Here is a 72,089-nt window from a genome sequence, read left to right as displayed (position 1 = left end):
TGAGGAGAAGTGCTGCTCTGTCTGTGACTGTGCTTTGTGGAGCTATCCTGCAGTTGCTGCTTCTGCCAGAGTAAGAGGGCAAAGACTGGACTTTGTGTGCCTTCCATCTTGTGAAGAAATCACCAAGGGCTTGATTTAGAGCTTGCCTCCTGTTGTTTGAAGTCTCAGGGACAGCAAAGAATTCTCTCTGCCAGCACCTGGAGTCTCTGGAGAGACTTCTGCTCTGACAAGTGGTGCCCTATCCAGTCCCTGGGCCCTTGAAAGGAAATCTGGTGGAAATCCAAGGAAATCGACTTCGGACGACTTCAGACCGACGTCGCTGCTGAATCCGGTGACGCCGCCTGCAACCGAACCCGTGATCTTCGCTGGAACGCGACAACCTTTGCAGGCCCGATGCCGCTGCAGCCCCACTGAAGTCCGCGACTCCGTGAAAGTTGCCGCGCCATGTCATGACCGATGCCACTCGAAGTGCGCGGATTCAACGTTTCGCACAGACGCCGTGATCCCCGACTTCGCGCATCGACTTGTTTTTACTCTTCACCAAGGGTATTGTACTTGGGGGTCTACGCAACTCAGTGTCTGGCACCGCTGGTGTTGGCTTGTTGGGAACGACTCCGTCACGACGACATGTTAACTCTTCATCGAAGCATTTTGTGTTTCTAAGCGCTATTTTTGAGCTTAATCTTTAAAAATTCATAACTTGACATGTGTATGTCGGATGTTTGTCATTTTGGTCTTGTTTTGTTTAGATAAATATTTCCTATTTTTCTAAACTGGTGTTGTGTCATTTTGTAGTGTTTTCATTAAGTTACTGTGTGTGTTGGTACAAATACTTTACACCTAGCACTCTGAAGTTAAGCCTACTGCTCTGCCAAGCTACCAAAGGGGTAAGCAGGGGTTAGATGAGGGTGATCCTCTTTTACCCTGACTAGAGTGAGGGTCCTTGCTTGAACAGGGGGTAACCTGACTGTCAACCAAAGACCCCATTTCTAACACCCACCCTCCTCTCTCATGGCAGTGTCGGATTTGTGGCTGATTTTTTGGCAGTCTTCACGGTGAGTCATGGTGTGTCAGTCGGATTACCGTTAACATGCAGGTCTTTTAGCGTCCGTCACCGCGATGGTCCTCCAAAAGGCCCATCAAAGTCGTAATGAGGCCCATAGTGCCATTTTTAAAGAATAGGACAATACACTTTAAAAAACAACATCATTATGATTTAAGTTACCAATGGAGAATCAACAAATCTTTTTTATGGAGAGGATGCCATTCAGGTCAAGTAATGTCCATTCATTAATGATTAAAGTCTGCATGGACAACAATCATTTTCATTAGGGCTGTATCCTTACTTCTCTATTCAACAGCTGTAAGGCATTTAGTAACATTGTCGGGTGGCTTTGTTGCACACATTAAAAAAGGCTTGGCACTAAAAATTTATCCCTAAATGTTTAGACCATGAAATTGATAAAAGTGCATTTGTGATTATATGGGGGCTTCTAACATCATTTAAAAGGTAGTATAAAGAGTGTTTGGGAAGAACTGTGATTATATTACTTAGCAGAATTACCAACTTTCATGGTAGTTATAGACAAGCTTGTGTTTCCATATGAAAAGCATTTTTGTTTACTTAAAACTTTGGCACCATTTGACAAACCTCCACAAAACTTTTTTTTGTTTAAAAAGTTTATCCACCCCATGAATGTGTGATGGAACAACGAATGCTGGAACCATGCATTCCTGAACAGCATAGTCGGAACAACGACCGCGTTGTTACCACAAATGCCTTTACCATGCATTCCTTTACAACAATTTTTCATTGGAAAATCATGCCTAGTAGAGGCTTGTGTGGGAATGGCATGTGTGGTTCTAGCATGCCAACCCCACCAGACCTAAGGCCCAGAAGTATCCCACCCCTAATACTAAAACTACCCCGACCTCTCACCCCTAAAAGAAAACCACCCTGGATACCTCCCACCCACTGAGCCCTAAACCCTTCCCTGACCTCCCCCACTGCCCTAAAAACAAAACTACCAGACCCCACTCCCCACCCAAAAAAATAACTACTCTTACCCCACCACCCCAAAAGCCAAACTTCCACGACCCTCACCCCTAAAAACCAAACTATCCCGCCCCCACCCCCACCCCCAAAAACTACCACAATCCTCCATCCCATCCCCAAAAACCAAACCACCCCGATCCTCCCACCCCGCCCCTAAAACAACCTAATTACCCCGACTCCCCTCCCACGCCCCAGCCCTTAATCCACCCCACCCCTAAAAACTACCCTCAACCCCACTTACCTGACCGCGTCCTACACCAATCCACTTTGCCTTCTTCTCTGCCAGAACCACACATATGTCTTCAGCACAAGCGTGGTTAAGGCAGAGAAAAAGGCAGTCATTTTTCTGGCAAGCGTGGTTACGCTTGCGGTGTTCGTGAAATCGTTGTTCTGGAGTCGTTGTTCTGGATGTTTCCCACCCCAGCTCCATCCTGGAAAGTTTTAGGATGCTTTGTCAAGCAGTGGCTGAAAAAAACAGGGAGGTCCCAAAACCAAACACATTTTCTTTCTTTATTTTTCCATAGGAACTTTAGTCATAGCTATAGCCCAAGTGCCTGAATGGATTTACACCAAAATTGGGAGAAAGCTAGAACCTGGTACAGAAAGGCTGCTTTTTGTGATTTGGTGTAAATCTGTTCAGTAGTTTTAAAGCAATTGATGCTCAAAACCTTTGTATATTTCATGCTGCAGAGGATCTGCATGGCCGATGGGTCTTATGCCGAGATCTGATTGATGTGGCAGCAGCCATCTAAGAAACAGGTTTAAAAAAAAAAAGTAATAAGGGGCATGGTAGGGCGTGGTGGTGGAGTTTAAGGTCAAAACTTTTTTTGTTGACTTTCGCTGATCATCTGCACCAAATTTTTAAAAACAAGGGCTCCCACGTTCTTACAAAAAAACAAATAAATAAAAAATAAAAAAAACTGACTGAGGCAGGGCCCAGGTGGTGCAAAACATAATACTTTTCATGGAAAGGGGCTGGTGACCCAGCAGTCCCCATCTCGGAGGCTTAATGCCATTATTAAAGGGAGGTGGGGGTGCACACCCTTCCTCACCAAGTTATAATAGGGGCCTCCAACGGCACTGTGCACGGGCAGTGGGCCCCTGCCCTGAGAGCTCGTGATACGATCTGGAGCGTGGGAGCCCCTACCTGGTATTTTGCAAGGGGGTCCCCTCAAGTTTTGTTAATCCACTGAATAGGGCCAGGGTACCCAGTCACCTAGGGCAGAATGGCATAATAAAGACAAGGGCTGGCCCCGTGAGAACATATAAAGGCCCTGGGAATGGCTCAATTACTGTGTTCGGGGGACCTTACCCTAAAGCACAGTAGTTTTCATGCTCACATTAGCACAGGCAGGGAAACATTTATTCTTCCTCCTGGCTAGAACATTTTTAAAGCTTCCACTGGGTGGGAGCAGACATGCCTTACTTGTCTGAAGGAATACAGGCAGGGAAGGCAAGTCGGCTGTCATTCGGCGGGAGTATTAAGAATGCTCCTGCTGAATGCATTTAGACTTTAGTTTCGCTACCAGGGCTGCTGGGGGCAGGGAAAGACACATTGCTTCTCCCCAGCGGGAGCAAACAAAAACTTCTGCTCCCGCTGGGCGGGTGCTATGCCTGGTCTTGAAGCATACAGGGAACCAGAGGTTTCTGCGAGGGCCCGAATGTTCTCCTTGCAGCACCTAACATGCTGTTTGGTGGGTGTCCCGGGTGAGCACAAGGACAACTGCCTAGAAGAAAGACAGGCGTAAGGGATTGGGCCAGAAAGGGCTCAGGGAGAGCAGTAGTGCCCCCCCTTCAAGTTAAGGAAAGCCCTGGGGAATGTGGTCCCCTGTGTCTATTAAGGCTCAGAGAGGAGGGACAGTGCACCCAACTCCCCTTAACATATATGTTTGGGAATAGGGTTCCTGGGGCCATTATTAGTTTCACAGAGGAGATTGTGTGTCACCTCTGCCCCAAATTTTCAAAAAAAGGCCCTGGGGGTTGGGGACTTTAGGGCCAGAAGTGGCAAGGGGAGGGGGAGACGCAATTGGGGGGTTTGGATGCAGGGCCTAGCTGCAGGCCTGCGGATGGCTTCCTGCTGGGGGTTGGCCATAGGACCTGGTGCAGACCTTTAGTTATAGGTCCTGGTGTAGGTCTTTGGCCGTGCACGGCGAGGGGTTGGCTTTACCTATGGTAATAAACAAATTACTTTACAATAAAAAAATGGTTTATAGTTAGGTGAAAAAATTCAGTGACAATCTAATGTTTTAAACAAAACAAAAAAATAAATAAGAAATTCACCAGTTATAGTTATCTCTAGAACTAGAACTAATGCCTTGAGCTATTTTACCTCACCCATTCGCCAGGCACTACTAATTACCCCACATATTACATCACTCATGATATCAATGCTAAATTTGCAGATGGTATTGATGAGAAAACTGTGCATGGCGGGCATGCGAGTTATAGTTACCTTAGGGCACGAGTAATAGTTACTTTTCACATAACTATATTACTTTAACCAATGTTTTTTTCCAGAATATATCTCTCTCTCTCTCTCTCCATATATATATATATATATATATATATATATATATATATATATAATCACTTACAACCATAGGTTACAGTTAGGTTCACATTTCAAGCATACAAAAACATAGAAATTAACTTGTTATGGTTAGTGTTATTTCAAGTAACTATAACTTGAGCCCTAAGGTACCTGTAACTCGCGCCCCTACCATACAGTTTTCTCATCAATAATGTTACAGTGATATTATCAATGATGCTATAAAAGACGTCATGAGTGCCGTAATATTTGGAGTAATTTCAGTGCATCGCGAGAGCGCTAGTTATAGTTGCTTGAAATATCTCTAGTAGGTGAATTTCTATGGTTTTGTACAATTAAAATGAGAGCCTAACAATAACGTCCCTGTAACCTTTAGGTTTTTAAGTGAATTTCAATGTTTTTTCAATTCTATTTTATAACTATAACATCCCTTTAACCTATGTTTTTTCAGTGAAGTTCGATGTTTTTTTAACATAAAGTAATTTTGATTACTATACATCAATCTAACCACCCCCACACACAGCCTTTGGCCTTATGCAGGTAGGCTGGCCACAGGGCCTGGTCGCAGCCAACCACCCAACCCGTTGTGACACATGGCCTTCAGCCGTGCACACCAGAGGTTGGCCGAAGTAGCCCTGCGGCCTACCTCTCGGCACTCATGAAGTGCTTCTTTGTTTGTTGGAGATGTGATCATATTTGTGTTCATCAAAGACACGTCTTCGAAATCAGAGGAAATGTGTTAAGGGGGTCCTTTTAGTAAGCTGTCAATGTTCTTTGGAAAAGGGATACCACAATATCTGGTCTCAGCAGCAGACGACAAGAAAAAACCCACTCGTCACAGTCACTACATGAGATATTGCGCTCCAGAAAAAGGAAGTGCTGTAAAATGGATTATTGATAAGGGCATGTAAGTACCTTCACCTAGCAATAGGCCACTAACCCCCACTTAGGTCTCAATAAATTAACCTCAGCTCAACACTAGGTAGCTTGGCAATGAGTGACAAGGCTTAACTTAGGAGACAAGTGTGTAAAGCACATAAAAATCACAAAACAGTAAATAAGTAAAATAAAAAACACAAAAAAATCCAACACCAATTAATCAAAATAGATTATATTTGTACCTTTAAGATGACAAAAAAATGATTAAAATCGGATAAGTGGAACCGGAGATATGAACTTTTAAAGAATTAATGTTTTCTAACGCATAGAAGCAACTAGCACTTAAAGGGTTAAAAAAGGTCACAGGGACAAAGTAAAGAGTTCAAGCCACCCACGAGGTAACACTGTCATACTTACTTTCAGAACTGTTTCTTGATTCAGGAAAGTGGTCCACAGCACCAGTCAAGGGTTCAGAGGCTCTGGTGTGCCTCTTGGGATCTGGGACTACAACTCCCACAATGCAACTCTTCACTTATGGAGTTGCTCCAAACGTCTCCAAACTTCTGGATCTTCTTCCAGAGGTCCTTTTTGGGTCCTTGAAGTGTCCACAACTTGATCCAAGTTTCCACAAGCTCTGAGTTGCTCTTTGGAAGTTTGGACTACAATGCCCAGAATGCACCTGGTGAGAATCCTGAAATGGCCACTGGACACTTGTCAGTTGGGCTCTGCTTGCAGAACTTGATGCAGGGGACTCTGGGCAGTTCCTTTGCATCTGTAGCAAACAAGGAGTCCCTTCTTGAAGTAGTAGAAGACAGGCAAAATCCTTTTAGTGGTGAAGCCCAAGTGTGTAGCTGGTGCAGTCCTTCAGAGTGCAGTGTCCAGGTGGAGGTCAGGGGTCCAGCAGGGCCATCCTTCTTCTTCTTTGTCGTGTTCCTTGTAGGGATCTGAGTTGTAGGTGCAGCTCTGACATATTTATCCTTGCTCCTGGGTGGAAAGCAAGGGGGTCCTGGTTGTAAAATCACAGGCAGGCTTCAGTGGAAATGTGTCAAAAATCAATCCCAGGGAGCAACATTCTTCAAAAATCCAACATGGCTGAAAGTGATTTTTGGAGGTAAGATCTGGCTAAGCCCACCCACTAGTGTGGCTAAAAATCCTAAACACACCCCTCTCCTGCCCTGATCTAATCAAGAGGGTACCTAATTGTCCGGGGTTTCAGGAAGTGAAGGAGGACCTGAGCTGCTTCAAATGTCCTTCCCTGCCTTTGAAGACTAGTTTGGCTACTCTTCCCCCATCCTGTTTCACCATCTACAGAGGTAGATCCCACCCCCCTGCACATCCTTTGTGTTCAGCCCAGGCCACTTCACACATCATCAAGGTAGCCTGGCCAGGCTGCAAAAGGCTGGCCAATCAGAGAAGGGCACTAAAGAGCTGAAGTTGGCAACTATCAGGTAGAGTTTTAAAACTCTTTAACTGAACTAGTTATATTAAATCCAATAATTGTAAGCTGTGGGATTTATTATAACAATTAATTTGATACCAAACTCAAAGTATCTGGCACTTACAGGGACCTTGTTAATTAAAATAAAGTCTCCCCATTTTAGCCTATGGAGACCATTCACTATAGTGAGGGAAAAACACATTTGGCTATTTTACCTCACCAGGGCTTATAAAACCATTTTTTAAGGTCCCTGCATATAGTTACATGGTACCCAACTCTAGGGGCACATAGGCCAACCTTAAGGGTGACATACATGTAAAAATAAGGTACTTTAACCTCTTTGTTGCGGGCGTCGGCCACTGGCCGACGCCCACACACCCTCCCTGGTGCGGGTCACGACCAGTGGCCGACACCAGGAAGGGTATCAATAAATCCTCGGGTGCGTCGCACCCGAGGATTTATTTATTTTTTTAAACCCCCCCCGGGAGACACGGAAGCTTCCGTGTCTCCCCCCGCCCCCCCACCCGCCCCTTTGTGACGTCAGCGCGCCTCGCGGCGCGCTGACGTTGCAAAGGTGTTTTCCCCATCAAAGCAGGAAGCAGCCTTGCGGCCGCTTCCTGCTTTGATGGGGAAAACGGCCTTTCCCACGTTCGGGAAGGCCTCGTAAGAAAGAGGAGTGTCTCCCCTTTCTTACGAGGCCTTCCTGAAAGTGTTTCCTGGCCCCCGGTCGCAGCTGTGCTGCGATCGGGGGCCAGGAAACACTTTCAGGTTTCCTGGCCCCCTGATCGCAGCACAGCTGCGATCGGGGGGCCAGGAAACACTTTGAAAAGGCCTCGTAAGAAAGGGGAGAGTCTCCCCTTTCTTACGAGGCCTTCTCAAAGTGTTTCCTGGCCCCCGATCGCAGCACAGCTGCGATCGGGGGCCAGGAAACACCACTAGACGCCAGGGATTTCACTTTGGGGGGGCGGCCCCCTCGGAAAACGGGCCGCCCCCCCCGGGGGCATAATTAATTTTAAAAAAAAAGGTAGGGGATTTAAAAAAAAAAAAAAAAAAATGACAGGGGGTCGCCCGTGGGCAGGGTGACCCCCTGTGGGGGCAATTTTTTTTTTAGATGTTGTAGGGTTTCCCTGGGGGCCATTTTGGCCCCCAAGGAAACCATACAACAACTAAAAAAAATAGATCTATATATAGATCTATATTTATATATCTATGTAGATAGATATATCTATGTACATGGATATATCTATAGATATATCTATGTACATAGATATATATATATATATAGAGGTAGATCTATATATACCAAAGAGATTTATAAAGTGTGCTACTCACCTGTGAGGGTCTCAAGGCGCTTGGGGGGGGGGCGGGAGGAGGGAAAGGGGCTGGGAGGTTCACTGTTCGAAAAGCCAGGTTTTGAGGCCCTTCCTGAAAAGAAGTAGGTTTTGGGTCTTGCGAAGGTGGGTTGTGAGGGCGTTCCAGGTTTTGGGTGCAAGGTAGGAGAAGGATCTGCCCCCGGTGGTGGTGTGTTTGATGCGGGGGACAGAGGCGAGAGAGAGGTCAGCTGAGCGGACGTTTCGTGTGGGGGTGTGGAAGGTGACTCTCGTTGAGGTAGGCAGGGCCTGTGTTGTGGAGTGATTTGTGCGCGAGGATGAGGATCTTGAAGGTGATCCTTTTGTCAATGGGGAGCCAGTGGAGGGATTTGAGGTGTGGAGAGATGTGTTCGTGTCGGCGGAGGTCGAGGATGAGTCGTGCTGCTGAGTTCTAGATGCGTGTAGTTTGCGCTTGAGTTTTAGAGTGGTGCCGGCGTAGAGGGCGTTTCCGTAATCAAGCCTGCTGCTGATGTGTGCGTGAGTGACAGTTTTTCTGGTCTCTGTGGGGATCCATTTGAATGTTTTTCAGTATAAGGAGTGTGTTGAAGCATGAGGAGGTGAGAGCGTTGATTTGTTGGGTCATCGAGAGGGAGGAGTCTAGGATGATGCTGAGATTGCGTGCGTGGTTGGCGGGGGTGGGTGCAGGGCCTAGCGTGGTGGGCCACCATGAGGGGTCCCAGGTGTTTTTGTGTGGGCCAAAGAGGATTATTTCGGTTTTGCTTGAGTTGAGTTTCAGGTGATTGGCTGTCATATATATATCACTTTTGTCAATATGTGTGTGGTTTCCCTGGGGGGAAAAGGGTCCGACTTGTCTAGTGGCAGTTTTAGTGCCATAAAGAAGCGCAGAAGGTTTATATGCCTACTGCAAAGAGCAAATCTGTATTTTATGTAAATAGCTGAGTACATTAGCAAAGTCTATGGAGAGATGAAGGGCACTTTTGCTGGGGGGTAATGAGGGAATCCGAGGAGGAGGGAGTGGGAGCACCAATAATGATTGTTGGACTGGGCGCAGGAGGTGCTAAAGACTGTGACGAATGGTATGTGACAAGGTGTTTTTTGAGTGTCTTGAAAGTACGTGCTGATTGAGGGAAGAAGCGCAGGTAAGGTGGCCTCTACTGTTGCACGTATCTCACACACCATCGATTTTGTGACTGTCTACGTAGGCTAGTGTTTTAGAGCAACAGTTTAGCCAATAGCAGAGATGGCATCTTGATGGATGACTGCTGCCTGCACTCGGGTTATAGAGGACCGCTCTGACATAGGATCAGAGACTGAGACATCAGATACTGAGACAGCATCTGAGGGATAGGACAATGGCGCAGACTCTGGGAGTGATTTTTCAGTCAGAGGAGTCCCATTCGATAACTCCTCTTCCAGTACATTATGAGGGAGGTGATGAGGACAGTCCTGCTGTCCCTTCGCAAGCTGTTTGTGCAACTGGGTAATAGTGGGTTAGGCCAACCCAGAGAGCAGGTGAATGCGGCGGCAAGCAGAGAGAGAGTGCTCTCTTGGGAGCTCCCCAATTTAGTTCAGCCCCAAATTCCACCACCCAAATCATATTGTGGAGACATCAAAATTATCCATGGCAAAACAAACTGGTTTTGTAAGGCAGGCATCTGTGTTTTTGGTCCTGGATTCGGCGGCCATATAGAGAAACACACTAAACCCAAACATTTCTGGAAACTAGACATTCGGGGGAGTCCACAGAGGTGTGACTTGTGTGGCTTCCCCAAAGTTTTCTTACCCAGAATACCCTGCAAAGCTGAAATGTTGAAAAAAAACTCAATTTTTCTCGCATTTCTGTCACACAAACTACAGGAATATGCTGGGATCCACAATATTCCTACCACCCAGTGACTCCTCACCTGTCCTGATAAAAACACTACCCCACTTGAGTGCCTACACCTAGTGTCTGTATCAGGAATGGATCACCCCAGGGTCAACAGCTGCCTCACGTAAGGACCAACATTGACCGTTGTGTGATCTATTCCTGTCGCAGGCACCAGGCCTAACCACACAAGTGAGGTATCATTTTTATCGGGAGGCTTGGGGGAACGCTGGGTGGAAGGAAATTTGTGGCTCCTCTCAGATTCCAGAACTTTCTGTCACCGAAATGTGAGGAAAACTTGTTTTTTTAGCCACTTTTTGAGGTTTGCAAAGGATTCTGGGTAACAGAACCTGGTCCGAGCCCCGCAAGTCACCCCTCCTTGGATTCCCCTAGGTCTCTAGTTTTCAGAAATGCACAGGTTTGGTAGGTTTCCCTAGGTGCCGGCTGAGCTAGAGGCCAAAATCTACAGGTAGGCACTTTGCAAAAAACAGCTCTGTTTTCTGTGATGTGTCCACGTTGTGTTTTGGGGCATTTCCTGTCGCGGGCGCTAGGCCTACCCACACAAGTGAGGTATCATTTTTATCGGGAGACTTGGGGGGACGCTGGGTGGAAGGAAATTTGAGGCTCCTCTCAGATTCCAGAACTTTCTGTCACCGAAATGTGAGGAAAACTTGTTTTTTTAGCCACTTTTTGAGGTTTGCAAAGGATTCTGGGTAACAGAACCTGGTCAGAGCCCCGCGAGTCACCCCATCTTGGATTCCCCATGGTCTCTAGTTTTCAAAAATGTACAGGTTTGGTAGGTTTCCCTAGGTGCCGGCTGAGCTAGAGGCCAAAATCTACAGGTAGGCACTTTGCAAAAAACAGCTCTGTTTTCTGTGATGTGTCCACGTTGTGTTTTGGGGCATTTCCTGTCGCGGGCGCTAGGCCTACCCACACAAGTGAGGTATCATTTTTATCGGGAGACTTGGGGGGACGCTGGGTGGAAGGAAATTTGAGGCTCCTCTCCGATTCCAGAACTTTCTGTCACCGAAATGTGAGGAAAACTTGTTTTTTTAGCCACTTTTTGAGGTTTGCAAAGGATTCTGGGTAACAGAACCTGGTCAGAGCCCCGCGAGTCACCCCATCTTGGATTCCCCTAGGTCTCTAGTTTTAAAAAATGTACAGGTTTGGTAGGTTTCCCTAGGTGCCGGCTGAGCTAGAGGCCAAAATCTACAGGTAGGCACTTTGCAAAAAACAGCTCTGTTTTCTGTGATGTGTCCACGTTGTGTTTTGGGGCATTTCCTGTTGCGGGCGCTAGGCCTACCCACACAAGTGAGGTATCATTTTTATCGGGAGACTTGGGGGGACGCTGGGTGGAAGGAAATTTGAGGCTCCTATCAGATTCAAGAACTTTCTGTCACCGAAATGTGAGGAAAACTTGTTTTTTTAGCCACTTTTTGAGGTTTGCAAAGGATTCTGGGTAACAGAACCTGGTCAGAGCCCCGCGAGTCACCCCATCTTGGATTCCCCTAGGTCTCTAGTTTTCAAAAATGTACAGGTTTGGTAGGTTTCCCTATGTGCCGGCTGAGCTAGAGGCCATAATCTACAGGTAGGCACTTTGCAAAAAAACAGCTCTGTATTTTGTGAAAAAATGGGATGTGTCCACGTTGTGTTTTGGCGCCAGGCCTACCCACACAAGTGAGGTATCATTTTTATCGGGAGACTTGGGGGAACATAGAATAGCAAAACAAGTGTTATTGCTCCTTATCTTTCTCTACATTTTTTCCTTCCAAATATAAGAGAGTGTGTAAAAAAGACGTCTATTTGAGAAATGCCCTGCAATTCACATGCTAGTATGGGCACCTCGGAATTCAAAGATGTGCAAATAACCACTGCTCCTCAAAACCTTATCTTGATCCCATTTTGGAAATGCAAAGGTTTTCTTGATACCTCTTTTTCACTCCTCATATTTCAGCAAATGAATTGCTGTATACCCAGTATAGAATGAAAACCAACTGCAGGGTGCACCTCATTTATTGGCTCTGGGTACCTAGGGTTCTTGATGAACCTATAAGCCCTTTATATCCCCGCAACCAGAAGAGTCCAGCAGACAAAACGGTATATTGCTTTCAGAAATCTGACATCGCAGGAAAAAGTTACAGAGTAAAACATAAAGAAAAATGGCTGTTGTTTTCAGCTCAATTTCAATATGTTTTTATTTCAGCTGTTATTTTCTGTAGGAAAACCTTGTAGGATCTACACAAATGACCCCTTGCTGAATTCAGAATTTTGTCTAGTTTTCAGAAATGTTTAGCTTTCCGGGATCCAGCATTGGTTTCACACCCATTCCTGTCACTAACTGGAAGGAGGTTGAAAGCACCAAAAATAGTAAAAATGGGGTATGTCCCAGTAAAATGCCAAATTTGTGTTGGAAAATGTGGTTTTCTGATTCAAGTCTGCCCGTTCCTGAAAGGTGGGAAGATAGTGATTTCAGCACCAGAAACCCTTTGTTGATGGCATTTTCAGGGAAAAAACCACAAGCCTTCTTCGGCGGCCCTTTTTTCCCATTTTTTTGGAAAAAACTACATTTTCACTGTATTTTGGCTATTTTCTTGGTCTCCTCCAGGGTAAACCACAAACTCTGGGTACCATTAGAATCCCTAGGATGTTGGAAAAAAAGGACGCAAATTTGGCGTGGTTAGCTTATGTGGACAAAAAGTTATGAAGCCCTAAGCGCGAACTACCCCAAATAGCCAAAAAAGGGCTCAGCACTGGGGGGGAAAAGGCCCAGCAGCTAAGGGGTTAAGAGTTTGGAAGTATTTGCATATAACTTTAGTTTAAAAGCAGCAAGCAAGGCAGGCCTGCCTTTAAAATGACACTGGGCACCTCAGCAGTGCACCTATGGGTGCACTACCTATGCTGGGGTCCTTAAACTTACATGCGCTACCATATACTAGGGACTTATAGGTAGGTTGATACTGCCAATTATAATGAGCCTAATTTGCATATCCACTTTACACAGAGCACTGGCCTTGGGACTGGTAAGCAGTACCCAGGGCACAGCCAGGAGTCAGTAACCACCAGTATCTGTTCAAAAGGTTTTGGGGTGACCAGGGCAAAAAGGAGGACTTTCTTACAGGAAGGGATGCAATCACCTCCTTTAAAGTTTACTCCTAACTTCTCACAGTGGAAATGCAGAGAAAACAACTTGCTTTGCCTTGGCCATGTGCACGAAATTAGGATGATTAGTACTTTACAGAGGTTGAGCTTCAACTAGGGCACCTGTTTTGTTTATATCTGTAAATGCTGCCCGTTAAGGGTTTATTTTCTGTGAAATAAGGATCATGCCAGAATGATTCCTGCCCTGCATATTTATGTAATAAGAGGCCAGTGTTTTCTGCAGAATGTCTACCCAGCTGCAGCACTTTCTACAGGCTAAATACTAAGTGCTATCTTGTTGGGTAAATGTATAGTGCACCTCCTATCCTACAGTTGTGTAAAGGACACTAGGGTAATGAACCCAGGTTCCTTGTGTGTATATAACTTTGCCAATATCACTGTTCCTTGAGCGTCTTTATAAGACCACTCATCAAGGTGGAACTACAGAGAAAATACACCTGCATGATTTGTCCTTTACAGAAGTAAGTGCTTCTTTCTTTTGTTCAAGGCCTCCCACGGTCCCAGTTGGCTCCTCACCTTCTGCGGGAGCCAGTAATGGTCCTGAAAATGCAGCTCCCTGCGTGCAGTGGAAATAGTTTCTCTTTCGCTGTCCGCATGTTAGCGGACAGGGAAAGAAACAAATATCTGCTTCCAGCGAGCAGGAGCATTTTTACAGCTCCCGCTTGCTGGAAGCAGAGTGGTTGGGTTTGCTTGGCAGAAGTTGTCACAGCTCCTGCAAAGCAAAAGCAAACAACTACCTCTCAAGGTTGGGCACCTCAGGAGGTAACAGGAGCCGGCCCTATGGTGTGGCGAGCCTCAGGCCCCTAAATGGCTCCAGGAGGGGGGCTGTGTGCCCCCCTCCTTTGTTTAGTATGAGATGGCCCCAGGGAGGTGGTGGTCCCTGGGCCTTATATGGCCCTGCAGGGGGTCATGCAGCCCCCCCTTCTTCTTTCAAAGAAAAGTATTGGCCCTGGGGAGGTGGTGGTCCCCAGGGGGTGCACAGGGCCCCTATTCATTTTGATATGTAGCCCTGAGGAGGTGGTGGTCCCCCAGGGCTCAGTAGGGTCTGCGCATCACCCGTATATTTAAAAAAATTAGCCTGAGGATGATGGTTGTCCACAGGGCTCTTTTTTTAAATAAAGGAGCATGCCTCTGGCACCTGGACAACCCAAGGGCAAAATTAAAAACATGCGCAGGAGATCGCGCTTGCTTTTTTTTAAAAAATCACGCACTTTGCAGCAAATTTAAAATAAAATGCTTTTTTGCCCTGCCAGGGTCCCAGGGAGACGCCTGGATCAAGAGGGTTAGAGTATTCCTAACCTGTCCTTTTATTTTTTTATGTTATTTTTTGGGACTCGGCTGAGCCAAGTACCAAATGGCTGCCAACACTATCTGCGCTACTAGATAAACACATTTGTACTCCCCCCCCTCCTGAGGCTTTCAACTTCCTCCATTATCTGATGAAGATGCATGAGGAACATTGGCAAAGTTACAGACACACAAGGTCACTGGAGGCATTACTTTGGCGTCCTTTACTCAGCTGTTGTGTAGGAGATGCAGTGTACATTTACCAACGAGGCAGCACTTACTAATTAGCCAGTATAAAGTACTCCAGTTGGATAGACATTCTGCACAAAACACTGGCCTCTGCCTGGATAAATATGCAGGACAGGATTCATTCTGGCGTGATGCTCATTTCATAGAAATTAAACCTGAAAGGTAAATATTTACAGATATAAACAAAACAGGTGCCCAAGTTGAAACTCCACCTCTGTAAAGTACAAATCATCCTAATTTCTGGCGCATTGTCAAGGCAAATGGAGTGTTTTTGCCTGCATTTCCACCTTGAAAAGTTATCTGTAAACCTTGCTGGAGGTGTCTGCATCCTTGCTTTTTTCGAGCACAATATCTCATGTAACGGCTGTGAGAAGTGGGTTCTTCTTGTCATCTGCTGCTGAGACCAGAGATTTGTTGTCCCTTTTAAAAACTACTACCATGAAAATGGGCTAGAAGCCCTGCAGTTTTGGCCCCACCCCCTATACATTAGTGGCGTGTAACGTCTTCATGCAGTTTTCCAGAATGATGTACAGCTTACTAAAAGGACCCCCTGAGTGCGTTTCATGCCGATTTTGGAGACACGTTCTTGAAGCACAGGAATATGATCACATCTCAACCAAACAAAGAAGCAATTCATGAGTGCCATGGGGTTGGGTGGTCACAGGGAGTAGGCTGCAGGGCCTGACCGCAGGCCAGGCCCTGTGGTCAATCCCTGCTACACACAGCTGAAGGCTGTGCGTGGTTCGGGGTTGGGTGGATATAGATGTGGGCCGCAGGGCCAAGGCCAGTGTGTGGCGATGGTTGGATTAATGTAAAGTAGTTAAAATTACTTAACGTTAAACAAAACATAGAAATTCACTGGAACCCCAAAGGTTACAGGGATGTTGTAGTTAGAAATTAGAATTTAAATAAAAATAGGAATTCACTTAAAAACCAAAGTTTACAGGGACGTTATAGTTAGGTTCTGAATTTACTCACACACCAACATAGAAATTCAGCAGTTATAGTTATGATTAGCTGAAGTAACTATAACTTGTGCCCTGAGGTAACTATAACTCGTGCTCTGGCCATGCACTGCTAATTACCCCACACTTTACATCAATTATGACATCTTTGATAACATCATTGATGATATCAATGTAACATTTGCAGTAAAATTATTGATGGGAAATCTGTAGATAGCGGGGGGCGCAAGTTATAGATTTTTTGGTTTCCTAATACTTTGGCACTGTTTGTTTTGCAAAACTTTCCAAAAAAATGTCTTGTCCACCCCAGCTCCTTATTGGAATGTTTCAGGGTGATCCACCAAGCAAATTAAGTATAACTTGAGCCCTGAAGTAACTGTAACTTGCACCCACACCACGCACTGCTTATATCCTCACATATAACATTACTCATCACATGCTTAGTGATAATATTGATAACATCACTGATGACATCTTAAATGACATCACTAATGACAACACTGTACACTGTGGTTTTGCAAGTTATTGTTACTTCAGGGCGGAAGTTATTGTTAACTGAGGTAACTCTAACTGGTGAAATTTAGAGCATTTTCAGTTTAAAATCTTATGTTATAACTGACATTGCCACTTAATTATAACTTCACTTAAACCTTTCTATTTTACACTGAAAAATATATTTATTACCTAGTGGCAGTGCCACTAGGTAGTTATAGTTAGGTCTGCATTTCAATAGACGGAGTGTTTTTGGTTTGCTAATAACTTTATCCCCGTTTGACGAGTCTTCACAAAACTTTCCAAAAAAAAAGTTAATTCACCTAGGCTCCTCCTTGAAAGTTTCTGCGTGATCCATTAAGTTGGGGCCAAGAAAAAAGGGAGCCCCAAAACCTAATGCCCATGCATTTTCCATATACTTATATAGACATAGCTACAGCAAAAACTGCTGAACGGAATTACACTAAATTCAGCAGGAAGCTAGATCTTGGTATGCAGAATGTGCTTTTTGTGATTTGGTGTAAATCTGTTCAGTGGTTTTTGAGAAATTAAGGGTAAAAAATAATTGTATATTTAGACAGTTGGGGAAGCAAGAGTCCCGGGAGTCTCCAGTGAGTGCAATCATTTTAAAATGAAAGCCTGTGATTGACTGAGTAGCCCGTTTTTCTCTGTGAGCTTTCACGATGTGGCAGGAGAAAGAGGTTCCTGCGAGTCTCACAAGAACGGCCACTCTGACTGGCTGGCTGTTGGAATGTTAGAAATGAAATGGCAGCCATTACGGTTTACTGTGAAAAATTTGAGGTGTTTTGAAAATGAAGTAAAAAGCTATATAAAGGGGAGCAGAAAAACATGTTGTCCCCCTAGATTTATAGAGGAGGTGTCTAATGGATAACTGTGAAAAAAATAAAAGTATATTGTTTCTAACTCATTTTTATGATCTCATGGGACTCTCGCATGATCATGAATAGTAAAATGGAGTAGATGAGTTCTCCATACACTATAATTTTTAGTGCAGATTGTGGTGCTTGTTTTTTAAATGAATTGAGAGAAAGAAAAGTACTGTGATGAGTTGATAGTTAATTTTTATGGGGGTCATTCGATCTCGCAAGCATCCAGCGAGGCTTGCATGGAAAATGCCTGGGTTTGCTACAAGGTGTTTTACAATAATTCAAGTCTCACAATATTATATGTGGAAAGTAAAAAAAAAAAGGGCCAAGGCTCAACCAGCAGTTACCATTCCTATGGCATGATTGAAGAAATGCTGTGATGAGACTGAGAACCAGGGGTAGCTCAGATTGTTCTTGATGATTTGGCAAAGAAGAAAGCCTGTTGGAGTTTTGCTCAACAGTAGTGACTGAATTTGGAACTGAGACATACTGGTGCCTTCAGCTGCATATAAGAAACAGTTCTAAGTTCAGCTAACTGAAAATATACTTAATGAACTTTGTTGAGAAGTGTCACTAAATGCACTACTGTTGGTAAATATATTCTATAAAAGGTTTAGTGAATCAAACTGTTTGTGGAGGTGCATGTTTATTAATATAGGTTTTGAGAGGTAGAGTTTAGAAGGTGAAGAGATATCACCAAGTATTGGTTGTTGTGTTAACAAATGAAATGTTCAATCTGTACATAGTTGTAAGTAAAAGAGGCAGTGTTTATGAAAAAATAAAGAAATGAATTGCAACCTAATACAAGGCCTAGTGTTTTATTAACTTTACTGTGCACATATTTACACTTTTGAGATGTTTGAGTGGCGATATTGCCATTTCTGGAGTAAAGGACTGTGATCCCTGTTAGGAAAGATGTGTAAAGAGGAATGTGTTACTTTACAAATTGTGATGGAACCATGATCGCAGGCATGTTCTAATTTAATTGTGGAGACAAAATATGCAGTGTTTGTGGCTGTGGAATTAATTACAGAACGGAACATGGCATTAGTGGTGCAGTACATATAAATATGTGATTATGAGTGAAACATGTAGAAATCTTCAGAGATCAGCAGGTAACTTTATATTTTTTTATTATTTTGTCTTTTTTTAGGGAGCGAATGGAAAACAGAATGCATGGAGGAGTAAAATAAACATGATTTATTTTGAAAGAAAGATGGAACAGTAACTGAGTGGAAAGTCGGGAAAAATGCACAAGAAGTATTGCTTTTACTGCCTTCAGAGACATTTATACCCTTGGAGAAGCTTGATCTTTGTAGCTATACTTGTTTTTGATGATAAAATGATCTGCTTACTGAAGCAGCTAAAAAGTGTTTTATTTGATTACCCATGGGAAGGTTGTATCTGCCAGATGAAGTAATGTGTAGGCAGGTTAAGAACTGTGTAGTGGGGCTGCACAAGCTAAGTTTGCCTTGGCTATCCTTTCAGAATGACTGCATCTACAATACTTGTACATTCCTGTAAAGGATGAAACACACTCTGTTGTATTTAGTTTTCCAGTTGAACTCCTTTTTGCACTTTTTTAACAGACTGTTTTTTCACCTAGCCTGCCAGAAAAAAATACAATAAATGTCATATTGTGTGGCAGGCTAAGGTGGCTGAAACAAATGAAAAAAGATCTACCTACATCAAAATCCAGTAGGCAAATGAAGCAAAATGGGAGACGTTATTGCTGCCTAGTAATGAGAGAGAAGAAAAAATGTAAATAGTTTGTAAAGTTTGTTGTTTTGTATTTGTTTACTATTGTTGTAGTTTACTAGTTCTGTTATTGTTTATATTGTTAAATTCATTTTTAATAAAATGTTCAAAGTTCCTACTGATTTCTTCCCTTAATGGCTTATAAAGATTTGAAAATTATTTGTTTCCTAATGGTGACCTAAAGAGGCAGTTAATTCTTCAAGACATATAACTGCTCTGCTGCATGTATATGTATGTTCAAGGTACTAGAGAGAGATTAGTGCTTCTTCCCACTGTAGAAGAAATATTTGGCAGGTTTTGGCACAGAGGCGAATACATTCACATAGTGAGCTAGGCACTGCTGTCTGCTGGTGGAGGGGGCAGTCCTTTTGCACACCTTAGTACATACGCTTGCTACTCTGGAGAGAAGTTTCAGAGCAGAGCTCTGTCTTTGTGTACACCATACTACACATGCCTGACCTCATAAGGAGATGTCAGAGAGAGAAGTATGTACTTACATTCAAATCTGCACTTTGGTTGTCCACGATATAGTTGTCAACAGAGAGGATACTCCATTTTAACTCTACTAATGGCATTCGTTATTGTATAGGTATGAATAGAAACAGCAGTCTCTATACGCAGTGTATTTTGCATGTGTGTTACTCTGGAGAGATGTCTCAGCTGAGAGGGCAGTGTGTTTTCATATCATAGTCCATATTGTTATGCAAGATATACTTATGAGCATAAGGGTAATTTCAACTCCGTACTTCTTTCATAATGGGGAGAGATGTGACCACAAACATAAGCCACTTTTCACACCCTAATTTGCATAAGCATTATCCAAGAAACATCACAGGAAAGAGGCCAGTCTATACACTATTCTACACAGAGTTATCATCCGAGAGACTTGTCTCAGGAAACAGGGCAGTTTCTCCCCATAGCCTACTATGCATACCAGTCAGCATGAGAAGAGGTATGAGTAGAGAGATACATTTCTCTCAAACCCTACAGGAGACACCTCTTACCCTGGTAATATGTGTTAGTAGAGAGATGACTCAATTCCCCAACAGCTGTATATTATGCTGTTGTTCTAGGGAGAGGTATGAGGACAGATCTTTTTACACCAAAATGTATTAACATTTTCATTACAAACAGAATACAGAAACAGTAGGTACCCTTTCACAGTGCTGTGCACAGGAACAGTAGAAATTCAATACACATCAACACCCAGTCTGTCTTTTTGCCAGAATCAGAGCTAGGTCGATAAACCACATGGTGCCTTTGTGTTTGGCTGGCCTTGGGAACAATCCCAGAAGGCAGTCCACCTGTACCCCTGGCAGCGCATTCTCCATAACAGTAGTGATCACACCCACCACCACAATCCCTCCATGAGGGCAGCTCCATACCCTCATGAGCATGTCAGCATCTGCCAAGTTACATCACGGGCATTTACACTCAGCACCTGGGAAGAACCTGTTAACTCTCTCTGGAGTGCGGTACGCCATATGCAAATAATAGAAATGAATTAATTTAAAGTGGGCGCTGCATGTCTTGAGGTGGTTCAACAAGTATTTTGGCCTAGTTTGCCTCTGAAATCGGAGTCCCAGTGTTGGCCCTCTCTGGTGTGAGGTACACCCTATGCAAATATTAGAAATTAATTAATTTAAAGCAGGCGCTACATGACTTGAGGTGTTTCAACAACTATTTTGGTCTAGCCTGCCTCTGAAATGGGAGCACCGTGTTGACCACCCAAGTGCCCTGAGGGAGGTCAAGGGATTGCTCGTGTCTGCTCTGAACAATGTAGGCAAGCCTCTGATGGCCCGGTATTGGCCAGTACAAGTGCACAACTACTGACAGCCCTGCTGCAACTGCGGTTCCTCATGATCCCTACACAACCATCACCTCGGCAGGGCAGCAACTGCCTAAATGGAAGGGGTAATGGTCCACCAGCAGGTCAAATGTAATCTGTAGGTCCTTAAAAGGGTGTAGTACCCCAGAGTCATACAGTTCTCCCAAAGTCTCCCGCCCCAGGACCACCCACTATTGCAAGAGCAGGGCCGTATTCTCAGGTTGAAACCGTGCCAACCACTGAGGGGTATCGCCAGGCGTAGGGAAGAGCTAACCTCCCTCCTGCAGGCATCACAACTAACAATGTTGTGCCCCCGGCTGTGATGTAAAAGGCTCTACACTGAACTTTTTGGGCTCTAGTAGGACCTGCAACAGCCATTCTAGCGCCGCCGGTGCACTGCCCTCCAGAAATGCGCCCTTCCAGCATTGCGGTGTCCACCCACTTGGCTACCTATTGGAGCTGTGCTCAATGTAGTGTGCTTCATATTAGGATCAGCATACTCTCTGTCCTGGGAGGGTCCTCCAGAATGGTAGCGATCCCTGCAGTACTGTCAAAGCCCTACCGATGTTACCCTCCAACAATGCAGATTCAGTGCAGTCCAGCTGCACTCCCAGATATCGAAAAGTAGTCAATTCCAACTGCAGTTCCCCTATCGTGAGAGGGTCCATTTGGTTCGGTTGAAGGGAGTACAAACTGGTCTTCTACCAGTTCACATGCAAACCGGACAGAATGCCACACTCTTCCAGAAGACTGATCACCCCAGGGGCATTGCCTCACATATTTCTGGAGGAAGAACACCATGTCGTCTGCATTCTAGGTAACAGAGTGCAGAACACCTGATGTAAAATGCCATTGTAGCAGTCAAACCCACGTGCCCTGCACACCAACAGTTCCACTGCCAGGGCAAACAGCAGTGGAGACAGAGGGCAGCTCTGTTGCATACCTCACTTTATGGTATGAGTCCAAGATCCCTCCCCCCCATTCTAAGCATGCTCTGGGTGTTGCACTTAGTAGCCACACCCAAGCCAGAAATCATCACCCAGCCTCATTCGTCACAGCACAGCATATAAGTAATCCTATCCAAGGCTGTCAAATGCTTTTTCGATATCCACTGTCAATATCACGGCCTGCTCATCCAAATCAGCGGGCAGCAACAACACCACTTGTCTAATATTGAACACTATGCACCCCCATGGTGTAAAGCCCTTCCGATCAAAGTGGTCAAGCCCCAGCATGTGGGGTAGTAACCACATGGCCAGTATCCTACTCAGCACCTTATACCACTCATGCCCCTAAGCATGGAGAAGGGTCAGAAGGACGCCAACTCTTGCTCCGAACGGCCCTGTTTAAGCAGAGAAGGCCTCTTTGGTTGTTGGGGAGGAGGAAACCCCAGCCACCTGTGCTGATTTATACAACTCCGTCAGTCAAGGAGCCAGCTGTGAGGTGTGCACCGTTTACAACTCGACTGGCAACGAGACCAAGCCTGGCACCTTATCCCTCACATGGTCCGTATTCCAGCAATAACTTCATCTGCAGAAATATCCACTCCCTCCCCTTCCCTGCTCTTATCCTTTCCTGCGGTCTCTGGCTCCAAGGACATTAATGGTAGCAGGCCTATAAATAAATCCAGGGCAGTCAGGGCCAGGCAGTTGCAGCTCGCAATAAAAAACTATATAGTAAATGAGGAAGACATTATTTATATGGATCGGTTCAAGAACCACTCCCCAGTTGCATCTAACACCTCCGCTATGAGATAACTGCACCTGTTTGGATTTCCCAGACAAACTAACAAGGTTCCAGCTTTATCTCATTCGGAATGGGCTTTGACTATGTACTCTTTGTAATCGAAGCATTGAAGCTGCTCCACGGGGTCAACCCAGCTTCTTCTTCTTGTAGGAGCATTTCATGCTCGGATCAGAGTTGAAGCAGTGCTCTAAGGCGGACAGTCTTCCCTCCTGCATTCTCACCTTATCTTGCAGTGTTCTTCACACCTCCCATCCAGGTTATGCTGCGGGCACGAATGACCACTTTGAAGGCCTCCCACTTGGTCAAGGGGGATGCAGTGGACCTTATATTAATCAGTAAAGAAGTTACTAAAATCTTCCCCCAGGTTCTCACGAGTCACCTGCTCTTCCAGGGTTTCACAACAGAGGTGCAGGTGTCCAGACCAGAATGAGCATGAGCGGATTATGGTTGGATAATGTCTGGGCCAAATACTCTTTAAGTGAAGCACCTGCGCATGAACAATCAGGGATCAAAAGAATGTTATTAGTTGCACGTAAAGATCATCCAATGAAGAGCAGGAAGAGTAATCTGTCTCCGCAGGGTGCTGTTACCACCAGGTGTTTACAAGGCCCCATCGCTGAATCCAGTACACCACCCTCTTTGCCGTGTGTATCACCAGGTAGTCACCAGGGCAGGATGGGACCTACCCAAGTTGGGGTCTGCTATGCAATTAAAGTCTATCCCAATGACAACTCTTCCAAATATCCAGGTGCTCGGTATTGGAGCATAGATATTTGTGATCATATTTTCCCTCTCAGTCATCTGCCTTCCTTCCCTGTTCACCTTCTCCTCCAGCGCTTAAAATCGCACCCTTGGGAGTACCCATATCAGTACTCCATGTGCCAAGGCCAAATATGAACTCTGCTAGGTGACCCCGCCACTGCTTCTGCAATGCCCTTTCATTTACATCAGTGAGGTGTGTCTCCTGCAGTAGAGTGATGTGAATTCCCCACCTCATGAGATCACCCTGAACCTTATTGCATTTGGCAATGCTACTGACTCCTCACACATTTCAGGAGATCACTCTGCAGTCGGCTACAGACTGCCATTGAGACTCAGAAGACCGGAAGGCATGCCCCGACTCCCGGAGCCTCCCATAGTTATCTCCCATCCAACCCACACAAATTCAACAGCCGCCCATAAACACATGCCTATACACCCCACAACAGACAGGAAACAGTCCCAACACTCAAATACTAAAAAACTAGAGCCACAACAAAAAAATGAAACACGGGGGGGAAAGAACCAACAGAAGCACTTTGTGCAAGATCAGACAGTGAACAGTTGTAAGGTTGCAGTGTTACCATGGTACAGTGTTCCCAGGTGGGTACCCACCACCACAACCATACAAGGATGAATGGGGCCCAACAGTGCTACAGTAGGAGTACCAGAAGGTTACTCGCAATGTAGCCCACAGCAAGGCAAGTTCAGTAAGGCAAAGAGGTATGAAACAAGTCCATCAAGCTGGAGCAAAATCAACCCATATCAAATCAACCCCACCTCCCTGCACAATAGTTACCACACAGTATCGTCCACAGATGTTGCAGCACAATCATCCCATGTCATCGGCCTCACAGGGGGGTGATGTTTACCTGGTGGGTCATGGATAGGAAGGCGTCGCGAACGATGCCTAGGTTGCGGGCATGCTCAGTCGATGCAAGGGGGGAGCAGAGGGATGTGGGCCACCAGGAATCGTCCCAAGCAAAGGTGGCGTTTCCGAAGATGATGAGCTCATTCTTGTCGGAGTTGAGCTTGAGGCAGCTTTCTCTCACTCAGGTGGAGAAGGCTTCCATTCCTGAGTGGAAGGTGGTAGTTCCTTTTGGCAGTGTCCGGGTCTTTGGGGGGGGGGAGGTAGAGAAATGATGAGTTGTGTGTCATTGGCATATGACACGATGTTCATTCCGTGGCTTCTGGCGATGGCTGCAAGAGGGGCCATGTATGCGATGAACAGTGTGGGGCTCAGTGAGGATCCTTGGGGGACTCCGCAGTTGACTCCTGTGGGTCTAGATGTGCAGGACGGGAGTGCAACACTCTGCATCCTCCCTGAGAGGAAGGCGTGGATCGATTCCAGGGCTCTTACGCACATTCCTATGTTGTGGTGTCTGGTGCGCAGGGTGCTGGTGGAGAAATCATTTGACAAGTAAATCTCACGGTGCCTGTTAGAAATGGGGTCTCTGGTTTGCAGTCAATTTGTATTCTGTTCAAGCAGGGACGCTCACTCTTGTTAAGGTAAGGGAGTTACACTCCTAAGACAACTCCTGCTCACCCCCTTGGTAGCCTGGCAAAGTAGTCAGGCTTATCTCAAAGAAAATGTGTAAAGTATTTGTACCAACACACAAAGTAATACAGTGAAAACACTACAGAATGGACACCACACCAGCTTTGACAAATAGGTAATATTTATCTAAATCAAACAAGACCAAAGCAACAAAAATCTAACATACACAAGTCAAGTCATGAATTTTCAAAAGAACAAGAGTCTTGCTCCATAAAAAACAAGGGAAACGTTGTTACACAAAGTACCTGGTTTGCGTCAAAAATAAAGCCACACTGGCGAGCACGCTTCAGATAAGTCAGCAATGTGTCCATTCCTTACATGCAAGTGAGGCCGTGTGTCATTATTTCTCTGGTCGGGTAGGCAATGCGTAGTTTTTCTCTCCCAGAAGAGAGCGATGCATCGATTTCTGGACGGGCCACCTCTGATAGGCTTGCGTTGATTTTTGACGCCCAGTGATGATGCGTGAGAAATCCGGCTGCACAGTGTTGGAAAACCGTGCTGCATGGGGTTTGCATCATTATCAGCAGCCGCAAGCTGGCTTTTGCATCATTTCTTCAGCCACAATGCATTGATCTCCCAGCTGCGATGCAGGTGGAGCATCTATTTTAGCCGCGAAACGGGAGGCGCATCATTTTCCAGCGGAGTTGCAGGTAGTGCGTTGAAATTTTCCCTGCATGGTGTGCTGTGTGTGGATTTCAGTCCTTGTTTTGCTAACTACATCACTCAAGGGCCCAGAGCCTGGATGGGGCACCACTTGGCAGGGCAGGTGTCTCAGAAGTGGGTCCAGGTGCTGGCAGAGAAAATCTTTGATGGTCCTGAGACTTCAAAACAGGAGGCAAGCTCAATTCAAGCCCTTGGGGATTCTTCACAAGCAAGAATATACCACAAAGTCCAGTCTTTGTCTTCTTTCAGGCAGAAGCATCAACTACAGGCCAACCCAACAAAGCACAGTCACAGGCAAAGGGACAGTACTCCTCCTCCAGTTCTTCAGCTCTGCTTCTTGGTAGAGGTTCCTCGTGATTCCAGAAGTAACATAAAAATCTGGGGGTTTGGGTCCACAGTCTGACCCAGACAGAGAACACACAAGCAAGCAGAGTCACAGAATGGTTTAAGTAAGAAAATGCCAACTTTCTAAAAGCGCCATTTTCAGACTGACAATTCAAAAAACAACTTTACTAAAAGATGTATTTTTAAATTGTGAGTTCAGAGACACCAAACTCCAGTTTTCGATCTGCTCTCAAAGGGTAACTGCACTTAAAAGATATTTAAAGGCAGCCCCTATGTTAACCTATGAGAGAGATAGGGCCTGCAACAGTGAAAAACAAATTTGGCAGTATTTCACTGTTAAGACATGTACAACACATGAGTACATGTCCCACCTTTAATATACACTGCACCCTGCCCATGGGGCTACCCCGGGCCTACCTTAGGGGTTCCTTACATGCATGAAGAGGGAAGGTTTGGGCCTGGCATGTGGGTACACGTGCCAGGTCAAATTGGCAGTTTGAAACTGCACACACAGATACTGCAGTGGCAGGCATGAGCCATGTTTACAGGGCTACTCATGTGGGTGGCGCAATCAGTGCTGCAGGCCCACTAGTAGCATTTGATTGACAGGCCCTGGTCATCTCTAGTGCATTTTTCTAGGGACTTACTACTAAATCAAATAAACCAATCATAGAAAAACCTATTACACATATATTTTACACAGGGAGAACTTTTACTTTAGCACTGGTCAGCAGTGGTAAAGTGCCCAGAGTACCAAAAACAGAGTCCAGCACACAGTCTAAACATGGGAAGCAGAGGCAAAAAAAAAAAGACAGGGGGTGACTACGCCAAGGCTACCAGGTCTAACAGTGCCCAATTAGGTGCTGGGAAAAGGTTTGCACTCAAAGTACACCTGCAGACCAGGATGTGGACACTGATCCAGCCAAGGGTGGACACTGTCCACGTCACTGTTGTAGCATTCGATACCGCACTGGTGGTGCCTTGTGTTATATCACACTGATGCTTGGTCCCCTTTCCGGTTTCAAAACAGTTTGGTTGTGTGACACAGTCGTAAATGAGAAATCACACAGACCTTTTCCAGCTGGCAAGCAGTTCTGTGTAAATTGTAATATCCAATACAATATTCTGAGACATGGTGAGTTACATTCTGCTTCATCATTTTTAGCTTGTCTGTGCCATTACAAGCTCGGACAAACAATGTGATAATTAATTTGCCCTAGCCATTCGATGGACATTCTGTTGGAGCAGCCGGGTCAGGGGGCGGTGCACTTTTCAGCTCCTCTGGCAAAAGAACTGTGCCAATGGTGTAGTACCCATATAGGTCTTTAAGGTAAATTGGCAATAATTCCACCTACCCACTAGGTGACATCATAAGACACCTTTCTTGCACCACAGGGCTTGGTTAGACTATATACCCTCTGAAGGGGACCTTGTGCATCCCCAAAGGAAACAAATATAAAGCATACAACATTAGTGTACTTCTGGTGAGTAGTCGTAGAACACACTATGAGAATAAGCTAAGACAGTCATGTCCCTCTGAGACAGTGATTCAGCTCTGACCTCTGTTAAAGTCAAAGAAAATGTACAGAAATAGTCTAGTCATGTGACAGGAATATTTGTGTGTATGGAAGATGGCGTGAACCGCTGCTCTGAAACAGATAAATGTTGTGGTGATGCTGAGAGTGGATATGTCCAAGTCTGTGAAGCATAAATAGATTTTGGGTCAGCCACAAATTCTTAGTGCCTCACAAGTCATATATAGGAATCATGCATTACTTTAGAGAAAATATTAACTCCTGTGTTAGAAACCTAGACTGCATCTTGTGTACATAGTGCAGTCGTAAAGATGCATTCCTCTTTATAACACCATCACACAACTAATGCAATAATAAAATATTATAACAACCATTTATGTAGCCCACATTAACCATGCAGTGTTTCCTCTTGGTGCATGTCAGTAAGAGGAAGGGCCTCTGGAATGATACAGCTCGTGACTCTGGCCTATTCAACAGAGAGGGAGATCCTTTGCAGAGCTCATCTGGTCACCCTTTAGTTGCTGATTCTTGTGGTCATGCGCTAATCTGGTACTAATAAGGAGAAATCTTTGCTCAGACCGTATTGTGTGTTAAATGACAAAACAGCAAAATAATGTTGCCACTGAATGTGCAGCATTAAGCTGCATCATTTGTACTTTCTAGCCACATAATTGAGGCACCTCTGCCACATACTTTTGCCCATCATTTGCTGCATAATACCAGTGGACCTGATAATAGGGGATCTGAAGAGAAGACACAGATGCACAGCACAAGGCCGGCAAACACAATGTGTTGAAGCATTTATTACTATGTAAACCAGTACAGGGTGTAAGGTAATCAGTTATGTATGTGGCATTGTCCAATCAACAGCGTGATTTTATCACCTCATTCCCAAAGTAGCTTCTCCTGTTTCCAGCTGACATACAAAATCCTGAGGAACCACATACAAAACCATGACTCCACAACGAGGACAGGATCAAGGGACAGACACAAGACAAAACATATATATTATCCTCCCACCGTTTGTTTGCACACTTTTGCCTTCGGTATGGCGTCATCTGAAGCTGTGGCAATCCTTTCACTGGGTTCTGAAAGTTCTCACTAACTAGGTTAGTGGTGGTCCGGGCTCAGTGTGTTAGTTCAGTGACAGCCGGTCTCTTCCATGCAGTGATAGTGTGATATATCATTCAAAGGCTCAGGTTTTAGAACCCTTGAGTATGACAGGACAAGCTAACGCCTCTGGGAATCAAACATTTAATCATTGCTGCTACACAGATCTTTGCTGAGGACACATTAGACATGTGGCTATCTTAACTTAAATGCCGGGACCTCAAATTTCAAATATTTATAATGTGAACAAAATCTGTGATGCAATCATGTTAAAAAAAAAAAAGAGAACTTGATGTACACCTTTTCAATCGTCTAGGTTCTTGCCATCATGGCTGTGTGCGAGTCATACTATAATAACCTATCAGTGTTGTGCCTGTGACAAATATGAACTTGTCGTAGCGTCTAGCTGTAGTCTTTCTTTGTTGACTTATATAAGAAAAGTCTTAAGTCACCACAACACATTTGGGTTACAAAAGTACAAGCAGTGGCTTGTGACCACAGTTTGTGAAACAACAGTTCCCTTGTTTAAAACATCTCCTGCCCATGGAGTCTTTACTGCTACTGTCCAGGATTGCCTGAGATGTAGTCCGTGGGGTGTGTACCCACATTAAAAAAAAAAAAAACGTATATTCCTATAGGCACGGGGAGGCAGGGTGAAGCACTGAGGGAAACACCAGTAGAAGCAGGAATGAGAACAGGGCCACTTACAGGATCAGAAAGATATTTTCTTGACATTGATTTTACATATACTTGATAACCACAACAATCAGAAATAATGCATAGAGTTTACTTCAAATGATGTGTGGGAGCTTAGTGGAGTGGTTACATGAAGGCTGGGGTTGGAAGAGAGGAGAGCAGGTTAAACATTACTGGACTGTGACAGACGATGCGTGGATAATTATACACAGGAGTCCAGAGAGTGATGGGGGAAGCGCTCTGCACCCGTGACAGAGACTGTCGGGGGTATTCGAGGTGGTGCCTCTTCAAACAGGAAGCAGTACTATTTAAGCGCTGTTTTAGACAGTGCTTCCGGAAGTGGCATCTGCAAGGTCATCATAACTGTGAGGGGACTGTTAAAGCCATGACGTCAGTTAATTCTGAGAGGAGGAAGTGATGAAGTTTACTTCACTTTTGCACCCTATGGCACGCTGCTCTTCTCACTGTGGCACCCTTGTGTTAGCCTCTTTGTACTATAGGGTTAGGAAAATGGCTTCCTCTACTACCTGAACTCTATTTGAAGAGGACCAATTTACATTAAAAGGCTAGATTTTTTATTTTTTTTATTTTTTGCTATAAAGCTTGAGGCCGTTAAGTGCATGGGTCTGGAGTCAGGACTCCTTTTCCACCATTTTGGAGACAACACCTTTTGCCATAGTCTTGCCTAGAACTAACCTATGTGCTTGGTTGGTGACCCTCCGGAGGTTATCAAGCGCACGAGCTATCACCTAGTGTTAAGTTCTACTCAAGTCGGTTGCTTAATACACCCACTGCAGAGGTCTTGACAGAACAAAGAATGTCACAAATTACAATCCTAACATAGTTTTTTCACCTCTTCATCTCTGCAAGGTCGATGCAAATAATTATTGCGATTTTGTTAAGAATGGCACCTGCTTTGCAGCAATATGAATAGCAGAACATGTGGTACCAAGTGCTATATTATTTAAAAAAAAAAAAAAAAAAAAAAACGGAGTTATTTCCCACTGCCCTATCACATAACAGACTAAGAACCATAGGGGAGTGGATGTTCCATAAGAGCCAGAGCTTCGAACTTTGGACCAGGGGAACACAGTTCTAGTATCAGCACTGGTTCAACATCCTGTGATTCTGGGCAAATCAATTAATGTCCCCTTGCTACCAAAAATAAATGTTTTCTTGCGTAATGTAACCAGTGATCATGTAAAGTGCTGTAATATTGAGTTTGCGCTATATAAAACTACAAACAAAATAAATAAATAAAAAAGACCCCACAGTTATTGCACAGAGACAGCAAGATGCCCGAAAATAAGGAAGAAGAAGAAACATCATACTACCATGAGGGCAAAGCGGTGAGCAAAAGTAAACAATGGTGCACCACACTAAGGTACATGACGGATCGTGCAATAATCCGTGTAACAGGGTCAGTCTCCAATGCTGTAACAAAACACTCTCAAGGCTGGATAAACATAAAGCATTTACGAACGACATCAAGGGATTTTAGAAAGGCAGGCCCAAAAACAAATAAAAGCTATGGGCGTGAGTAAAGCCCACAGAATAGATTACAAACATGTGGAGAAGAGCAGTGCTTGGTTAAGCAGTAAAAAAAAGGGCTTTGGTCAGATGTGCAGTCTTGTTATCTGCTTGAATTGTTAGTACCTGGGCAGGCACAGTGTCACTAAGACGTTCATTGTGCATAGCTCTCAAATGTAGCCACAACCCAGTGGTACACTCTTTTGGTTGCTCCTACTGAACTCTTATTTGCACACCGTACACATTACATATTTAGCAGATACTTTTTCCCCCACTAGGCCGCACCTGAAAACAAACCCCAGACCGAGGACTCTTGGGTGGCTGACGTAGAGGAGCTGGGTTCTCATTTGTATCAGATGATGACATTCTAATCACAGAAAATCAGCAAAGTCAGAGAAGTAGCCACAAAGGTGTAATTCCAGAAAAACCCAATAAGTAAATGGTGCAAGATTGAAGGAATCTTTATTTGCTAAATGAAGACATCTATATGAACCAATCGCAATCCTTCCTTGGGCGTCTCGTAGGTGTCTCATGAGAGGCCCGTGAGATCATAAAAAACAGATAACTTAACATTTCAAATGCAACAAAACATCAACAGTTTTTGTACTTTAAACAACACTTCTTGTGTCTTACTTTATTTAGAACTTCCAAAATACACTGTTCTGAACTTTAAGGTTAAATGTACAACCCCACAAGCGGATTGTGAGAGTTGGACAGGAAGTACAGTCCCCTTGTAGTCCATGCAGGGGATTGGGTGCTCGGCTCCTTTGAATGTCTTGCAAGAGCTGTACGTTTTCAAACAAAATAATTCATATACATACTGTACTGACTTTATTATTAAAAATTACCATTCAATAATAACTGACCAGATGAAAAACAACTCTGTACAACAGATTAGAACAAATTTGTAACTCTACAATTGCACAACCCTCCAGCAAATGCGATCACACACCTTAATAGTTTACAGTACAAGTAAAACTGATCAATGTTTTTTTGAAAGATAAATGTTTATGTAACAATAGAAAGAGTAGGAAGAGCATGCTGGGAACATTTCTGAATATGTTAGTTATAATAATAAGTTGAATATTCTCAGCACAAACACTGTAGGAGTTTTAAACCTGGAAATTCACTGAAAAAAAAACCCAAAAGGTTACAGTAATGTTATAGTTAGGGGAATTTCTCAGTGACGTTAACGTTCTAAACAAAAAAACAAACAGATATTCACCAGTTATAGTTAGCAATGCTAACTACAACTTGAGCCCCACCATGCAATGCTTATTACCATCCATATGACATCATTCATGACATGTTCTAGGACATCATTTATTACAAATATTTGTTAACTGATTAAAAAAACAACACAAACATGCTCTGCAAAAAAAACTTAAGTTACCAAATGTTGTTGCTGTATATAATATAACAATCATATTGCAATATCCGCCTTGAAGCAAACACGGCTGTTGTCAAACCCAAAGTGCAAAGTAAAAAAACATGCTGAAACCTTTGTTATAGTTACTTGTAAAGCAGGACTATCCTCCTATAATACTCAAGCACTATAGAATTGATAGGTTGGAGTGTGTGTGGCTGCATCCAACTTCAACTAACATGCGAATATTTGAAAAGTTAATTTATACAATCAGCAAGTGCAACTAGATCAAATGATTAATATGCACAGCAATATACATTCATACAATCAAAATAACTTTCAAACAAGATTCAAACATCTAAAATGATGTTTCTCCTTACCCTTAATCAACACTTTCCTTTTAGACATTACAAAAGTTGTTTAAAGAATTAGAGCTCTTCTTTTGGTATGATTTAAGAAAGACAGTTTAAATAATATATTATATGAAATAACTCTTATATTAAATCGTTAAAAAAAATTAGAATATACAATGACAATGTGTATAACATTTACGTTTATCACACAGTTTATAGCACATATAGCCCTGCTGCAAAATTGTTACAATGAGCCGCAGATATTTTGTAAAAATGGTTTGTAAGGCAATTTAGCAACAAAGAAAATTACTTCAAGTACACAGCCTCATATACAGACTACAAACCACCTTGATCGTCTAAGAAGAAAAACACATTAATTTTTCAAAAGACTTTTTGAAAACCGCAGATACACAGAATATCTAAAGAATGTTGATGTAGCAGCATTCTTTAGCAATTGCAGTCTACATATCAGTTTTACTAGTTTTGTTTGTCATGTTTTCTAATTACAAAAGGCATTAATAAAAATATATTTTTTAAAAGATCAGTTAATCACTTGCATGTATTTCCTTTGCAAGATTTTCCAAAATCTTTTACAAAATAGTGTTAATGATTTTACCTTGAGCTTATTTTAACACATTTCAAAATTCAAGCTTCTCAATGCTTAATAATAAAAGTAATACTGGTGCATACACAGCAACAAAAATGGTTGTCATAATAAATACTGAAAATACGTAGGGATTGGAAAGTATGAGTGATTAGTCATCCATATCGCATAAGATTGTACTGTCCCACAGAGAGACACAACAAGAGGCAGTGCTATAAAGTTGATAACACGAGTATTTGGGCACATCAACGGTTAATTTATTAATACCCTCCTATTGAGATATACAATTATGAAATACTTCAGCATTTAACAATTGTATTCAACTTAAGCATTTTGATTTAAAAAAATCTCTTTAGAAATTAGTAAATTGCATACAGAATTATTTTGTGCAGATGATGGAGCAAATGAATAATGACCAAGGCCTAAAAGCTGGAGAACATGATAACCGATTTGTACGACGTTAGGAGACCTCATAAATTTGCTTCAAATACATTATCAATAAAAACACAAAATAGCTTATACAATAGTATAGATTTTAATTGGACAAATAAATTAATGAAAATGAGAAACTGAACTAGTCTGGCTAAGATTTAGCTACACGTCCATTGCCATCTGTGTGGTATATCTCAAGTGAGTCAATTAAGTATCTGGATTACCATGATGTGTAATATACTATTGCATTTTAATGGGCTGCACAAAATTCAAATAATATTTCTGAATTTGAAAAAAAATGAATATTTCACATCTCAAACTGTAAGAGTTTTTGTATACTTAATTAAAAATAATATTATACACCTATGCAGTAAGTTGTTTTGCATTTGTTCTTAGTGCTAAATGTTAGCAGATGCCGTAACTTTGCAGTTGCTTACTTTTCAATGTCCATGAGTAGTAGAAGAAGAGATAGATGTACCTACAAATTACAGCAAATACAAGGCAGCTCTCAAAAGAATTATATGTCAGTTAAGGATCAGTGTTATGCTGTCTGCATATGCTCCGTCCACTCATAATAGCCTGTACAACTCTTTAGCTTTAAACTAGCTTACTTAAGATTTATGTTACCTTGCCCTTTCTTGTGCTATTTTTAAATAATTTGATGTATTAGCTGTCATTTCTCCAGGGAAATTACTCTATGCTCTCAATCTCACTCTAGAAGAAAACCAATATTTTCTATTCCTACAAAAGCCATCAACCTGTCAGAGACATTATAGAGACCTAGTCTGAGAGGAAAAAAGCTTGCCATCTTCAATATACCTATTTTTGTTTGTCATCCACATGTTCCTAGATCACCTTACTATCCTCTAAAGTACTTCAAATACATAATATGTCTGCACCTTACCTTCAATTACATATTTCACAAAATTCATAATTTAACACTAGGAACCATATGAACATTTTGAATAAAAAAAGATTTCTTAAAAATAAAGTATGCAAGACAGCATTATTTCACATGCAGCATTAGGGAGTTGCATCTCATTAAAGATGAAATCAGTTTTCTGCCTTCATTTTATTTAATTGACCTAATTGTTATGTCATTTCCGACACACAAACTCTCCTTACAATTTTAATCATATCAATACCGTATAGACAGAACAGAGAGATCACTAAGGGCTTGATTACAATCTTGGCGGATGGAATACTCTGTCACAAGCGGATATTCCGTCCGCCTTATTACGATCTTCATAGAATAATATGGGATCATAATACAGCGAACGGGATGTCCGCCTCATTTGTGATGGAGTAACCCCATCTGCCAAGATTGTAATCAGGCCCTAAATGTTTTATTCATTATTCTGAATTCTGAAGTCTCTTATCGAGAGTTTTTTCCTTCAGTTGATTCTTTAATACAGAATGCTTCCATGTTAGGCATTGGATCCTTGGAGATGCTGAATTGGTTCTGCACAATAAAAGAATGTACTCAGGTTTTCCTTCAGGTCTGTTTTGAAGCAGAATCCCCCCAATAAGAATTATTTTCCCCATTATTTGGAAAGTTTCATAATTTCTGAAAGTCAACAGCTCTTACAAGTTTTCAATCAACCCTGAGATGCTCTGCGACATGTACTTAAGTATACAAATTACATTACACACATTTAGGCCCATATTTATACTTCTTGACGCAAAACTGCGCCAACGCAGTTTTGCGTCAAAAAAATTAGCGCCGGCTAACGCCATTCTGAAGCGCCATGCGGGCGCCGTATTTATTGAATGACGTTATCCGGCGTTAGCCGCCGGCGCCGTCTGGTGTGCGTTAAAAAAAACGACGTACACCAGGCAGCGTCGGCGTAGGGGGATATGGGGCTTGGGCGTCAAGAAATGGGGCAAGTCAGGTTGAGGCAATTTTTTCGCCTCAACCCGATTTGCGCCATTTTTTACGACTCCCAACCCCCATAGAAATGACTCCTGTCTTAGCAAAGACAGGAGTCATGCCCCCTTGCCCAATGGCCATGCCCAGGGGACTTCTGTCCCTTGGGCATGGTCATTGGGCATAGTGGCATGTAGGGGGGCACAAATCAGGCCCCCCTATGCCACAAAAAAAAAAAAAAAAAAAAAAAAATACACTTACCTGAACTTACCTTAATGTCCCTGGGATGGGTCCCTCCAGCCTTGGGTGTCCTCCTGGGGTGGGCAAGGGTGACAGGGGGTGTCCCTGGGGGCATGGGAGGGCACCTCTGGGCTCCTTCAGAGCCCACAGGTCCCTTAACGCCTACCTTTTGGTAAAAAACGTTAACCCAATCAGAATATATTAACACTGAATTTTGCCACTTTTGTTTTGTTTTTATATTATGACTAACATTTTGGATATCAATTTTAATTTTCGTGGCCATATATTTCTCTCCACATAGACTTTCCTAATTTTTTTATGAAGTCTGGGTGGATCAATATTTTTATTACTCACTCAACAGTCTGGTACTTGGAAACTATTTTTACTTCTTGCTAGCATTCACTCATACTAATTTAATCTTAATTTGGTTTAAAATAAAGTATTTCCCCTTACAGCTCAACATCCTATAATCTTTCTGTCATTTACTGGTCAGTTACCTCAATTTTGGACCTAGAACTCTTACACCGAGAGCCCTTGCTCTTGCATTTATGGCCATGGCCTTCCTATTAGCATTTTTGTAAGGAAAGGGAGTGGCTTTTAAACTGCTATTTTTTTTTGCTGAAGCAACGTCTGCTTGTTTCCCCTTAGGTGTCATAGGCCTATATAGCCAATGACCTATACTCTAAGCATCATTCATTTATGAACTGCCTTGTTTACCTAGGTGTATTTTATCTTCAAGTAAATAATGTACGGAACACACATTACTCTTGTTCTCCCAGCATATTTATCACAAACATCATGGGAACAAATAGCTTTGTTTCACATGCATTGTACCATTTGTGAACCACTGAAAAAAGCCTTCCTGTTCTTCTAACAACAGAGGATAGCATCTTTAGTCAGGAAAGCTTAGGCTGCATTCAGACTAACACAGGTATGAGGGAACAATAATACAATTCTTAATTTGGCAGGCTACAAAATAAGTTCCTGTCAGAATGCAGCTTAAGAAACAATAGTTAATTTACTTTTCTAATGCCAGCCTTCACAACAAACGTAACTGGTATGATCATGTTACATATATTCTGCACATATAAATATCTTTAGGTAGCAGATTGCGTGTGCATAATAACATATGGACTGTGGATTTGGAGCCTACCTACAAATTCCCTGCTGGGTCTTCAAAAGAACTGACTTTATGTCTGCAGATGGATCCAAGCCAGGCTATAGTCAGTGCCACAGGAACAGGTTTGGGGGCCAAAAAAGAGAGCTACCTGGTGTGATCAAACGACTGGCACACATCATTGGTGATCATAATGGAACATCTATATCATGACAATGGAAACGTACACAACAAAAACAGTCCATATGGTCCACTTCACTAACTGAATTTTTCAAAGCACCTGAATCATACATTTTTTGTTCTACTTTCATCACTCCTTCCTGGTCAATCCTATTTTCATCTAGTGACTGATGTTTCTTACTTGCCCTTTTATGGTCACTACTTCACCTTCAATCTTTGTGGTTCCAAGGTCATATGGCCAATTCTAAAATATGGGTCAAACAGGCATAGCAGTGGGATGGTTGCACATTTCCCCAGTATTAGAAGTGTGATGCCTTATGACCTTGGACAACAGTACAAGAGAAGGCCACCATGCAGGAACTTCGCACGAACACCGATTCAGAACATGGGCATTACTAGAGTTGAGTATTTGCCAATAGCCTTTTAATTGTCATAATTGTTCTTTAGGGGGCAAAGGGCACTATAGTTCCAAACTAAATATAGATGAAGATTTAAAAATCAGGCTACACAAAGGCAATAAAAAAATGAACACTCCAAGATTTGTAATAACTCACAGAAGTAAACCTGCCACAACGCCAAGCAGTCACCCGTTACCCTAAAATTAGTGTTCAAATATAAAAATGTCATTAATGAAAAACTCTAAAAAAAAAAATACTGCAGTCCAACGCAGGAGAATGTGCATGAGTCTTCTTTGGCAAATATTCTGTTAAGATGGTGTTGGCTAATTTGCAAAAAAGCATGTTTCTATCCAATAGGACAAATAGAAAATTTTGATCTGTTACTGTTTATAATGTTTTAACTTTCTATTAACAAATGTATTTTTTGGTGGAAGACCAGGGGAATACTGCAAGGTATACCATGACTTGTATGTACCGTACCATCCTAGCAAGCCAAATGCAGTTCCAAACAATTTTTGGTCCACTTCGTGAAAATAAAGAGCGGTGCATAAGTACATCCAAATAAAAATTATAGACAGTATACCTAACAAAACAAACAAAACGCTAATTAGTACATCCATTTTACGGTTTCTGTCCAGCTTCAGGTCATGCATCACGGCTGTTTCTTCTACAATTAATAAAACACAGTATGGAAGCAGGAAGGAGTGTCCTGAAATATCAAATCCATACCAAAAACCACCACCGATTGTGCATTCTCTCCGACTTCCTTGTTCCAATATAACTTCGAGAGCTGTTGAATTGTAACAATTTCCAGTTAAGTTTTCGATGAACAGAAAAAACTGAGTACATGTATACCAAACAGCTGTTCCAACAAGAAGGGAGGTCATTCGACGTAAAACCTCCTTAATGTTTCGAGTCAGAGAAAAATTAGTGATAGCGATGAAAGGCAAAAGAAGCCATAATGTCCAGCCCCAGGCTACTTTGACAAAGTATCTGGCAAGGGAATGGGAGAAAAACAAAGAAAATAATTACATCAATTGCTATTTGTGTGTATTTGGGAAAACAGTGCAGTAATGTTACAATTAAGTTGTTAGCCCGATTTTAATTATACACACTAATTGTCACAAATTAATTTAATTAATTTGAAAGGGCATGCAAAAGCATAACTAAAAACAAAAATACAGTTACAAGACTAAGCCCCTTTCTTAAAGCCATTTATGAGCGTGTTTGGCTTACACTCTGAAAACAGAATTAAATAAAACTAAAATATTTTTAGCTGGTCAATGGATAATACATAACTACAAAACCAACATACAAAAAAACTATTATGGATCATAATTAATTAGTGAACTTATATGTACACTCTTCTTTAATAATCTTTCTATAGAATAACAAACCTTAATCGAAGAAAACATCTCCAAATACAAAAATGGAGGATCACAGGAAATCAAATATAAAGCACAATAAATTTGATATGTGGAGCTTTAAAAGTATAACAAAAAAATCATATAAATGCATTCTATATTTGCTTACAAATTTAAAAAAATCTTCTGACTCCTATGGAAAATAAGGGTTTAGGGAAAATAAAGTGCAAGCATGGTTGTGCACCTTCCCCACTTAATATTAAATAGTGGAGTCAAAGAGCAGTAAATGGGAAAGATGAATAATGTCTTCTACAAAGGAAAGAACCATATCCATCTGACAGCCGTAAGATGAAAATAATTGGGGGAACCTAACATTGACAATAGAAATTGATTCTCTTCAAGGAACAGACTATTCACTAGGTCGGTACCCCACCTCTAAGTATTACAAAAGTAGCTAAAACACAGTACGTTGTCTAACATCTGATCATTAACAAAACAAATCCTGGACTCAGCAGATCTTTGCCGTGAGGTTAAAACATGTGATTTAGAATGATATGTACGAAGTATATTAGATTTCATCCCACTGGCTGTACAAGCGACTGGAATTGTATCATCAGTGTGTAAAAAACTGGAATCACTTTCCTCTCAATTTTGATAGTGCCCAATTGTAGCCTGCATAACCGGTGTTTAAGTAGTATAAAAATAAAACAAAGTGAAATAACACACATCTGTTGGACTCCACTAAATAGTTTACTATGCTCTACATCCTTGTAATATGTCACCAGGCTAGATAGATCCCAATGTAAATCTTGAAATACTCTACTATTGACTGACCAACACCCATTTGCTCCAGGATCAACAAAATCTTTTCTCTATTGACCTTGTCAAAAGCTGTGCTTAAGCCCATTAAAGTGATTCCCCTTGCACATGAAACTACTTGCTAATTATAAATTGTACAATTAGGTATTGTTCCACAGTACTCAGGACAGAATTAACATTGTAGTAGTCATCAGCTAGAATATTATTATCACCCACCTCTGCATTCATGCCAAAACCTTTTCCTAACTACAGAGGTGGCCCCTCCATTAGGGCGAAGGAGCGTCACCACTTGCAGCCAATGCTGTGAAAGGTGAAAAATAAATGGTAATAAAAATGATTTATTACCATTTTATTTTTCCCTACCCCCAGACCGAGCTATGTTTGGGTGCGGGGTCACTGTTGCTAACTAGCTGCAGGGGAGTGGTGCTCATTTCGCCAACTTAGAGTGCGCATGGCACTTTGGCGTGCTGTCTTGCGACAACCAGCCTGACGTGCGTAGTGTAAAAGTCTCCACCCAGCTGTCCAATAGAGCTAGGTGGAGAGCCAGCACATGGGTGAGTACATTTTTATATTATTATTCATAAGCCACTGATGCACTTTAAGACCCGCAATGCCTTTAACCTCTACACCAGAAATCTCAGTCATGGTTTGTGATAAATATAACAAGCCATGACTGACTTCTTTGGCATTGACCAGGCAATTCTGGTCAGTGGTTGCCCCACCACACATATAGGGTGCCAGCTACCACTGCGTAACTATTTTCACTATAGGTTCAGTTAAGCAAAAATTAGGTGTCACCACTTCGAAAAAGTTTGTCTCAAGGTAAACTCCAGGTCAATTGACCCCTACTGCAGGTGTCTAGCCACATGGATTACAAATTCTAAACATGGCTGTGACTCTACTATAGAGGCACATGACTTTCTTGTAATTATTTACTAGAGGACTATGATAAGTGAAAGAGCTATCCAAAACATTGAAATTTGTAAGAGTTGGGGCCGTCTCAGAAATAAAAACAAAGGCAGTTATACTAGTCTTCCCCCCTGCAGCATCGGTTGGTGCAGTTTTGATTAGCTGGAAACCAGTAACAATCAGCTAAATTCCTGTCTGCTGAAAACTCTGGCAAAGCCAACATTTGTGCATTTCTACCTCTATTGTAAAGGGGCGGACAAGATGCTCAGCTCAGATATAAGAGGCTGAGATCAGTTGCACCCATCATCTCCACATAGTATATATTACAATTCCTTGATAAAAACAAAACAGTTAGACATTTAAACAAGAATGGCGTTAAAGCAGCCTTCAATGGTAAATCTCACCAGGAAACTTTGGTGGCAATGTAACCATTAAAACTGTCATTGTAACACTTTGAGTTAACAGTTAATACCCTCAATTTTATGGAAAAGAACTTGAAAATTAGATGGAATGGAATCCTAGATTTTAGCCTTGTATTAATGTAATTGGACCTCCGCTAGTCCTACCACTTAATAAAGTAATGGTAATCAACAATAAGAAAAACCATAAAAAGCTCTTTCTTGACCAACCAAGTTTGCAGTAATAGAACTATATCGTTATTAATAAAAGTCTTCCATTTGAGCAGTGGCCTGCAATATTCCAGAAATACATCCTAATATCAGCCCTATCATTATACAGAGTATGGGAGAGACAAGCTAGAAGCACTTGCCTGGAAATAGTAGCATTCGAAAGGCATCAATTTAATTCTTTCAGCGCTGATAGAGGCAAAGCTGTTATTTAAAAAGGCAGCTGTTATTGGTGGCCAAGGTTTCATCCAGAAAAGCAGGTACATCGCCTATCATAAAATATAATATAGCATTGCCAGCAAAGGGATAGGATAGGTGGTGAGCACTTTAGGATTGCAAGAACCTATCATTATGCCTCTGAGTACTGGGGGGAGATGACTAACTGCAGTTCATGAGTGTTACCTGACAAAGAACTTTCAGTTCAACCTTGTTCTTTAAAGAGCTCACATTTTTCAAACTAACTTTAGTAAGATAGGGGTCATTCACAAGGACTATTACAAAAGGTAGCAGCCTGAGGGGGTAAATTAAAAGTGTTCTTGTTGCGGGACATGGCAGGCGTGTGTTAATTCAAAACACTTCCACATTTACCACGAGTCTTTGAATTGCCACACTGTCTGGCTACTTCAGGTTCTTTCCTTTACTGAGACCAAGATACAGGAGAGATTTTCTTCAGATGGTAACGCTTGCAGACATTGATCAAAATTGGATTGTGTGGCCTGATTAATAAAGGTAGTTTTGCCACAAATTTTAGCACACAATTTGTTACACAAGTTCAATTCCAATATGTCGAGACGTACACAAATCTTGTTGATTATCTGTGCTACAAGTTTTAAAAACCCTTTAATTGGGTGGTACTGAGTCGATCAAACAATATACGATCCATTTCAAAACTAGCCTCCTAACAGGGAAGCAAGTTCGACTGAATATCAACCAGTGTCCTAGGGACCTTACTTGCCATATCAGCATTAGAAATAAGGACAATGACTGTAATGAGAATCCTGGGTCCCTGTGTATCCCCATGGATTATTTTTCTGCCCCCAATTGTAGTGGCTAACAGATTCAATCGAGCCATCCAAACGAATCCTAGGTGTCGTCTGCGACTCAGTAATAAAGGTTTCAGCGAGTTTCATTTCTTTATATAGAGTTATCACTGCTTTCTCTAGTAACTTTTCAATAGAAGACATTCCTGGATTCTTTGCAATATTGTTCGAAGCAGGTGGGATATTAACTTTACATTCACCCATATAGTCAGCAAATAAGGAGAAGTTGTACAGGGCGACCAAAGCCTCCAACAAAGAAAGGTGATCTGGCCTCTTCTGACAACAGACAAGCCCAGGTATAACTGGCGCCTTGGCAGTGTTCTATGTGTTATATACCATAACATTTAGCAAAATATATGTTTTCACTGTGATGTGACACCACAAGAGGAAGTAACCAAGATAACCCAAGAGTTTCCATAGGCAATTTCTTTGCAATGCGTTTTCTTGATTTGTCTCAAGTCATTAATTTGGAACCTTTTCAGACGTTTCAAATGCCTTTACCACACTAACATTCAGCTTTGAAAAGCCACGCGGAAAAGTATTTTCGCACTGAAACATTAGGTCTGGATATTTTTTAAGGTGAAAGTTATTATTCATTGGTTGGCACATTTGCGTGTCTGTGGGGGGGCTCTCTGGATGGACGTGTTGGTGAATGTGGTAATGATTCAGCAATTAGAGGTGTGATTGAATGCATGGCTCAATGACTGAGCACACACGTGATTGAATGCATTGTGGAGTATGTATTAAGCAAGTTCAAGATTTGATGATTGGTACAATATGTCAGTGCACGGTAGAGGGCTGGGTGAATTGGTGAGTTCATTAATTCACAGACAAGACTCTGGTATGTGCATGGTGGGCAGGTACCAAGCCTAGAACCTTACTATTTGTTTTATGAATAGTTTTCGATTCTTTGGCCTCTCCTGACAGGAGAGAATGTCCTTCAAAGAAGCTGTGTCTGGGTCCCTGAAATCTTGGAGCTGGATGAGGCTTTTAATATTAGCAAGGTCACATCTGGACAGGCCAGAAGAGCATCAAATGTGCCTTCACGCTTGTTCCTACCCAGGAGGAGTTAGACAGCACTCGCTCTGTATTCTGGAAGCACCGACAGCAGGAAGGTTAGTGCAGGGCTGTGTGCAAGAGGTGTTCAACATCCTATCGTGAGGATCCAGCATATATGCCTAAATTCATAACCTTAGTCAAGGCCCCCAGCCTTTCAATTTCAGTGCAATCCCCAGGTTCAAAAGTTGTAACTAATAACGTTTAAACTGAGCTTACTTCCTCGGATGGTAACCTTCTGAGAAGGGGCACACTGTGACCTATTTCTGGAACGCATTGCAGTGGCCACTGCATTTGTATGGTGAGCTACGTACACCATATCCACGAACCTGCTTTGGTAGGAAATCTTGTATATTTCTTTAGACAGCTATGGAACAAAAAAAAAAACAAAAAAAAAGATAAAAAGCGAGGCGTGGGAGGGAGTTGCTCTTTGTAGGCAATGCCCGTCCTCCATTCTAATTACACTTTGTGTACAAGCAAATCATGCACTAGAAAAGTAAGCATGCCTGAATAAAATGTGCTAAAGTGTGTACAAATAGTGTCAGCATGTATTAAAAAAAGAGAGATAATAAACTAGATTACAGCGAAAGATTAATTATAGTCATGTTTTTGCTTCTACATAAAATAAAGGTTACATTACAAGAGGGCCTCACTATAGTTCACCTCTCCTGCCTATGACACAGAAACAATGTCAGATTATAATGAAGGATACCTTGCCATCGACCTTCAGAGGTCGAGGGTTAGAATAATGGTTAAGTTAAGCAACAGGGTTAAAATAAGGTTTCGTGGAAGCTACGGTGTGGAGGTAACTGCAAAATGCTAAATAATGAAAGGAAGACCAAGTCTGCCTTATTTTGATAAGAGGAGATTAAATGTTGATAGACAAGGATAAAGAAAGATCTGTTGCTACTGTTTATGCAGATGTGTAATACATCGAATTTGGGTAGAACATATACCAACATGCTGATCCTAGACAAACTCCGCTATTCAGATATAAACGATAATAACATTGGAAATTCACTTTATTCCATGCACAGATTGAAGATACGAATACATTGTGTACCAATTCACTGCTGCTCTCACTCATAATTCTGCACATAAGAGTTAATTATTGTCAAACCCATCTGGATTTGAGATTCTGCAGCTACAACATTTTCGCATAATTATAAACATACCGCCCAGCAACATAAACCAATATTTACAGGCGAATTTGCACACTTAGACAAAACATACACTCCTGGAAAGGGTCAGCTTTCGCCCCTCCTTTCGGGTGTGGGTGTGGCTCCTTAACGCACATACTATGGCCCGGGAAAGCAATACACTATCAGTGGAGTTTGAACGGGGACAAATGTGGGTAATCCCGTCGCCCCTCCTCTTTTGAAAAGCAATGGTGCGGGTAACCAACTGGGCGCTTTGATTTGCAGGCTGCCGTGGGACTAGGAGGGGGAGGATATTGTCTTGCTATATGCAGATGGCATCTAGTTATATCTAACGGAGTCTGAAGAGTGCACTGTTAAAAAACTGGAGATCTTTGAGGTCTTCGGAACCTATTCCAGACTTTGCAGTAATTAGAATAAATCTTGCATCTACCCCCTGAGAGATTGGTGACCTAGGACAGATTGGCAGTGTCCAATACCCATAGGGGAAACGGGGTTAATTTATATCACTAGAGAACAGCAGTTCTTTTATGACAGTAACCTGAGCTGACTGCTCAAAGAATACATGCGAGACGTAGGCCACTGACGACTACTACCTCTGTCGGTAATGGGCTTTTATAAAATGATAAACATACCCGAGTTCCAATATGTCCTCCGGAACTCCCTTTTCGAAATCACTGTCAGTTAATGCCAAACCCAGGCCATTGTTGTGAGATGGCGGTGCATCACAAATAGAGCTGGCAACACCGACTAGAAAGCCCTCTGACCGGGGTATGGCTCTGCCAGACCGGCTACTTTATTACTGGGCGTCCCAACTGGTGACACTTAACGATTGATCGTTTCCAGAGCAGGGAATGAGGGAGAGCCCTTGCTAATGGTCAACAGACAAGCCATGGATACCCTGGGCTATGTAGGGAGAAATTGTCTACACTACCATCCCCCTGGACGGCAGGACACAATAACTCTGGAGACTCTGCTATGGGAGGAGGCAGCACTGGCCGCTTTGCAGAGGGTGGAAGGAAACAGGAAATGGGACGTGCTGGGCTTATCGAAGCTGGAAGATATTTGGACAGACTAGGGCAGATTGCCTTTTTCGATCCTCCAGGCACAATAGGTGACAGAGAGCCAATCCCTGCTTATTTACATGTCAGGCACCTCCAATGGGGCTTCATAGACCCAAAGGAGGAATAACAGACGAGAGATAGCTGGAATATAGAGTGCTGGGGGCCTCACTGCATTGCTACGCAGTCTTGGTGGATTATGACAAGCTAATAGTACCCACCCCTCTGAGGGAGTTGAAAGAATGGGGAGTTGAGGAGGGCTTGCAGGAGAGGTAGCTATCAAAACAGGGTTCAAACTCATCCAGCTCAAAATCCGGTGTTAGAAATTGGGTCTCTAATTGGCAGAGGTATACACTCTTGTCCAAGAAGGGACCACAATCCTAGTCATGGTACATCACAACACAATCTAAATAATGCTGTGCTCACCCTCAGGTAGCTTGGCACAGAGCAGGCAGGCTTAACTTAGAAGGCAATGTGTAAATTATTTGTGCACTAAGTCATACAGTAACACAGTGAAGCCACCACAAAAAGTACTCCACACCAGTTTAGGAAAATAGATAATATTTATCTGACTAAAATAAGACCAAAACAACAAAATTCCAATTCGCACAAGTCAAGATATCACTTTTTAAAGGTTTAAACGAGTCTCAATCCTTAAGAATTATTAGTTGTATCCTTGTAACACACAATATCTGGGATGTGTAAAATAAAAAAATAACGATGCACAGGGTAGTAGAGGAGATGTGTCAAAAAATAAAGGTGCTGTGTCAGATTTACAGTACGACACAGACGATGTGCTGTTTCTTTTCACGCTACAAAGTGATGTGTCAATTTCCAGGAGTGCAACCTTGGTTCCTCACTGCGATGCAGGTATTATTATGATACCCATGGTTGAAAATCATTAAGGCGCTGGTAAGAAGGAACAGGTGCTATGTTGATCCAATAGGCGATGCAGCAATTTTTCGGTGGCGAAGCAGGCGCTGTATCAATTTCTGCAGGCGTTGTGTTGATTTTCCAATGCAATGGGATTTTCTTCTCTTTGGTGAAGTCTTTGTGGCCCTGAAACTTTAGAACAGGAGGCAAGCTCAAACCAAGCCCTTGGAGAGCACTTGTGGGGGAGGAAGAGTCTTTCCAGCAGAATCAGGGGTCAGCAGGGCAACAAGCAGGGCAGTAGTCCTTTTCAGCAAAGCAATCCAGGCGAGTCCTTTTGGCAGTCAGGCAGTGTCTCTGACAGAGTCCAGTGATAGATCCACAAGTGCCTGATTTAGGAGGGTCGCAGACCCAGTATATATACCCAAAAAAGCCTTTGAAGTGGAGGGCGGGGGGGAGGGGGGAAACTTCAAAGAGTGGTTTTGAAGTGCACAAGTTCCCCTTTCAACCGAGCCCTGTATGCCAGGATCCCTGTGGGGTGGTTGTCAGTCCTTTGTGTGGGGTCAGGACACAGGCCTTTGAAGTGTGAGAATCCCTCCACCCTTCAAGCCCAGGAAGACCCGTTCAGAATGCAGGTGTGACTGAGTGTCCTCTGATTATGGCTGTCTGGGTGAAATGCACAAGGGGAGCTGTCAACCAGAACAGCCCAGACGTGGATTGGAGGCAGGCTGTAAGGCACAGAAAGCAGTAAGTGTAAAGAAATGGCCACTTTCTAAAAGTGGCATTTCTAAAATAGTAATATTAAATTCAACTTCACCAGTAAGCAGAATTTTTCATTACCATTAGGGCCATTCTAAACATGGCAGGGCTACTCCTTTCAGATCAGAAAATACCACTTAAAAGTATTTAAGGGCAGTTCTAATGATGGCCTATGAGAGGAGCAGGCCTCATGGTAGTGAGAAACAAATTTGTGAGTTTTTCACTACCAGGGCACGTAAAACACATAAGTACATGTCCTGCCTTTTACTCACTTAGCACCCTGCCCTATTGGTTATCTAGGGCCTACCTTAGGGGTGACATGTAGAAAAAGGGGAGTTGAAGGCTTGGCAAGTAATTTTAAATGACAAGTTGGAGTGGCAGTGATACCGCGCACACAGGCCTTGCAATGGCAGGCTTGAGAGATGGTTAAGGGGCTACTTATGTCGGTGGCACAATCAGTGCTGCAGGCCCAATAGGATCATTTGATTTACAGGCCGGTGACATCGCTAGTGCACTTTACTAGGGACTTATAAGTAAATTAAGTAAGCTAATTGGGTATGAGCCAATGTTACCATGTTTTAGGGAGAGAGCATATGCACTTTAGCACTGGTTAGCAGCGCTAAAGTGCCAAGAGTCAGAAAAAGAGGAAGAGGAGGAAGGCATAAGGTTTGGGGTGACCCTTCAAAAGAGGGCCATTTGCCAACACACACGTGGTTAGGGTAAAAACAGACAGGTGCCTAAGGGGATCTGTACATCGGTGTACACATACACACAATATGGGAATGCCCGATGATAGTTTCATTCTGGGAGGGTGTCCAACACAGGGTGTCACAGGTCCTGGAATGCCCACTGTAGCTCAATGAAGGGGCAGTAATGCTTGGAATCTTAGGAGGGGCTTAGGGGTACAAAAAGCAAGGTAGATATGTGCTCCTTTTCTGCAACGTAGCTCTAATGGTTGCCAGATGTGATGTCATCCAGGGGAAGTTTAGTGCCACTGCTGTAGAGAGATAGCAAGTCAACAAGAACTGGTGCATCCATGCAGGGTTACAAATATACATAGCCTGTTCACGTCCAAACAAACGTACCAAAGTATGGGGCCCACGGACGGGCCTGGACGATGAAATGTCACACTTGGTACAGTGACAAAGGTGGTGGGATAAGAGGTCAGTAAAGATGGAAGGGAGAGACGAATCTGGAGCAATCAAGCTGGCACAGGACCTTGCAGATCAACTGGTCACACTCCTGGGGGATGTAATTTAATGTACTGGTGCTATGCACAGTTTGCAAAATATTGCTGGATAAGTGGAGTTGACTTTTTTTTGTAATGGTATTAAATGCAATGGATAGAAACTTGAATAAAACTGATTGAATTTTTTTTTTTGCATCTCAAACAAATCAGATGTTACAGAAAACACAGTAGTGGTGAGAGACAGTGGCGGACCCTTTACAGAGGTTAACTGGTAGGGTTTAGTTACTGATATTCAGGGGCTAATTTTGTACTAATGGGAAAACGTTTTGCCCACCGTTTTAATGAGCGTTAAACAAGACCACATAATTTGCCTTTTCCCGTCACATAATTCTGTCAACCCTGCTGCACAATGTTGTTCTTAACTGAAACGTTATTCCTGTGGCCATGAACACAGAGAACCTGCAAGCTATGGCTAGCCAACTTAATCTAGCAGAGTCTGTGGCTTCTCCACAACACCCAACAAGGGCTGTAGATCGATAAGTAATAACAGTGCAAACACTGCAACAAGTCAAGTACAGTCAGTGACCTAGCAGAAACTGTGGCACGGGTTTCAACATCACTTCATCCACGAACAACATGTACTCAATCCCAGGCTTTCCTGTTTTTCCCCATCATCATTATCAGCTATGGTAGTGTAATTGGTTCAATTAAAGGGGAAGCCTGACTGGCAAAATACAGAGTTCTTAAATAAATGCCCAGTACCCGACACATGGCTTATTTCGGAAATGATTCTCTATCGATATACTGATTTTACAAATGTGACGAACGTTATATTTACACAGTAAATCTTAATGAGGTGTTGGTGTATGTAAGTGAACTCCACGTGACTGCCCTGTACAAAATGCGCCTCAACTAAATGATCTCCCACACACCCTTCATTAACTGAAAGACCTCAAATAGTAAGACTTCCTCAATACAAACGCACTGACACTTCAAAGACATATCTATCAGTGCTCCACGTCATGGGTGGCTGTAACTAATAAAGTTCTTTTAACAAAGGCATAGCGATAAAGATATCATTTGTAATACTAACTAATCCCGTATTTTAATAAATTTAACTTTGAAAACTGTCATTTTATAAATCGAGACACAAGATAGCAACATACGAACTACAAGTCCCAGAATTCAAAGGGAAGTTCGGTTCAAAACACGAGGTAGGAAATAGTGTCACTTGATATCTTCGCACAGGTTGCACATTAGCAGGGACCCCTGTCACACACAAACACACACTACCAAGGCACATAATAGAAATACTTACACATTAAGGACATTGCGTTTGTTGTTCAAATAGGAATCTGGCAGAGGGCAGAACTCTTTCACTATAGATCCGCATACTGTAATGGCTATTAAGATCAGATACAAGTGCCTCCGGATTGCATCACGTAAACATGTGTCTCTGAAGAAACGAACAGCACCTTCCAACGCCTCCATTATGCTAATATGAAGACAAGGTCATTGACGTACGTAAGCTGGCGAAAAGTACAAGCTGGCTGAAAGAAACGTTCTGTCCCCGAATGGCTGCTTTGCCTTCCACCAATAATCTTAAAAAAACTATTTCTTCAAACTTCCATTGAAACTCTGACCGGCTTAACCATATGAAGGACTCTCGCCTACTCCAGCGAGTGAAAGCACGGACCACCACTGGTAATGCTGGTCCACCCTGATTGACAGACTGAGTAATGATTCAGGACGGAGGTTGCAGGCTGCCCGGCTCACTAAGTTCGACAATTGGTTATAAAATTGACGCGCTCCGGAAGAGAAAATCCATTCTACCCACCCCGGAAGAAAGGATTAACAGCCGTCCAGGAATACAGTGACCTGGAACCAGTTGCTCCGGAAATACATTGTCAGAGTTGCCCGATTGGGCTAGACCACGAACAATTGGGATTCATTTTTCCCTGTAGTGAGGGAAAACATTGGTTTGTGAGGGTTGCAAATTTCGGGCTATTTTTAAAATCACTTTGTGTTATTTTTAGTGTATTGGGCTAGAAAATTGTTGATAATACGATCAGCATTTGATCTGTCCTAACTAATATGCCTGCGCTGGATGTGAGCTCGGTCCTGCCCTACAAGAAGTGTGACCGAACCACTTAAAAAGTATAGTTTTGTCACGTGCATTTTATCAAATGCCTCTCAAATATCCTGCCTCCTTTGCTCATCTGCATTTTCAGAAACTTCTATGAACAATGCAAGTTTAATAATGAAGAACTTTTTATTCAGAGCAGCAGATAGCGCATTTCACTATGATGCATTTAAAATCCCCACATTTGTGGCTTTGGGAACCTGTGATTTTTCATGCATAAAAAGTCATGCTTGTTTAATTCATTGAGACATGCACCAATCGGTTTAATAGACAGTTTCAAAGAGTAAATGTCCCCATGTAAATAAATATTAGGTTGTTATATTTCCAATTTCGTTTGTAAAGTTTTCTTAAACTACACATAAGCTGCTGCAATTTACAAATGATGAACCAGGTTCCAGCCTTGGTGTTGGCTTAACATCCCGTGAATCTGGGCAAATGACTTAATTGCCCTGTGCATAACATAAATAATTATATGTGTCCTTGAGTATTGTAACTAGTGGCCAAGCAAAGCGCTTCAGTAGCTCTGAGGCGTGTTTGCACTATATAAAACTGCAAAAAGAATACACATATATATTTATTTATTGTCCCTCTCCAAGCTACCTGAAAATGTTGAGAGGTGCAGCCATTCCTTAAGTCCCCAAGCCATGGGCTACAACAGTGCCTCCAACAGCACCAACTGTTACTGTTATTTCGTGCATTTTGCAAGCCTTAAAACTGAAGGCGAAGTTCCATTTGGTAGAATGAGTGACAGGCTGTTGGCCACCTGATTGTGACTAAGCAGCATACAGAAGACAAAGTTAGGGTTACTACCATTGGTGCAGTAGGTGTAGGGGCACTGGGGGCCCAAAACCTTGAGGGGCCCATTGACCCTTCATTACAGCTCTATTGTACTACCCGAATAGCGTCAAAGGAGACATTTTCCTTCCTTGAACCATGACACCTTGCAATGCAGCCCTGCCAAGTGCCACGCATCAGGGGTTAGACTAACGCATTTCAGTGTAGTGATCTGCATCACCTCACTAAAATGCAAATTCACGCATTTATAGCGCCTCTTGAAGCTGTCAAGACGGAGGGCTGCTATTAGCACAAAGCATTCCGTCCATCATCTGTTGTTTTAGCACAAAGCAAAGCAGGGCTGCTCTCTGTGTGACTGACAGACTGACTCTGACTGCTGCAGGCTTCTGGGGGCTGCCTCAGCTGTGCTCGCTGGCTCCAATCACGGCAAGCGGCAAGCAGATTCATGTGGCGTCAAAGAGACTCCCATGATTTGCTTAATACCCATTGCAGAAACAGCCAGACTGACTATAGTAAGCGGGTCACCTCCGGTGGAACCTGGCGGCAGTTATGAAGTCTTAGGTTTGACTGAACCTGCTCGCTGCTGCTAACTTGTGCCTCCATTTGGTGCCCCTGCAGCCACTCTCATCAAGAGAGATCATAATGCCGCTGTCCGCCGCTCGGGTCCAACTCTGGAAGTCCCCGGTGTGCTGCCCTCTATTTATTATGGTGTCTGTTCCACTATTAAAACTCTGCCCGAATGCCGCAGGAGTGGACACGTAAATCAGGATGAGCATGTGTGTCTTTGACAGTGATGAAGCAGAAAAAGAAAAAAAGAAAGACTAACAAACATTCATATATCATGTAACAAAATCGTATAGAAAATTGTGATTTTAGCAAAGAAAAGTAATGTATGTAGAAAATGTGCCCACGAAGTAGGTCGCCATTATTATAAACGAGCTTAATTAATCATAAAAACTGACCAATGTATCAATGTGTCATGATTGCAGATATATTCTATGATTTTCTCGTTAGAAATGTTATATGCTTAGCTTAAATTTAGCAGAGGCTTTGGCCTAGTTGTCTGGTCTCAATTTTAACTGCGTAGTTTTCACTTGTATAACAAAGACGTGTTTTAAACCTTTAAAGCTGTATTTTTCCAGTAGAATGACTAATACACTTATCTCATAAGTTGCGTGCTAGGCAAGTTTCATCCCCTTTGAAGCAAGGTCAGTTTCTGCAGGTGCAGACAATGAGGACACTGATGCAGAATTAATTGGCAACTTTGTTGCTACTTGTGTTCCAAAACTCCAAGGACACCTTATGCGTAGATGAGTATTAAGAGAAAAGACACTATTCATTGGTTAAAGAGAAATCACCCCATGGACCCTCCAATGGAAGACCCTGAAGAATTTGGAACGTTTCTTATTTAATCCCACCGGACGAAGAGAAGTCAGCCTTTTCTTTTATGCCATTTTGAAGCCAGATTCGAGAAGCCATTTTGATGACCCTTTGATGCTTTTTCTCTATCCCAGAAAGAGAGAGACCTTAAAGAATTCTCACCCTAGAGACTTTAACTTTAACTTTACTTTGCCTTGCCCGTTCCATAACTTTTGTTCCCCCATTTTCCTTGCTGCTGCAAGGAAAACTTGCCTTAAAACTTTGCCCCTTGAAGTTTGCCCCATGCTGATCGAACCGGTACCTGAAGGACGAAGACTTTCCTTGAATGCTGATTGTATTTGGTAATTATAAAAGGATAAATGTATTATTCATTGTATTTTCCTTCTTAGGTACCAACTGCTTATTTTTGACAGAGCCTAAGCTAGAAGTTTTCTAAATTTATGTTGATTAAATTCATTTTGCATGGGGCCCCACATGCCAATGCTAATCAGAGGTTAGTTGAGGTATTCATTTGATGCACCGTGCTGAATTGAAATCTTGTTATGCTGACCGATGTATACAATTAGTCAAATTCAGTTACTCTTATTAGTGATTTGCATTGCTATAACTGAGTGCATTATAATCCAAATTTTGCGTAGATTGAGTTTCTTCCGTCGTTATGGACAGCTAGTAATGTTCGTATATGTGTATCATTTGATTTTCAGACTTACTTACATTGTGTTAGCTTTGTTAATATAGGGAAATAAACTCATTAACTTTTAATAAACAGGTGTGGTTATTCATGACTGACAGGTCATAGTGTGTCAAATTACTGATCACTATTGATTACTAATTTGTTGTTTTATTACTAATTGAGTATTGGTTATTGATTATAAACGATTATTGATTATTGATTTGAGGATCCGACAATTCTTTGGATGTGGAGAACTCAAACCGGTCAAAAGGTTCACCGACCTCCGGCGTGTCCAAGTATAAGTAATTTATAAGGACTGGACGCGCTATCAACAGCACGCATGGCTGCCACTTCTCAATTGACAAACAGAAAATTGCTGCCACCTAATTGTGGCAGCCTGAGGCCATACTGCAAAAATGGCCAGACACAGAACTTAGATGAGTTGTTCAAGGGGAAATGCTACATTTCCAAGTACAAGCTCTCAGTTGGCAGTTCCACACGTTCCAGGTGCCAGCCTTAGGTGACTCACAAAACAGGGATTCTCAGAGTGCACAGTTCACTTACCCAAACTCTTCAGCATGTGCTCTACTTCTGCTAGACCACCACAATTATTCCAATTAGTTTAGGCAAGAGGTATGTTATTTTTTAGAGACTGAGACCAAAATGCGAGGTGTTTACTTGTTACACACTAAAAATAATCTTACGCCTTCTATTTCTGGTGCTTTGCAACAGTTAATTTCTTAGTTTCTCGTAGCTCAAAAGAGTGTAATTTCTTATATTTATTTTTTTCCCTCGACTTCATTTCTTGATTTTGCTTGCAAGAAATTGTCACTCATAGTCGTTGAAATGTCACACATAATTACACTGAAATTATGAAAATGTCACACATAACAATCTGAATCCTTGACAGTTATGGCAATGCTGCAGGGTGCTGCCCTTCCTGCAAGGTCTCAGAGAGAAAGTGTGCAGTTAGCAAGAGCAGACATTCTGCGCTCACCACTTCTGTAAGACGGTCCGGCCGCAAATCCCCATTTACTGCCTGCTTGATGCTGTCCCAGTGCCTCCTTCCTTAAAGTAGCAATATTAGGCTACTTTGTGCTACTTTTCGGTTGGCTTTGGGCCACAGAGTGCTAAAAAAAATCTGGTGACACTGTACATTGTTCTTTTCGAGCTCAGAGCTGATAGTTGGTTTTTGTTGAGTCGTGAATGCCCGCTGAGTCTAAGCCGATAGAAGCTGTAATAGCGGGTTTCTGCGAGGGAAGCAATACTCAGCGTTTATTGTTCTTCCCGTGATAAGCAACTTGAAAAACAAACAGAATAAATGTGCGTGATCGTGAGAGTGTTGGAGGATTCCTGGTACTGGCTGGTCGGAAACACAACACAACAAATTAACTGAAACAAAGGGGTCGGCACTTGCCCGATTGTACTGGAAGAAGGTGTGGCGTTAAGGCCAGAGCTGCCTACTTTGGAAAAAATGAAAAGAAAACTTCATTTTTCTTTTTGAAATGCATCCCGTTTTCCTTTAAGGAAAATGGGCTGCATTAAAAAAAACTGCTTTATTGAAAAGCAGTCACAGACATGGTGGTCTGCTGTCCCCAGCAGGCCACCAGCCTTGTGAGTGCCGGCCATTCCCAGTGAGGTGCGACCTACCTCATGAATATTGATGAGCTAGGTAATTTGCGACCCCATTGGGAAACGCAAACAGTGTGCTTAACACTGTTGTACATTTTATTTTGCGACTTGCAATTTGCGATTCCCAAACAGATCGCAAATTGTGCGTCGCAAAACAAAAGGATATACATCTGGCCCATTGTGTAATAAGGATGTTAAATTGGCCTGAATTATGGTCATAATTGTAATAATGAGAGATTATTAAAATATACAATTATCATATAAACTTTTATCAGAAATAAACCTTTGGCACTAATCTGTAATGCTCCAACAGCCCCTAGAGAGCACCATAACAAAAATTTCATTTATGAGCAACATGGTCATGTAACCATATTGTTAGCCCCTAGAGGGAATAACCCCCATGAAAAAAACAGGAGAATGTAATGCAGTGTAACAATATACTTAGCCCCTAGAGAGCATTTTAGTGCTAGCAAGTTTACTGCAATGATATTATAAACAAGGCCTTCAAAACGAAATTTTAAAAGACACTGAATTGTAGAAGGAGTTATTATTTTCGGGTCCCAACTAACCTAGTGTGGGGACCCAGATATGATGTAGACAAAAAGAGCATTTTGAAGGTGGTCCCCACTAACCTAGTGTGGGGACCCAGAGATGATGTAGACAAAAAGAGCATTTTGAAGGTGTTCGAATTGTCCTAGGACGACCACAGGCTGAGTTATGAGCAAAAATGTTTTGTAAAAGTAATGCCCTGCAAAGCATTATGGGGTGAGTTTCTGTGACACAAATATTATGGTATGTTGACTGCAATACTCAGAACAGCCCCTAGAGGACACCACAGTAAAAATAGCATTTGGATAAAAACATGGTCACATAAGCCTTAGAGAGCATAACCACATGAAAATATAAAGGGAGAAAGTAATGCAGTGTAACCATATATTTAGCTCCTAGAATCATATTGCAGTACACTTTTTTTTAAGTCTAGCAGGACTATTGCAGTGATATCACAAACAAAGCCCTTAAAACATAACCTTCTGTAATTTGTAAAACAAAGGTTCCACTCATAAGAGAGCTTAAAAAGATAATGAATTGGTAGAGGTTATTATTTTCGAATCCGCGCTAACATAGTGTGGGGACCCAGAGATGATGCAGACAGAAAGAGCATATTGTGGTCAATGTTTTGAAGGTGGTCCCATAGACCTAGAACCACCACAGGTTGACTTATGAGTAAAAATGTTTTGTAAAAGTAATGCCTTGCAAAGTATTAGGGGACGAGTTTCAGTTCCACAAATATTTTAATATGTTGATATGACTGTAATGCTTAGAACAGCTCCTAGAGGACAACACAATGAAAATAGCATTTGTAAGAAACATGGTCAGGTAACTATATCATTAAGCATAAACACACAAAAAGAAAATGACAATCAATAATGCAGTATAACCACATATTTAGCCTCTAGAGAACATAGTGCATTACATATATTCTGGGGTAGCAGGCCTATAACAATGATTTTACAAACAATACATTTAAAACACTAGTAACTCCCAGCTGTAAAACATAAGATCCAGCCATGAGAGAATTTAAACAGACACTGCATGGTGGGAGGAGTTATTATTTTGGGGTCCCCATTAGTCTAGTGTGGGGACCCAAAGAGGATGTAGACTGAAAGAGCACGTTATGGTGAACGTTTTGGTGGTGGTCACAATATACTAGGACCACCACAGGAGTTATGAGCAAAAACGTTTTGTAAAAGTAATGCCCTGCAAAGCATTATGGAGCGAGGTTTCCCGAGTGCAGTGAATATTGTAGTATCAGCTCTTGAGGATTTCTGTTTTATGTAAAGCATTCACCAATTTCAAGTGTTTTAAGGGGAGAGCCACAGGAAATGATGTTTGGTAACTGAACAATGTGTCCAGTGCTCCAATACCGCAGATCAAGTTCATGCTGTTGTGCCTGTTCGCGCTGTGAGCACCATGGCTGCCATGCAGCACGAAGGGGAGAGACAATAGAAATGTTCGCCCATGCTGAAGTATATCGGCAATCGTGCAATAATCCATGTAATAGGGGCAGTCTGCAAGGCGTGACAAAAACAGCCTTAAGGCGGGACAAACGTAAAGCATTTACCAATGACATCAAGTGATTTTTGAAAGGCAAGCCCACAAACTAGTGAAAGTGGTGGGCATGAGATGGGCATGGTTAAAAGCCCACAATACTTACGAAAGGTCAAAGTGCTTGCACGCTCGCCCTAAAAAGGCTTTGTCAATATGGAATGCCTCTACGTGCATAATAAATAAAAGCCATAGTTTCAAAGCACCTGGCACCAAGGTAATACTGTTAAGTAAAAAGGCTCCTCAGCACAGCATTATTTACCACTCAAACATTAGATTTCAAAATATTTTGGAAATTTATCCATTTTTCTAAAACCATTCGGTTGGGAGTTCTGAAAATACATACATTGTATCAAATACACGTTTCAATTTTGGTATACCCAAACTAAATTACCGGAGCAAAAGCTTTTAGTAGGTTGGTTTGCACACAGGTGAGATACTTATAGGTACCTGGCTGGAGAGCTAGCAGTAGCTCACGAGCTACTCGTTGGAGACACCTGCTGTAAGTCTACGTGCAAAGAATTGAAGAAAATGCCTTTGATGTGACACATGAGAGAGATACCCCTTTAGAGGCTGAATGGCTTACTTCATCTTTGTTCTTTTTCCTTACTGTATTTGAGAGCATGCTGAAATACATGCATTCAGGGGGTGTGCTACACAATCATCTCTGTTATGTCTGATTTAAATAAACTATAATAGTACTCAGTTTAGGAATCTAAGGCAGAAATAGTGTGCAAATGACAACTGACTTGCTCCTTAATTCAGTCATGGCATTGTCAGGGTGGGGGCGGCAGGGGTGGGAGCCAGAATAGTTTTAAGTTCATGTTTAAAAACTGTCACTTTCAGTAAATGTCTCTCGATGGAGTGTGATGTACTACATTGAAACACTTCTGCATGTTAAGGGAATACAGTTGTTTGAATTTTGAAGAGTGTCATATTTTTATATGGTGTTTCTTACACAGTTTACATGTCAAACATTTTCAGGGCTCCACTTGTGCATGGGCTGGTAAAGACTAGTCAGACCTGCGGCTCTGTTCTCCCTGTTAATTTGTTGGCTCCTAAACCTCTCTATAAAACAGATAAATAAATAAGTAGTAGGAGAGAGCATAGAATGTTCCCACATGGAGTATTCAACAAACCCAACTGTAGGAGGCTGGACTGGCTTGTATTGAGTACCAAGGGGTACTTATACCTTGCACCAGGCCCAGTTATCCCTTATTAGTGTATAGGGTGTCTAGCAGCTTAGGCTGATAGATAATGGTAGCTTAGCAGAGCAGCTTAGGCTGAACTAGGAGACAAGTGAAGCTCCTACAGTACCACTAGTGTCATATGCACAATATCATAAGAAAACACAATACACAGATATACTAAAAATAAAGGTACTTTATTTTTATGACAATATGCCAAAAGTATCTCAGTGAGTACCCTCAGTATGAGGATAGCAAATATACACAAGATATATGTACACAATACCAAAATATGCAGTAATAGTATTAGAAAACAGTGCAAACAATGTATAGTTACAATAGGACGCAATGGGGACACATAGGGATAGGGGCAACACAAACCATATACTCCAAAAGTGGAATGCGAACCACGAATGGACCCCAAACCTATGTGACCTTGTAGAGGGTCGCTGGGACTGTAAGAAAACAGTTAGGGTTAGAAAAATAGCCCACCCCAAGACCCTGAAAAGTGAGTGCAAAGTGCACTAAAGTTCCCCAAAGGACATAGAAGTCGTGATAGGGGAATTCTGCAGGAAAGACACAAATCAGCAATGCAACAATGATGGATTTCCAAACGAGGGTACCTGTGGAACAAGGGGACCAAGTCCAAAAGTCACAAGCAAGTCGGAGATGGGCAGATGCCCATGAAATGCCAGCTGTGGGTGCAAAGAAGCTGCTATTGGACAGTAGAAGCTGAAGATTCTGCAGGAACGACAAGGGCTAGGAACTTCCCCTTTGGAGGACGGATCCCTCACGCCGTGGAGAGTCGTGCAGAAGTGTTTTCCTGAAGAAAGACCACCAACAAGCCTTGCTAGCTGCAAATCGTGTGGTTAGGGTTTTTGGATGCTGCTGTGGCCCAGGAGGGACCAGGGTGTCGCCAATTGCGTCTGGGGACAGAGGGGGGCGTCGAGCAAGACAAGGAGCCCTCTCAGAAGCAGGCAGCACCCGCAGAAGTGCCAGAACAGGCACTACGAAGTGGAGTGAAACAGTGCTCACCCGAAGTTGCACAAAGGAGTCCCACGCCGCCGGAGGACAACTTAGGAGGTCGTGCAATGCAGGTTAGAGTGCCGTGGACCCAGTCTGGACTGTGCACAAAGGATTTCCGCCGGAAGTGCACGGAGGCCGGAGTAGCTGCAAAAGTCGCGGTTCCCAACAGTGCAGTCTGGCGTGGGGAGGCAAGGACTTACCTCCACCAAACTTGGACTGAAGAGTCACTGGACTGTGGGAGTCACTTGGACAGAGTTGCTGGATTGAAGGGACCTCGCTCGTCGTGCTGAGAGGAGACCCAGGGTACCGGTGATGCAGTTCTTTGGTGCCTGCGGTTGCAGGGGGACGATTCCGTCGACCCACGGGAGATTTCTTCGGAGCTTCTAGTGCAGAGAGGAGGCAGACTACCCCCACAGCATGCACCACCAGGAACGCAGTCGAGAAGGTGGCTGGATCAGTGTTACAGAGTTGCAGTAGTCGTCTTTGCTACTTTGTTGCAGTTTTGCAGGCTTCCAGCGCGGTCAGCAGTCGATTCCTTGGCAGAAGGTGAAGAGAGAGATGCAGAGGAACTCGGATGAGCTCTTGCATTCGTTATCTGAGGAATCCCCAAAGACAGAGACCCTAAATAGCCAGAAAAGACGGTTTGGCTACTTAGGAGAGAGGATAGGCTAGCAACACCTGAAGGAGTCTCTGACGTCACCTGCTGGCACTGGCCACTCAGAGCAGTCCAGTGTGCCAGCAGCACCTCTGTTTCCAAGATGGCAGAGGTCTGGAGCACACTGGAGGAGCTCTGGGCACCTCCCAGGGGAGGTGCAGGTCAGGGGAGTGGTCACTCCCCTTTCCTTTGTCCAGTTTCGCGCCAGAGCAGGGCTGAGGGGTCCCTGAACCGGTGTAGATTGGCTTATGCAGAAATGGGCACCATGTGTGCCCATGAAAGCATTCCAGAGGCTGGGGGAGGCTACTCCTCCCCTGCCTTCACACCATTTTCCAAAGGGAGAGGGTGTAACACCCTCTCTCGGAGGAAGTCCTTTGTTCTGCCATCCTGGGCCAAGCCTGGCTGGACCCCAGGAGGGCAGAAACCTGTCTGAGGGGTTGGCAGCAGCAGCAGCTGCAGTGAAACCCCAGGAAAGGCAGTTTGGCAGTATCCAGGTCTGAGCTACAGACCTGTGGGATCATGGGATTGTGCCAACTATGCCAGGATGGCATAGAGGGGGCAATTCCATGATCATAGACATGTTACATGGCCATATTCGGAGTTACCATTGTGAAGCTACATATAGGTAGTGACCTATATGTAGTGCACGCGTGTAATGGTGTCCCCGCACTCACAAAGTCCGGGGAATTGGCCCTGAACAATGTGGGGGCACCTTGGCTAGTGCCAGGGTGCCCACACACTAAGTAACTTAGCACCCAACCTTTACCAGGTAAAGGTTAGACATATAGGTGACTTATAAGTTACTTAAGTGCAGTGTAAAATGGCTGTGAAATAACGTGGACGTTATTTCACTCAGGCTGCAGTGGCAGGCCTGTGTAAGAATTGTCAGAGCTCCCTATGGGTGGCAAAAGAAATGCTGCAGCCCATAGGGATCTCCTGGAACCCCAATACCCTGGGTACCTCAGTACCATATACTAGGGAATTATAAGGGTGTTCCAGTAAGCCAATGTAAATTGGTAAAATTGGTCACTAGCCTGTTAGTGACAATTTGAAAGAAATGACAGAGCATAACCACTGAGGTTCTGGTTAGCAGAGCCTCAGTGAGACAGTCATAACACAGGTAACACATTCAGGCACACTTATGAGCACTGGGGCCCAGTGACACATACAACTAAAACAACATATATACAGTGACAAATGGGGGTAACATGCCAGCCAAGATGGTACTTTCCTACACCAACCATTAAACATACACAGAGCAGGGTCCGTACTGCAGTCGCCCCAAAAGAGGGAGAGGGTACAGTGAGGGTGAGAACAGCAGGGAGATAAATTACTCAGACACAAACCACCAGAAGCACTGAGATAAAGCATATAAGAATGACCCCTGCATTTGGTAGAGTATGCAGCATGCTCCCATACAAAACTATGCAGTATGTGTAGGCCTAGCCCCAGCTCTGTCATCTGATAGATGTTACATTGCCAGCCAGTGTGACAACCGGAAAACTTTAAACACCCCCTCTCCTGGCCCACAAGTAGTATGCCTAGTGTCCTCTCCCAAAGCCTCTGGCGCCGAAACTGTCACCCTGCTCACCGAAATAAGGAGCTGAAGCCACAGATGGTATGTGTGAAGCATCACTCGAATGAACTCAGGATATCTCTTTACGGCTTCAGATACTTTCATTGAAGATGAGAAGCTAACCAACCCAAGTGTGGAGGGATGTGCTTAAATACCAGGGCACATTTCTTAGGAGAAGCAGATTATATGAGTCATCGGTCTGCTTCCTGTTCATGGGTACTCCCCATACTTACAATAATAAGTTAGCTTCATGTCACTGTCTATCACTACATCAATGTGTAAAAAGTGCAGCAAGGCAAAGACCAAACTTTTGGTGCTGAGATGTACGCTAAGAGAATACAATGGCAGTAAGAAGGACAACTACATAGTAACATATTACAGACCTGAGACACAGACAAAATAGAACACACAGCATTTCAGGGTTTTTTTCCATTTCAAAATGCCTCAGGAGCCAAATGGAAAAGTAACATATCCAAAGTAGTCCTGTGCTGCACGGGTGGCTCTTTCAGTGAAGTTTTGTTTGATTTCTGAGTCTTGTAGTTTAGCCTTTAATCATGCTAAGAAGAAAGTGTAGCATAAGAAAGGATTGGATAAGCTCTAGTTTGTTCCTACGAGGTGGAGACAAAGTTAATGGAAAATGCATGTGTAGTGCAGATGAATACGATGAAATAAGGAATTCCAAAGACACAGATAGAATTACTACAAAGTTTAATGAAGAAACGAGACCAACGACTGAACTCCAGATCAGCTCCTCCGCCAGTCCGCATTACAATCTAGAATCCTATAACATTCTTTGCATGACATACAAATGACATATTAACATTCCACTAAAATGACTACCTTAACTACTACAATTCCCATACTACATCATCACCTTTTCTTAAAAAAATAAATAGTGAAGTACCAAATATTATACAAATGCACTGGAGTCCTAAAATCTAACATAGTCCCTAAATTTAACAGGTACAGTTCTAACACAACAATTTTTAACCACACACAACAGGATTATTCCTACACAGACCATACGTTTCATTTTGAGCTTCATCTGTAACTCTCAATTTGTTAGTTAAGTTTCCAAAATGATAGCAATTCTCTTTAGTGTCATTGTTGTCCAGAAATTTCTGATTATTCATCTGGTTTGTTATTATATTTGCTTGTTCTTTACTAAGCTTAACCATAGTGTTTTTATTCCACCATCTTTTTTTGCTGGTCAACAACGCTGCACCTCTAATGTACCTCTCAGTTCAATTCAATTTTATTTATTTATTTATGTTTTGGAACTCGATTGAGGTCCACATAAAAATAAACAATAAAACAATATTTTTTTCTCTACCACTCTTTACGACTAAAATCTAGAAAAACATGTTTAAAATGTATACAATAAAAAGTTCTATGAAAGTGCTCAGCAATATTTTTCCCGGACTTACAGTTGCACACTACTTTGCTCCTATAAAAGAATACAAAAAATAGAATGGTGCAAATGCGCGCATCTGTGCAGTACTTTTGTCTCTACCACTCTTTGCACTTAAATTCTAGTATAATATGTTTAAAATGTCTACAATAAAAAGTTCTATGAAATTGCTCAGCAATACTTTTCCAGGACTTATAGTTGCACACTACATTGCTCCTGTAGAAAAATGCAAAATATAAAATGGTGCAAATGCAAGCATCAGTGCAATTAGAACAACATTAGGTGCAAGAGTGTTAGACAATTTAAACTCTTTACCCTCCATATTTAACCAAAAAGTGCAGAGTACAAAAATACAAGTGGAGCAGTATAAATGGAATGATGGCATACGATATATACATACACATACAGTCTAGAACATTGCCCATCTGCCCATATAATACTGCAAATGTAGACATGTGCACAGATTGAAGTATTCATAGACCAAACCCAATTCTTTCTTATGTGCAACTTACTAAGGTGTTTCGCTACATAAGCCACATATGAATCATGGAATTACAAACAAATGAAAACGTCAAAGGCCTTGTTCGACCTCTCCACAGAACCCCTCATATAGGCATATGACAGAAACTATTGCCCAATCCCATATGGGATATGGGTGTAATAAGGTGCATTATTATAATGAGACCACCTAATTATCTGATTTCAAATAGCATCCAATACCCGTTTACTTATAAATCAATAAACCTGCTTTTTTGCACGTGCACTTAGAATAAATATAAGAAACGTTTTAAAACATTTAAAAAAAAAAAAAATCTGAAACCAAATGGTTCATTAAGTGGATCATACAAGGCTCGAAGGGACTCTAATACAGACAACAAAGAGTACTGAAGACAAATTGGTTTTAGCCATTTACACCAGAATGTGACAAGAGATGGGCAGACAAACAAGACGTGGATTAGATCTTGGGTTTCAGCAAGGCAAAAGTTGCACTGTTTGGCTGTACCACGCCATTTCACCAGTAGCGTATTCAAATGAAGCAAACCCTGGAGAAGCAGCATCCAGAAACGCCTAACTCTGTGTGGAATATTTTATGTACTATAGGATTGTGTTTTTGTTATTGCTAGGGTATTTTCTTAATTCCTAAAATAACTTTTTTTTGTGCAATTTTCAAGGTCTAGCCGATAACTCAATGCCAACGTTGCCTGCTTCAGGTTAACTTTCAAGTGCAATGGAGATAGTTCCAGGACATGGTTTCGGTCCAGCTCCAACATTTCATGAGCATTCGAAAAGTTCTTACAAAAGGAGTATTTGGCCTTACTGTTTTCTGGGAAGAGTTCTTTCCTTAGCACAGATCTTATGGTATTTTCCTCACTCCTTATAAGTGAAGCAGCCAAATGTACAATCCCTGCTAATCCTTGAACGTACACACTTCAGAGCCCCATTTCTAGCCTTAAGGCCGCCGCTGAAACAGCTGTGTTAACAGACAAGAGTTTTCTAAGGATTTTTCCTTCCGACTGATTCAGGAACCCCCATTTAGAAACATCTATGAACTCCACTCCATACAAAAAGGGATGTGGGAATTTTGACTTGATATACTGATAAGAGATGTGAAAAGTGTTTTCTCCCTGTAGCTGTATATAGGGCCCCTAGACCTCTTGCCTGACAGTCGGCCTTCGATTTATTGGAGGCGATGTGAGCAGCATCACTAAGGTTCCCGCAGACTATTTTCCCTAAAAAGGCATATGATTTCACTATTTCAAGTTTTTGCTTTCTCAGTGACCAGTGGAAATCGGGATAAGTCATCTTTTTTTTACCCCAGGAGGCAGAGAACCTTACTTTTTGAGGTGTTCACTTCAAGAAGTGGGATTTGGAATATTTTGATAGAAGCTTAAGACGATTCGGTAGACCTTTAGGGGTTAAATCAAAAAATATAATGTCATTTGCGTATAGAAGACAACATATTGGGTACCCACCTAATTGCGGGGGAAATCCCTTGCTCTGAGTCAGGGAAGAAGGGAGATCTGAGATGTATAAGGAGAAAAGCAAGGGCACCAGTAGGCAACCTTGCTTTAGCCCATTCAAAGTGGATATCTTATGGGATAGACCTTTATCACCCCCGAGAAGGATTCTACACCAAGTATTAGAGTGGAGAGCTTTAACTAACTCTAGAAGGAATAGGGGCATCCCCATGCCAGCCAACTTTTTCCATAATAGATCTCTGTCCACTTTATTGAACGCAGTGGAAAAATCAATGAAGGCGGCATAAAGCATCCTGTCTCTCAGTTTCACATATTTTTCTGAGATAACTTGTAGCACGGCAATGTTATCCAGGGTATTATGATTACGCCTAAATCCAGATTTTTCCAGGGTAATGATGTTATTCTCCTCTGCCCAAGAAGTAAGTCTGGAAAGCAGACATTTGGTGAAAATGTTACCAACTGCGTCCAAGAGGGCGATTTGCCGATAGTTGGCAGGGCAGTTTCGGTCACCCTTTTTATATAACGACACAATGATACTACCGACCTAAGAGAAAGGAATGCTTCTGGAGAAGCAGCATCTTCTGAAGGCAACATATAAGATCTTACTCCAAGAGCTAATGTCTTGTTTTATTACTGAAATGGGAAGTTCATCGGGTCCCATTGCAGCAGAGGAACGCCTAGAATGGATGGCAAAATCTATCTCTTTTATTGAGGGAGGACTAAGAGAATGCATCCTCTTACTTTCAGGGGTCCGGAACAGATCAGGCCAGCCCCATTTGAAGCGTACAGGAGGGAAATAAATTCAGACCAGCGGGCTTCAGCTATGGCGACCATCACCCACCAGTGCCCAAAAACGCCTTGCCTGACCCTTGGCTGCTGCTTCACGGAGATGGATCCAGAGCCTATCCCCAGATTCTTTTTTGAGCGAGCCGTCAGGTGCCTCCTTCTCCTTTTTAACAGAGTGACCCTGGCTTTCCTTTCCCCAGATTAAACTAAATACTGAGACCTGACCAAATTATTTATTTCCCTGTTTAGATCAAGCAGGGTGCGGGGATCATTCTACGAGCAATTTTTGACTCTCCAGAAGAAGAGTTAACTAACAGCTGCTTCATAAATTTGGGAAAAAAATTGGAATTCCATCCCCTCCCAACTAGTTGGGTCAGCAACCACAGATACTAACATCGCCGATACGCCTGCAATCCTTTTAGGATTCCACTGTGTCCTCCCTGTCTTTTTTATCAAAACTCTGAGTAAACCCACTAGACTTCCAGGATTCCATCGGTGGAATGTTTGTTTCTAGAGAAATAAAAAGCAAATTATGGTCGCTATAGGAGATATTTATAATCCTAAAATCTTCCAGTAGATAGTAGGAAGAATAAACAAACACCAAATAATTTAAGATTGCCCTTCCCCCCAAAGATATATGTGTAAAAGAAATGGGAGAATCAGAAGACGGTCTACCATTGGCAATAATGCAATTGTTTTTCTTAAGCAGGCTGAGAAGTTTTCCTCTTTTGTTAGTTTTATTGAGGGGCGGAAAACGCTGGCTGGAATTCGAAGTGCAGATTCTCTCTCCGCATCACGCATTTGGCATAAGGCGTGGTTGGATATTTTGCAGTTTAGATCTCCCACTAATACTGTGAATGGGGGGAACTCAATGTCTAGGGCATCCTCAAGATAGGCAAAAATCTTCCGTAACAAGGAATCATAGGCTGCCTCAGGAGGAACATAAACGTTAATTAATAGCAAAGGAGTGGGGCCTTGCATAGTATTATAAAATTGAACGGTTAAGGCCACAAAGAGATTACTGGGATCTTTATAACAGGTATGATCCCATTTAAGTGTATTGGACAGTAGGCAGGCTTCACCCCCCCCCCCTTTAGCGTGCCCCCTTCCAGACGTGGAAGCCTTACAACCAATAACAAAATAATCATCCCATAATAGATCCGTATCTGACCAAGTTTCCTGAAGGCAGATTAAATCAGGTTTTAACAAGCTGAGGTATGATAGTTTTTCCCTGCTACATTTTACCCCTGCTGCGTTCCATGAAATAATTGTTAAACCTCTGTTAGGAAGAGGGTTGGGACGGGAACCTGGGCCCCCTCACTTGAGTTAGGACACCAGGAAGCCAACTCCACTCGTCCAAACCATTAGTGACTAATTGCTTGGGTGCAGATCGTAATTCCCGCAGTAGCACCTGCCTATCATTCCCTATTAGGGGGACTTTAAGAGCCTGATCTAAACACTGTATGTTCAGTACATTTAAAATGCTCAGTGGGTGAGGGACTATTAAAGACCTGATTTGTTACCTTCTCTCCACGGGAAATAGTGTGAGACAAAAAAGGTACAACATCATTTCCACAACACTGCAAAAAGTCTGCTTGTGAAAGGACTAAGTTCGCCAAGTGCACAGAGTGGAAGGTGATCCTAGCCCTAAGTCCTACATTAGAGACCAATAGGGAAACTAGGTCAATGTCGTGGCTTGAAATGCGTTTCAATGAACGAGACTCTGAAAAACATCTTAACAGAGTAGATCTATTTAGGGTTAGGTCTGCATAAAAGATAGACAAGAAGGCTGAAGAGACGTTGATGTCATTAAGGCCGACCACCAGCCTTTCGAGGCAAAAAAGGCATAGCTGATGGATTAAAAGCTGGAGCGATTTCCAAGAGGCGAGTGGGAGAAGAATCAGTTTTACGTTCCCTTCCAGACTCCCTGGGGGAAACACTAGGCCGTAGCAGTGGGAGGGGAAGAAAGGACTTTGTGGATGGCTCCGTACGAATTTGTGGAGAAATTATCACCTCAGGAAAGAGTACTTTCCTTCTACCTTTCTTATTGATCTGTCAATATGATTTTTTCGATCTTTTAGTACTTTTCCCACCTTTAGCATTGTCTCCCTTCTTATCTCCTTCTTCCATGGACGATGCAGAGGGTGATTCCATGGGACCACTCTTTTGGTTGGAGGTTTTTACAAAGATTGAGAATATCTTCAGAGTGGACTGATTGGACTTTGATTGGGCCAATTGATTGGGCTTTAATGTTGGAGTATCAAAAATAAATCAGATAAAATCTACAGGGCTGTCCAGCAGTGGTTTTGCCTCACTAGGGCTATTGCATTGAGGTTTTCCAGCTTGCGTACTCACATCCACACTCGAGCGTGCCCGCGGAGGCTCCCTAGGGCTCGTACTAGGGGCCCTCTGATCTTTTAATGGCTGCAGGGGGGCAGCACTATTCTGTGAAGGGTCTAGAACCAGGTCCCCCTTTTTATCTTTAGTCAGTTCCATTAAAATTGCTTTCACAGAGTCAAGGATGCAATCTGAGCTACCTACAAATTTCTCCAGGAGCTTTAAGATTGGTGTGAGAAGGTTTTCCAGGCTAAACAGTGAGGCTGAAAGCCTAACCTCTGGTTCAGGAGGTTGAATGAGTTGGATACCGCAGAGCTGGTGTCGCTGACAAATGAGAGTGTGAGTAAAACGAATCTTGTAGAGAGGGGGTACTATTAAACAGCTGCAAGCCAGTTGATGGCAGTATACACTTAGTCCTAGAGTCCCCGGGGGGAGGAGGAAAATCATTGGCCTGAAAGCCATATCTCTGGCATAGATCTAAATCCAAATCCGGCAGCGTAAAGTCTTGAAGCCCGATGGCTTCGGATGCTGTTGATAGGGGAGCACCACCATCCTGGGGGCTTTTAAGTGCCATGTCTGCTAATGGGAATGGGCTGACTGACTGGACAGACGTAGAGGATGGGGAGGGACGAAGCTGTGACCCGGACAAACTCTGAGAAATCTGAGGATGCCGGATATTTTCTACGATCTCCACAGAGGGCACTGAATCACTGTGTTCCAAATCCTTGACTCCTCTTTTCTGGCTTTCTTCCGCCTGATAGAACTCCCTTGAAGACTCCCTTGGAGACTCCCTTAGAGGTCTCTTAGGTGGCTCTGTATCAGAAGTTGAATTGGGGGGGGGGGGGGACTACTCCGTTTCCACACTGGAATGGAGTTTTCGGTTTTCCCCAGAAGGTGAATAATTGCTTCTGCATCTGGCCCTTCAGCAAGACTACAGGATTTGCTTTGTTCCGTAGGGGGTTGGATTTAGTTTTTAAGCATGATCTTCCTATGAGCAGACGACCTGAACATAGCTTCTTCATGGTCATCGTTGAGTTTGCTCCCTCTGAAGAGCACGAAAAAGGGGTTACACGAACGCCTTGCAGCTCAGGTGAAACAGACAGGATAATTCTCCTCCGGCCACCAGCCTCTTCATCAACTGGCCCAGGCCTAGTGGAAAAGTCTCCTAGGCCCTGTTTTGGGCTCCTACAAGCCCTGCTGAAACTGTGTGTCTTTGGCCCCTGCTCAATCACTGACCTTCAAAGGGAACCAAGCAAAGGCAGCTGCTGAGACACAAGCTTCCTGATGACTCACAACAGTCAGTGCTAGACCAAGCTCTTCTGCAGCAGAGAAGAGAATTTCTCAAGTCTGTAATCCACAGTCATTCATATGATCAGCAATGCCATCACAGTGAACACAAAACAAAAGACTGGAGTTGTGAAGAAAACAGCCACCTCAGCACAGATTTTCACACAAAGCCTCGTTTCTGCATCTGCCGCCGGCTCCCTTCAAACAGCCTTCTCAAGCTCAGTCGGTGCAGCGATGTATGGAGGGCGCCACCCCATTGACTGTTTGCCTCCTGCTCCTGGATGGCAGGAGAGTGGGACGATATGGATGTGACAGACAACAAGCAGTGTAGAGCAGAGTAAGCAGGCGCAGGTATAGCTTGGGAGTGGATGGGCGGGTAGAAGCGGTCTCTGCTTCCCGTCCTGTGCTTAGCTGAAGGGAGATGAGGTGGGGGTAGAGCAGTGCCGCACGGGAGCTCTCCCACTGCTCGGTATCTGTCGGGGCCCTCCTTCTGCCCTTCTCCACTCAACTTGCTTGGTTGCTGCACCGCATCGAGCCAGACGGCTCCTCTCGCGCTCCTGTGTGACGCTCCTCAGACGCTGCTTCCACTTCCGCTTCCGGAAGAAATATGTATTCAAAAAGTAAACGCCAACTTCTCAGTGCCAGTCAACTTAATATTGGCGACGATCGTTCCTGTAACAGCAGGACCTCCCACATGTGCGTTACTCAGACACTTGCAAATACATGTTGTGCTTTCACGGAAAAGTTGATGCTTTAAGATTTTAAAAACACAGAATGAAATGTTGCAACGTAGAAATGGCGCTCATGTTCAGATTATACCTCTAGATATTCTCTCAACTTTCAGAAGGCCTTGAAAATGTTGATTTACCTTTCATCACTTTTTATATGTTTTTCAACTAAAACCCAATCTCCCGGATTTACTTCTACTTTTTTCATGTGTTTCACTTTATCAAAAAAAATATTTTCAGCCTCTTGTTTTGCTTTCACCTGTTCCCGGATTGCTTTCAAATTCATCCCACCATTATCTCTGACCACCTTTCCACATTACCAACACGGATTAAGTATAGTTTTTGGTTTCCTACCTCTCAATAGCATAAATTGAGCAACACCTTTGGTGCTGTGTGGTGAAATGTTGTAATTCCAAACTTTCTGGTGTAAATAGTTTGTTAGTAAGCGCAGGCTGTACTCCCTCTTTCAAAAAGGGATTTGCTCTTTCAATCTGTCCGTTATCATAGTTTTAAGAAATGTGCACGTTACTAGAAACAAAATGTGTCCCATTGCCAGTGACTATTTCCTCTGGCGGACCTTCTACCTGAAATAGTTGCACTAAAAACTTAATTGCAGACTGTGTATTAATATTTGTAAGAAAAGCATAGTATAACCAATTAGAATGATAATCCATTGATGAACTGAGATATTTGTTTTGATTACCCAAAATGTTAAATGGACCAGCGAAGTCAAGACACATTTCCTCCCACAATTCATTAGGCCATTCAATTGGACTTAAAGGAAAAATACAAACCTTCCAAAGTTTCATCAGAGTATAAACACTCCCCGCATTTATCCACAAACATCCTAACCTGGCTGTCAATACCTGGCCACCAATAGCATTGTTTGCATTACTTAGTGGTATCAGACATACCAAGATGCCCTTCATGCACAAGCGAAATTATCTTGAAGTGTAATGCAATGAGCGGCACACACGTATCCTGCCTCATCACCATGTCATTAACCAAAGTCAGTTCCGGTGCAACTTGCAAAAAAGATCTAATTTCCAGATACATGCTTCTGACACCAGACCACCCATTAACAATAATTTTCTTAATAGTTTTCAAACATTCGTCACTCTTTTCACACTTCCTCTGTTCCTCCTCAGGTATTCTTGAATGTACTATAGCTTCTGCTATAGATATGACACATTCATCTTCAAAATCTCTGATCACCAAATCATCCTTGTCCAAAGGTAACCTAGAAAGGCAATTTGCCCTTATATTTTTTTCTCCAGGTACATACTGAATCTCAAAATTGAATTCTTGCAACCTGGACAAAAGTCTACTTAACCTGGAAGAGGCCTTATTGGAGCAACTGCCCCCCAACATGAATATTAAAGGATTATGATCAGTATATAGATAAAATCTTGTACCCCAAATAAACATTTTGAATTTCTTAGACGCCCAAGAACAAACGAGTGCCTCTGTCTCTGTTGTACTGTATGTCTTCTCACAATCACTCAAGGTAGAGAAGCAAAAGCAATAGTATGTTCTTTGCCGTTCACCCACTGACTTAGACCAGCCCCCAATGCTAGAGAGGTTACATCAAGAGTGATAACTCCTTTCACACTGAGTGAATAGTTTAATAACCTGTGTTCTTGTGATTAAGGGCCTCATTAGGAGTTCAGCGGACGGGAAGACCCGTCTGCTGAACTTCTGAGGGGGAAGCTGCCTCCCTGTCGGACGCATTAGGACTTTCCTGCTAGGCTGAGAGGCCTAGCGGAAAACAGAGGTTTCAGCCTGTTAGCCTAGCAGGAAAGTGGCAGCAGCATTGTCTCTGGCTTGTAATCCAGCCGGCTGCAATGCTGTCACCTGCAGAGTGCACCAGAGTCTGCTTTGCAGACAGTGAACATTGCATGGGTGCTGGCAGGGGGACCCCTGCACTGCTCATGCCAAGTGCATGGGCAGTTCAGGGGCCCTCCTGTGGCCCCCTGCACCAGTTCTCCATCAGCCTTTTCATGGCCCTACATGAAGCACCACCCTGGCTGATTCTGACCTGCACCCTTTGTCAACCTGACGACGGAACCCTGATGGTCTGACCGCCAGGGTCTTAATGTAGCGGTAACCACCACAGTAGCAGCGGCCCTGACTGCCATTCTCGTAATGAGGCCCTAAGGCTTTGATTCTGTCAAAAGAATCTTGCACCTCCTTTGACAAAACAAACCTAATGTTTTCCCTTAATATATTTCTCAATGGTTGCACAACTAACGCATAAGTTGGTACAAACCTTGCATAATACTCCCTCAAACCAAA

The 72,089-nt window shown here is 42.8% G+C and overlaps 1 protein-coding gene across 1 annotated transcript; it reads right to left on the bottom strand.

The window, feature by feature from the left end:
• Positions 1-31,122: 31,122 nt before the first annotated feature.
• On the bottom strand, positions 31,123-49,884 carry FITM2 (fat storage inducing transmembrane protein 2). Its single transcript, XM_069243566.1, has 2 exons — positions 49,412-49,884; positions 31,123-38,236 (listed from the first exon to the last, which is right to left on the bottom strand). Exons 1-2 carry the CDS (start codon positions 49,582-49,584, stop codon positions 37,624-37,626), a joined length of 786 nt encoding a protein of 261 aa, XP_069099667.1. The 5' UTR covers positions 49,585-49,884; the 3' UTR covers positions 31,123-37,623.
• Between the last annotated feature and the right edge of the window lie 22,205 nt (positions 49,885-72,089).

Source organism: Pleurodeles waltl, chromosome 7 (genome assembly GCF_031143425.1).
Source record: "Pleurodeles waltl isolate 20211129_DDA chromosome 7, aPleWal1.hap1.20221129, whole genome shotgun sequence".
NCBI classification, from domain to species: Eukaryota; Metazoa; Chordata; class Amphibia; order Caudata; family Salamandridae; genus Pleurodeles; species Pleurodeles waltl.
Note: the sequence above shows the minus strand (reverse complement) of the source record. Positions and strands in the feature narration are given on the sequence as shown.

What these genes read in the sequence shown, in the direction of transcription:
- FITM2 (XM_069243566.1), bottom strand. Translation starts at nt 49,584, where the DNA reads ATGGAGGCGTTGGAAGGTGCTGTTCGTTTCTTCAGAGACACATGTTTA. An exon ending in AAACGCAATGTCCTTAATGT is followed by an intron (nt 38,237 to 49,411) that starts GTAAGTATTTCT and finishes TTCCCTTGCCAG; the next exon opens with ATACTTTGTCAAAGTAGCCT.